This window comes from Eptatretus burgeri, chromosome 7 (assembly GCF_056783735.1).
Source record: "Eptatretus burgeri isolate ZD-2024b chromosome 7, Ebu_testis_v1, whole genome shotgun sequence".
Taxonomy (NCBI): Eukaryota; Metazoa; Chordata; class Myxini; order Myxiniformes; family Myxinidae; genus Eptatretus; species Eptatretus burgeri.
Genome location: NC_140967.1, coordinates 7,153,534 through 7,225,622, shown reverse-complemented (window position 1 = coordinate 7,225,622; position 72,089 = coordinate 7,153,534). Strand labels below are relative to the sequence as shown.

The following is a 72,089-nucleotide window of genomic DNA, read 5'->3' as shown; positions in this document are numbered from 1 at the left end:
GGACCTTTGTATCTCTGAAACCGCTCCATGGAAAAAATTGAAACTTGGGACATGGCAAGTACTCCCCATGGGGAAGAAGTTTGATTTTTTTTAATGTTGTCAAAGGTGCCTTCGTTTTGACGTCATACATACATACGGAGAATGCTACACCTGATCAGTATGAAAAATTTTGAGGGTCATCTAGGGATAAATTGATCAACAGAAGAAAAAAAATTATGACGAAACGGTCACGTGGTTCAGCAGCCATATAAAAAAAAAAAATCAAAAATCTCCAAAAAGGCTGAACAGATCGAGGAGAAACTTTACAGGTATGACCACCTCTCCATGAGGAACAAAAAGTTCCCCACCTATGGCATCATAGGTCAGATGGTTTGGCAGCCATATTGGATTTACCCTGAAACCATAAAAAATCTTCTTCGAGAAAACGGCTGGACAGATCGAGGGGAAACTTCACACACATGTTCCCCAAGCCTTGAGGATACCAGGGTGTTCACGAATAATTGATGTCAAATGGTTTGGCAGTCATATTGGATTGTAGGAAAATATATTTTTAAATTCTCTCTCTTGAACTGCTGCATCAACTGATGTGAAACTTCAAAATTATGATCTCGTAGTGGTGGGGAATATCCATATATTGCTAAAACTCTCATCTTGTATATATGTATGTATGTATGTTCCCGAAATACAGCCAAAACGGTACACCAATAGCGCAAAAATTTTCGGCCCACCTTACTCTCCATTCTCCTGCGGTGTGCAGTACCAACTTTCATTGAAATCGGGCAACGAAAAAAATTATTTAAAAAAATCAATTCCCGATTCAGTGAAGTACTCTTCGGGAGAATTTGATTGATGCAAACAACCTCTGCGGTATAGTTCGCTGGAGCTATCTTTTTCTGTTTTTTTATGATTTTTTTTAATCTACCGCTGTCACCCAACGGGTTCACGGGTCGTACAGTATGTTTTACATTTCAACCTGATCGGACGCATGGTCTGGCAGCCAAAATTATTTCATTTTTGAATCTGCGTTTTTTTTTTTCTTTTTTAAAAATAAGGCTCACTTTGCTGCACCTGGATGGGTTTGAGGGTGGAGGACTAGCAGTTTAAATCCAAGTCCGGTCCAGGTTCCTCCTGATGCTTTTTTTTTTTCGGGTTCCTTCTGATGGCTCCAATGCAGTATCTATTTAATTTGGTGATCCATTTGATTTGAATTTGATTTTTTTCATTACAAATTTGCCATTCAAAGAGTTGGTCCACACCAAGTCCTTCTCACGACTGCGTGGGTAAGTATTCTATGTATACCATCTAGTTCCACATGTGCAGCTTCTTGGGATTTTCTGAGACTCAATAACATGCAATTCTGCTTTTTATTCCTGACATACAGAGTTGAAGCTCGTGGACGAGTGTGAACACAGAATGGACCAAAGAATAAAAAAGAAGAACATAGTGGAAAAGGAGGAAACACCAACAGCAGGGTAGAAGGACATTTGGAGTAAGAATGGAAGAATGAGATTAAGTGGAGGGGGAGGAGGACATGGTGGGTGAACAAGCTGGGTACAAGCTCAAACACAGCAAGAAGACAGGAAAAATAGGGGATGAAATAGAAAGGAAACCTCAAAAAAACGAAATATGGAGGTGAAGTGGGGAGAAACCCAATAACCTGGAAAGAAAGTGGTCGGCTTGGAGAGTGTTGATGGGAGTAGAAAGATCAAGAGTATAGATAGAGGATGAACTCAGGTGATGGCGAACACCCATCTTGAAGCCTTGGGGAAGGATGGGATGAACAGACTGGGGAAGTTGGATTTACAGGTGAGAGAAAAGAAACAAATGAGTGGATATGAACATTGAGCCTAGATTTTGGAAGTTTCGCTGGAAGTGCATTTCTGGCAGATCACATGCATATTACAGAAATATGAGGGGAAGGGGAAGGGGGGAGGAGAGCAAGATAATGGCAGAGGGTGCAAGACCAGAAAGAAGGCATTAGAAAAAAGAGAGCCTATCAACATGTCTGCGATGCAAGAGTAACACAGGCTCAGAGACTCAGATTTATCGCGTGAGATTGCACTAATTTTGGTGGCCTTGGTTTCCACAGCATTAAGAAATGCAAAGTGTGAAGCAGAGACTCCAGTCCAAAGGTGAAAGCAGTACTCCATCGAGTTCCGAATGAAAGTCATGAAAGTTGATAAAAGTTCAGATTTGCCAATGAAAGACTTTGCATGATGGAGGATACCTGGGTGATGGCTGACGTTGGAGGCCAACTTGGATATATGAAGAACAGGACTGGGCCCAAGACAGTGCCTGATGGCACTCCAGCCTTGACAAGGAGAGGATATGAAAGGATTCCTTTGAGATCCACATTCTGACCATGAGTGGAGGAGTCTGTCCTTGAATGCTGCAAGAAGATACTTTGGAGAGCAAAGCAGGGTGCCCAGCTGCCAAATGCTCACGACCTGTTCGCAAAGACAGCCCTGATCTGTTGTCTGTGATTGCATGCTTGCATCCATTGTTGGGACATCAGAAGCGGCGTGTCCAGGGTGGAGCCACCTGGACTGAATCCAAAATTATGGTCTCAGATCAGGCCATTGGAGAACATGAAGGATTTGATGTCAACTGCAATGATTGATTCCATGATCTTGCTTATCCATTAATTGATTGAATGTAAGATAATTGGCCTTTCCTTGAGAGGATCCAATTTTGCACCACGTTTGTGTATCACAGTGATGTTGGCTGTCTTCAAAATAGATAGAAGGTTTACCAAAAGCAAATGATAGGGTGACTGAGCAGGAAAGCAGGTTTTTGGACACATGTATTGATGCGGTCCAGGACTGTTGCAGAATCGGAGTCGGGGGTTGCCAGAAACTTCACCACCTTATCAGGCAAGCACGACGGTGTTCAGGAGCAGTTGGGTATGAGGGTAGAGTAGGTACAGGGAGGGAAAGGTTGCGCATGTGATATTTGGAAGCAAATACAGAATTGAGACATTTGGTTTTCTCATGGGTCAGCTGTGGTGCTATTTGAAGTGAGGGAAAGGATAGAGGGGGAGCATACACCAGAGACGGACTTCACAAGGCATCACCAGGTATTTTAGGAAGAAAACAAGTTTATAGTTCAGTCTTGAGGTTGGCCAGGTATTGTTTTCTGGCTCTTCTGAAAGTGAACACACACAATTGTTCAGTGCTTTGTGAAATTATCTGAGTGTGTCAGGAACAAGATAATGGGTATGATAACTTTAGACAACATTTCATCGACGCTTCTCCGTCCATCTTAACATTCCATTCCACACAATGGTTGGACAGTTCACTTGACTTCACCTGCAATTTTCACTTGAAAAAAAATCATACGGTCGCCATGTTGGGGCTAACTGCTTTGTAAAGTCAAAGACATCTTCAGAGCTGTCATTATTAATAATCGCCATGCCCTCCCTATAAGTGTTCCCTTGATTGTAAAACGACCAAAGCAGCTAACAGGATGCCGATAGGCATCATGGGCCTTGTGAAGATAAGCCTCAGCGATCGAGGTAGCGGTCTGTTGCCTTATGCACCACCCAAATAACTGTGGCTTTCTTTTATGGAGGGCTTAAACCCAGGTCATCTATCATACAAAAGGAGCTCAGTCTCGGCGTGCACGTGTGCATGCGTCCAGCGGGTGCTTCTAGTGTCATTAAAAAGGGCTTTGTCTGAGGTCATTATTTACTTTTAATATTATATATATATATATATATATATATATATATATATATATATATATATATATATATATATATATATATATATATACATCAGGAAGTAGATAATTGGTTTTAGGTCGTTTATTGCATCATTGTCAATTATACCACTTTTGGCAGTAATCTACTACTTTTTGTATATTTGAACAGCCTATACCAATTTCCTCGACCAATAATAGCGAAAAATACCGTTTTCACAAAATAATATGTCTCATCAAAGTTTTGGATAGATTTTCATGTTACGACAATGCTTCTATCTGCCTTCAGGCAGTTTCCCTCGATGCTGCATGAAAGTTCATGTCTGTAATCTTATTGCATTTGATTGGCGGCAGTTACTAGTCAAATAATGTGGCAGCAAATAGCAAATGCTGTCCCATTTGGAAGCATTATTGACCGACAAAACGGAGGATGTTTCTCATTGGTTGTGAAACATTGTGCTCTAAACTCCTATTTACATAGGATAGCCGATCGGGTGTCACCCAACAGGGTTCTACGAGCGATGTAGGTTCTCGAAGATTTGGATCACATCTTCACACAATGCCCTGAGAACAGGGGACCCAGATCACACCTCTTCCACTCTACCCGATAGATGGAGATCAGCTGGTTGGGTGCATCGGATACACTGTGCCAATTGAGCCAGAAGCACCCTCGACTGTGCAAATCGTTGTTGAAATTTATGAAAGAAACAGGTCAAACAATAGAAAGTCCCCCGTACTTGTCTGCTCCACCTGAAGAGTTGAGGTATGTGGCGTATATCGAGCCTCATGGCTCTGAAAATGCCATTACAAATAAAAGAAGAAGTCTTCATGGAGAGGTGCTTGAAATTCAGGCACAAGATGGATGCTGTCATGGCACCTTAGAGGGAGGTCTAGAAGGACATGCAAAACAAGGCAAAGCAGAGAAAGAGCACCTCCTTCTTCACAAAGTCTGATGACTCTGACAACCCTAAGCCAGGAACATTGCCATTATCTCAATAACCTCCAATGTCATCATCATCATCATCATCATCATCATCATCATCATCATCATCATCATCATCATCATGTACAATTTTAATAGTTTTTCATTTTTATAGTTCAGGCAAAAAAGTCGATAAATTTTAGTGTTGGTTCCCCAAACCCTACTTTCCCCATAAGGTCTTAACTTTGCGCATCGCAGTTTTGCCCAATGTGGGTTTTTTTTTCAAGAACGTAACCCCTGTGAATGGGGTGGGTCTGCTGTAAAAGAAGATGATTTGCAATACCGGCTACCATCGGATGGCGCTACATGATACACATTTATCGATAGAAAATTGGGGTCTTCTCCCCACTCTGAACCCCCTTCCCCAAATATGCTACCCCCAACAGCAACAATACATGGGGTAGCCTAAGGGCAACATGCTAAATTTGGTTGTACTTGGCTCAGTAGTTTTTGAAGCATATATTAAAAAACAAGCAAATAAATCAACAAATATATATATATATATATATATATATATATATATATATATATATATATATATATATATATATATATATATTGTTGTGGTTACCAGATTCGCAAACCACCATTCAGGTCCCTTAGGTGAGGTATCTCGGTAAGTGCATGTGTAGTTAGGCCCAAACCCGTTGTCTAGTGGGAATACATGTCATTTATGCGAGCTGCGACTCTTCAGGATAGCCGTTTTTCTTTTACTATCTTTATTTTGGACCAATCGCCATCACCACAACCACAACATCAACCACCAACCACAACGCCGCTTCACCACAACCGCCATGACCTTTACCGTCACAACTCGCCACCATCGCATCACCGTCATCTCGCGCCACTCATGGGCACCGATGCTGGACTCGTGTAGGGCGCACGTTGAACAGCGTGTACAAAATCACGGATTTTCTGCTTCAAAAACGGATCAAAAACGACACACGCCCACTTTTTGCCGTCCAATCGGTGAGCGAGGGGCGAATTGGCCCCGCCTCCAGAACGATCGATATATGCAAATTTGTGGATCAAAAAGCCTTCACGCCCACTTTTTCTCGGGCCAATGGGGAGCGAGGTGAAAGGTCAAAGGGAGGGGGTCAAAGGCGAAGTTACGGGGGGGATAAAAGGACCGTGTTCGTCAGTCAGAGTAAAGAGAGTCAGCAGAACGAAGTCGGAGAGTCAGGAACGAAAGAGTCAGCAGAACGAAGTCGGAGAGTCAGGAACGAAAGAGTCAGCAGAACGAAGTCGGAGAGTCAGGAACGAAAGAGTCAGCAGAACGAAGTCGGAGAGTCAGGAACGAAAGAGTCAGCAGAACGGGGTCGGAGAGTCAGGAACGAAAGAGTCAGCAGAACGGGGTCGGAGAGTCAAGAAGAGGAGAGTCGGAAGCAGAGGGTCAAGACTTCGCGGGTGGTGGAGCTGCTCGTCGTGTGCGTTGGAGTCGGAACGGAGGGGACGGAGCGGTGGAAAGGCGGCGACACCAGACGAGGGGGTGCTCGCGTCGTGCAGGAAGCTGCACCCGAAGGAGGCCGACAGCGCGACCTGGCCGAGGTGGAGACGCTCGTCGCATATAATAAAGATCCTCTATACCCTGAGCATCAGCAACCCCCTCCTGTTTCCCCCCGCGCTGAGATAGTGCGACCAAGGGGGCCCCGTTCCCACCCCCAGCCAGGCACTGTCCACGAGGCCCGCGGGTTGCGGGGCCATCGCCGCTCCGCGTCTCATCACCAGACGGGTAGGCCCGACCCGGTCTCGGCCTCAGGCCTACCCCATTCTTGGGGGATTTCTTTTCCTTGGTTTTGGGTATGTGTTGTCGGCGCCGTCTGTGAAGTAGAATTGTATAAGTGTTGCCGTGTGCTCGGTAGTCGGTATTAGCTCTGCACTGTGTTTTCACTTTTATGTTTGCTTTTTGTGTAAATGGAATTGTGTTTTCTTTTTTTGTGTGCATTTGGTGGAATTGTATTTGTGTGCTTTCCGTTCGTCGCGAATAAATGTGCTTTATTGTTGAACTGTTTCCCGCTTCGCTTCGTCTTTTTCCTCCATTGAATCCCCATCTTGCTTCACGTAAAGGGTTGGTAGTGGGCTGAATACGCCCGATAATTAATCGAACCGTCGAGGTCGACGATAACACCGCTCGGTTATTCTGATAGTACGGAACGGGTCGCTTAAGTGGCCCGTGTCCGAAGTCGACCTGCGGCGAGGTGCGATCGCCCGGTCTACCCTCCGCGTGGGTACTTAGGTAGTTCGAATTTGGCGAGCAACCCTATCCCACGTGGGGGCTGATTGGCTCGATCGCGGTGAGACCGAAAGGTCCACCCGTGACTGGTTCCCGGCGTTAGTCCGAGAGGGTCACGACTGGATTGTCCGTCCGGTGGGCGACGTGCCGCGATTCGAGTTACGTGGCCGTCGCACGCCGGCGGGCGCGAAAACCGCAACACTGGTGTCAGGTCGTGCGATACAAATTCATCGCCCTCCTCGCGGCACTGGTATCGGAGAACAGGAAAACAGGCTCTCCTGTCTCCGGCTAAATTCACGGGAATCGGTCCAGGGGTGAGAGAAGCGACCCCGATTCCCTCCAAATTACGAGCGAGCAAATTAACCCTTCACGAGAAGCAAGATGGCGTCTCAAGGCGAGCGGGAGCCGGGGGTATTAGAAATGTATATGTGTAATAATGTAGAGTCCATGGCCCAGGATGGAATCCCCGAGCAGGAAATGTTGATTGTGCAGGAACACGGACTCGCCCAACTGAACCCAGGGCCCGAGGTGGGTGCGGCAGCGGCCGCGGTGTATGACACCTCCCCCCCCCCTCTCCACCAAGACCCTTCCCCAACCCCTGCCGAATCGGCTCACCCAAGCGCACCCGACATGGCCCAGCTATTCGCCATGCTGGCGGCAATGAACAAACAAATAAACGAAAAGATGGATACAAATACAAACGAAATGAAAGGCATGAACGAAAAGATGGATACAAATACAAATGAAGTGAAAACGACGATGGATGCGAATACACAGCAAATGAGGGAAGAAATGAAAGAACTACGGGGTGAGACGCAGAACATGGGCCGATGCCTGCAGGCGGGCATGAAGGCCGTGACCAGGGAGATAAAAATGGCGACTCCACGTGTAGGAACAAACGAGCTGGGTGGGGGTGCAACGGCTGACAGGCCCGCGGTGGAGGCGGGTGAAAAAATAATTCGGGGGGCGTGTTGGGCGAGGGTCGTCACGATGACCGAAAGGGAAAAATTAAATGGGGAGACCAAAACGTGTGAGACGAGACACGAGGTGACGACAAAGGAAATAATAATAGTTGAGACAAGGGAGGTAAAGGGTGAAGAGGTGACCGAGTTGGCAGAGACACGGGAGATGGGAACGAGAGAGGGAAGACTGCACGATGAAGACGGGGTAAGTGACGCACACACACACACGGAGGAAGTGGAGGATAATGGGGGTGAGCTCGCGGAGCGTGCAGGGACCCGGTGCGAGCAGTTGGATGGCCTCCTCCAGGAACGAGGGGAGGGAGTATGCCCCCTCGAGGCGAGTCACGACCAGGTGAGTTCGGTCGTGCTTTGCGAGGTTAAGGGGACGAGTGCTGTGGACGGGTGCACGGAGAGCTTGGGGGGTGTAGAGGCCCCGGAGACCCTTGTGGGGACACAAATCCCCAGTGTGGTTGTCCCTGTGTGTGTGGTGCAAGGTGTGAGTGCGGCACCGTGTGTGGAAGCGACCCCGTGTGTGAGTGGTGTGGTGGCGATGGTGCCAGAGTGCGTGCTTCCCAGCACGCCGGGTGTGGATGGGGCACCGTGTGTGAGTGAGGCCGTGTGTGTGAGTGAAACGGCCAGTATGAGTGAGGCACCACGTGTGAGTGGTGTGGTGGCGATGGTGCCGGAGTACGTGCTTCCCAGCACGCCGTGTGTGGATGAGGCACGGAGTGTGAGTGAGGCACCGCGGGTTAGTCGCCCCGCGTGTGTGGGTGAGGCACCGTGTGTGGAAGAGACCGCGTGTGTGAGTGTCGCCGTGTGTATGAGTGAGGTACCGCGGGTGAGTGCCCCCGCGTGTGTGGATGAGGCACGGTGTGAGAGTAGTGAGGCACGCGTGAGTGAACGGCCGTGTGCAAGGTCGCTGTGTGCAAGGGAGACCGTGTGTGTGAGAGAGCGGTATGTAAGGGAGATGTCGGTTGGCATGCGGGAGCACGCAGCCGCATCTCCCGGTGTGAATGTGATGGTGTGGACTGTGTGCGTCGTAACACGCAGGTGTGCGTGGGTGGAATGGAGACGACGACGGCGACACAGGAGAGAAAGCCGAGTAGCGGCTGTAGTTGTTTCGAGGACCGTGCCGGGTTCACCCAGCAGTGAGCACGCGGTTCGTGCTGTGCAACGCACGAGACCACCACGTGCTCGCTTGCGAGAGTGAAGTCCCGGTCCGGAAACGCACGCGGTGGATTTGCCGATCCCGCGGACGGACAAAGTTTAGGCAGGTAAATGGATTTGGACCGGACGGGTTCTCCACGCGATCGTGTGTGTTCAGCTCCAACGGGCAAAGCACATGTGTTCGCGTGGGAAACCCCTCGAGACGTGGGGCTTGTGTTTTTTTTTGCGCACGGTGACGTCATGGCTGCACGTGTGGTTGGAATCCGGCAGGAGGGGTATCTCTGCCGGATGGCACCGTCCAAGGAGGGACGAGGAACACGTGCAGCTGCATGACGTCACGGACAGGTGCAAAGTGCGCGAGCTCTGAGTTGCCGCGCAGGTGCTGCGCATGGGAAAAAAAAAAAAAAAAAAAGCAAGCCTCACTTTCGGGTGTACAGGATTCCTGGGCAAGGGGTGAAAGACCCATTTCCTGGGCACAGGATGGAAACTAGTTAGGGGGAAGGGTTAGCTTAGTTAGACCGACTTCATGGGGCAGGGGTAAGTCCTCATGGAGTCCGTGGAATGGATTAGTTAGAGGGATTGTAGCGAGATTTAGGTTGGGAAATAAAATGATTTATTTGGAGACAGTGACAGACTTGTGAATGTGTAGAGGGGACGTAGTTTAGCTACGTAGTGTTAAAAGGAACGTGCTGTAGTTTAAGGGACGACGTGGGAGCACGAGTTAGTTAGGGGATGCAGATAGAAGGATGGCAGAGTTCAGTGGCGTGTGTGTTGAAGAGTTGGTGAGTTGTGAGGTGAGTACTTGTTGAGTGAGTGAGGCCAGCGGGTCTGTGTGTATGGAGTGAATGGGGAATGCATGGTGCGATGAGTGATTGGGGGGAGGAGTGACTCCCGCCCAAGGGACCCCGGGGTCAGAGTAAAGTGAGTTAGCTGGGTTAGTCAAATTGAAAAATGGAGGTCGTTTTGCTGTTGGTGGGAAAGTAGGCTCGAGACCCATTTTGAGGGGTGCAGGAGCCCTGTTGACGGGCTTGGGAGCGTGGCTGCGAAAGGTGAGTATCGCTGAGTGGGTACCCCGGGCACCAGGCTAGTCGGCCGTGGTAGGCCATGGGCCCATGGGGGGCCGGGATAGAGTAGTGGGCACGGGTGCGCCTGCTTGGTGCGGGGGCCCGGGGCGCCATTAGCCGCGTGGGCAGTGTTGTGGGCACGGGTGACCCTCGGAAAGGGGCCCGGGAGGCCGGCCTGCCACGTGTGCGTTTCAGGGGAGGTGCCATGGGGGGCACTCCCCGGTGTTAGGGAGCTGGTAGGCTCGGAGGCAGTGTAGTGCCCGGGGGTGCCATAGCGGGAGATTCGGCAGAGGGTCGTGCCTGCCAAAGGGAGCCACGTGTCCCAGCCAGGAGACCGTGTGAGGGCACGGAGAGAAAATTGGGGGGCGAGGCCCGAAATTGTAAGGACACCAACACAGGCGACGGGAATCTGGGTTGTTAGAACCAATAGTTTAAGCGAGAGGCGCTTGTTGAAAGCCCCGGGTAGTTTAACAGTTAAATGGATAGGGTAGATTAGGAGATGTACCCCTCCGCACCATCCATCCCCTCGCTCTCGTTGTGGGCCGCTGGACCCACTTTGGGTTAGATCGCCGAACTCTGGGGAGGCCATTCTGAGGCTTGAGTTGGGCCTCGACACAGGACGTTAGCTCTCCCTTATTCCCCTCTGGGAAGGGAACGTAGGGGTTGGGAGTAGGCTCGGTGACAGGATAGGTTAGCCGAACAAGGACGATAAAGGGGGTTAGGGGACGATTTATAGTGGGGGAGTAAAAATAAAAACAACAAAAAAATTAAGTTGGGGCTAAATTGGGGTTTGACAAATTAAGGGAGTGGGTATGTACAGTGACAGGCAAAGGCGATAGGTTGGGAGGGAGACGGGTAGGTAGGTCCGAGCCCGCCTTCCAAGTGGCCAGCACCACCGCACTCCCTCCACCAACTTCCACTGACGGCAAAAGCTGGCCAGCTTCATCTGCTGGCTGTGTTACTGCAAGGCCTGTGCCGGCCAGTTCATCTGCTGGCTGTTTTTCTTCGAGGCCTGTGCCGGCCTGGTTCTGCGGGCTGAGTTTGCCTGCAGCGGCCTTCTTCTGCGGGCTGTGTTTGCCTGCAGCGGCCTTCTTCTGCGGGCTGTGTTTGCCTGCTGCCTTTGCCATGCCATGCCCACTGCCCATGTTCACCAGCCCCGTTCAATTTTTGCTTTGCCCCCCCCCTGTTCATTTCCATGTGCGCCAGGATCAAGGCAACAGTTTGCAAGCTGCGAGAACTGCCCTGTTGGCAGCTACAACACGGAGACTGCGTTTGTGCAGCCCAAGCACCGTTGTGGTTCATTGCATTCAGTTCAAACCGTTCATGCATCCATTCGTTGTGTTCATTGCGTGTGCCACTTGAGCTGGCACGGAGACTGCGTTGTGCAGCCCAAGCACCGTTGTGGTTCACTGAGTTCAGTTCAAAAGGGAAGGCCTTGGACTGCGTGTGAGCAGCCAGCCACGTTCCCTGTCACCTGCATTGTTTTGAGCCAGAGACTGCATGCGGGCAGCCTGGCTCCCTGCTAACTGCTTTCTTTTGCAGAGTTCAATGATCCTGGGCCATGGTTTAGTGTAAGATTTGTAAGTTAAGGGTAAGATGTACTGTAAATATGAGTGCGCCCCCGGCATGTTTGTCTTAGCGCCGGCAATTTTATTTAAGTCGTCCGTGTGAGTGAGTTTGTTTAGATAGTTACGCAGCCCTCAGGTTATTTATTTTGGGGACATGAATACCATGAATGTCGCACTCAGGGATCCGTAGGTAAAGTGTACTAGGGGAAAACTACACATGATGGCACACGAAAATTTGACGACTCGGGACGAGTCTGTAAAAAGGGAAGGGGGTAGTGTTGTGGTTACCAGATTCGCAAACCACCATTCAGGTCCCTTAGGTGAGGTATCTCGGTAAGTGCATGTGTAGTTAGGCCCAAACCCGTTGTCTAGTGGGAATACATGTCATTTATGCGAGCTGCGACTCTTCAGGATAGCCGTTTTTCTTTTACTATCTTTATTTTGGACCAATCGCCATCACCACAACCACAACATCAACCACCAACCACAACGCCGCTTCACCACAACCGCCATGACCTTTACCGTCACAACTCGCCACCATCGCATCACCGTCATCTCGCGCCACTCATGGGCACCGATGCTGGACTCGTGTAGGGCGCACGTTGAACAGCGTGTACAAAATCACAGATTTTCTGCTTCAAAAACGGATCAAAAACGACACACGCCCACTTTTTGCCGTCCAATCGGTGAGCGAGGGGCGAATTGGCCCCGCCTCCAGAACGATCGATATATGCAAATTTGTGGATCAAAAAGCCTTCACGCCCACTTTTTCTCGGGCCAATGGGGAGCGAGGTGAAAGGTCAAAGGGAGGGGGTCAAAGGCGAAGTTACGGGGGGATAAAAGGACCGTGTTCGTCAGTCAGAGTAAAGAGAGTCAGCAGAACGAAGTCGGAGAGTCAGGAACGAAAGAGTCAGCAGAACGGGGTCGGAGAGTCAAGAAGAGGAGAGTCGGAAGCAGAGGGTCAAGACTTCGCGGGCGGTGGAGCTGCTCGTCGTGTGCGTTGGAGTTGGAACGGAGGGGACGGAGCGGTGGAAAGGCGGCGACACCAGACGAGGGGGTGCTCGCGTCGTGCAGGAAGCTGCACCCGAAGGAGGCCGACAGCGCGACCTGGCCGAGGTGGAGACGCTCGTCGCATATAATAAAGATCCTCTATACCCTGAGCATCAGCAACCCCCTCCTGTTTCCCCCCGCGCTGAGATAGTGCGACCAAGGGGGCCCCGTTCCCACCCCCTGCCAGGCACTGTCCACGAGGCCCGCGGGTTGCGGGGCCATCGCCGCTCCGCGTCTCATCACCAGACGGGTAGGCCCGACCCGGTCTCGGCCTCAGGCCTACCCCATTCTTGGGGGATTTCTTTTCCTTGGTTTTGGGTATGTGTTGTCGGCGCCGTCTGTGAAGTAGAATTGTATAAGTGTTGCCGTGTGCTCGGTAGTCGGTATTAGCTCTGCACTGTGTTTTCACTTTTATGTTTGCTTTTTGTGTAAATGGAATTGTGTTTTCTTTTTTTGTGTGCATTTGGTGGAATTGTATTTGTGTGCTTTCCGTTCGTCGCGAATAAATGTGCTTTATTGTTGAACTGTTTCCCGCTTCGCTTCGTCTTTTTCCTCCATTGAATCCCCATCTTGCTTCACGTAAAGGGTTGGTAGTGGGCTGAATACGCCCGATAATCAATCGAACCGTCGAGGTCGACGATAACACCGCTCGGTTATTCTGATAGTACGGAACGGGTCGCTTAAGTGGCCCGTGTCCGAAGTCGACCTGCGGCGAGGTGCGATCGCCCGGTCTACCCTCCGCGTGGGTACTTAGGTAGTTCGAATTTGGCGAGCAACCCTATCCCACGTGGGGGCTGATTGGCTCGATCGCGGTGAGACCGAAAGGTCCACCCGTGACTGGTTCCCGGCGTTAGTCCGAGAGGGTCACGACTGGATTGTCCGTCCGGTGGGCGACGTGCCGCGATTCGAGTTACGTGGCCGTCGCACGCCGGCGGGCGCGAAAACCGCAACAATATATATATTGACGACACATATATATATTGACGACAACCACATATATATATATTGACGACACATATGTTCAAAATGCTTCAACGCACTGATGAGTTTTTTTTTTGTTTTTTTGTTTGTATACATAGTGGAGGCTTGTGTAAGAGCTAGTATTAGCACACTGAACAGACCAAGACATAACAGGACAAAAGGAAAAGTTGAGAGAGGGGGGTAAACACCGGCAGCAGGGTTTGAAGGCTGAGCTCGAGGCAGACTTGGAAAAACAATGGGTGTGTGGAGGAATGAGGGGCAGGAGAGGATCCACAGGGTGGACAAGATGGATACAGAAGGAACATCTCAGGAGGGAAACTAAAAATTTGGAGGAAGGAGGGATTGGGGTGGGGTATGAGAGGGGGTTAAGGAGGGTTGAAAAGATCATGGTTTTGGATTGTGGACGATCTGCAATGGTGGAGAAGAGTTGCCTTGAAGACCTGAAAGGAAGAATGAGATTGAAAATAAGATGGAAGTTGATTCCACAGGTGAGAGAAAAGAGGAATAAATGAGTGGAGGTGGGCAGTGATCCTGAGTTTAGGTAATTTAACCAGAAGGCAGTTGATGGTGGACTGTGTGTGTCCTGCAGAAACTTGGGGGGGGGGGACAAAGCATGGAAAGAACAGAGGTTGTAAGACCAAAAATGAGGTGATAGAAGACAGAGAGACCACCAACCTGTCTGCACTGGCATAGTGATAGACCCATAGACTCAGCATCGTCGTGGGAGATTCAAATAATCTTGAAGGCCTTGGTTTGTTACCATGGCATCAAACTGAGCAAGGTGTGAGGCAGGGGGTCCAGCCCAGAGGGGAGAGAAGTACTCCATCAAACTGCGGATGAATGCCTTGCAGGTGGATAGGAAGGAGTTCAGGTGCGCCATGGAAGGAGTTTGGTGTGTCGTTTCTGAGAACAAAGCAAATACCTCTTTTTGTGGACAACCCCTCGTTGACCCATTTAGACACCGATTTTTTTTAAGGGCATGAACAAACTTTGGTACATCACAGGTGATGAAGGTTGTGGTCCTGTTTCATCAAAATTGTGTGTGTAGTTTTGGAGAAGAAAGGAAATACATATTGTTATGGTTGTGGGGGTAGATGGAGGAACTTAATGGAGAATTTAGGATTGAATAGAGTAAGTTGGTACATGGACATGTCAGAGTCATCTCAATGGAATTAAGTAGGGAAACTGTGAGCTTAAGTGTTATGTGTCACCACATGGGGGGGTGGTGCGGTGTTAATTAGCTAGGCAGTAAGAATAAGTTCCCCCCAGTATGTGATTGCCCTGATGTGACTTTTCCCTTTGTTTTTAAAACCAAAACTACAAAAGAAATAAGCAAGCATGCCGAGCAGGCAGAAGCCTCACCTCCAAGGGTGACGGTAGGTGAAGTCACGCCCCTGAGGCTGATGATTGATGGGCGTGACGTCAGAGGCAAGCCAGGCATGCCGAGTGGGCGGAATCCCCGCCTTTCCCGGGTTTCGTGCAAGCAGGCCACGCCCCGGAGGCGGAGGATTGATGGGCGGAACGTGAGATGCCTGAAGAAGAAGAGGGTGTGGGAGGAATCAGACTGAATAGGATAGAGGAGAGTGGAGTGCAGGCTTAGTGCATGCACAAGGCCTTGAGTTGAGTTTAGTGAAGGATGCACGCAGTCAAGAGAGAACCTTGTTAGGAGATGGTCTGCAAGAACAGGGCTTTACGGCTGGCTTTCCTTCGATGCACAAAGATGACGGCATGATTCTTGTATTCGTGTTGAGGAAAGGCATTTTGAGCACGCCAAACAAAATGGCGGCTTGACCAAGATGGAGGCTGACCAAGATGGCGTGCCGCCATTAAGGAGGGAGGGGGAGTGATAAAGGGTTGGGGAGCGAGGAAGGGGTGAGGAAAGGGGAGCAAGGAAGTGGGGAAGAATGAGGAAAGTGGGGGGGGGGAGGGCAGAGCGAAGAAGGGGTGGGGGAGTGAGGCTTCCCCACACATCGCTATACCCACTGGGAAGGTGGAGAGCAAGGAGGAGGAAGGAGGGAGGGTGGTTGTAGAGTGGTGAATTGGGTGCCGTGGAAATTCCTTTTGATAGGGGGACTTAAGGGAAAGCAGGGGGAGGGGGAATGCTCCCCTTCTGCTAGAATTAGTACAGGATTGAACGAAATTGGGGCTGTTAAAACAGCACTTTCAAATGGGTCAAATGAAACAATGCTTGGACACGACCCAGAGACGTCCATGGTGGGTGGAGGGGCTTTGGGAGGTAAGCGTGTGAGAAGGGGAAGGGAAGGAAGGGCGTTTTCCTTCAATTGTCGAAAAAGTCGTTTTGTGCCTTTATTTAATTTCCACACATACGATGAGTGCTAGAATCTCTTAACCTGAGACGAAATGCGGAATTGATCCGAGCAGCAGTTCCGACTGCTTACAAACGAAATACAAAATAAAAAAGAAGAAGCTTTCATTTGTCCAATTCGCATATTCTTTGACACCACATCCTCTCCTCAACCTCCAGAGAATTGTATGGTGGTGGAGAGGATTTGGGAGGAAGAGAGCATGAAGGGAAGGGAAGGCAGCATGAGGGGAGGGGAAGGCAGCATGAGTGGAGGGGAAAGGAGCGTGAGGGGAGGGGAAGGAGCGTGAGTGGAGGGGAAATGAGTGTGAGTGGAGGGGAAGGCAGCGTGAGGGGAGGGGAGGGCAGCGTGAGTGGAGGGGAGGAAAGCATGAGGGGAAGGGAGCAGCATGAGGGAAAAGGAGGCAGCATGAGGGAAAGGAGGCAGCACGAGGGAAAGGGAATCCGGACATGAACTAAAATCTAATTGGCTTGTCCTTGTCACCCCCCAACTCATCCACCAAGTTTCATCAAAATCCGTCAATAACCTTTTGAGATATCCTGCTCCAGACAGACAAGGAAAACAGACAAATGGGGGTGAAAACATAACCTCCGTCTACCTTAGGTGCGGAGGTAATAAGTGAATCTGTACAGAAGTGTGAGTCAGAAGGGAGAGGGCTGAAATAGTGCACAGATTGAGGTGATCATACTTCCACCATACTCGGCACCAAACTGCTTGCACCTCAGCACCAACCTGCCTCCCCGACACCAACCTGCCTGCATTTTGGCACCAACATGCCTGCACCTCAGCACCAACCTGCCTGACCCACTGCACCAACCTGCCTGCCCCACACAAACCTTCCTGCACCATGATACCAACCTTCCTGCACCTCGGCACCAACCTGCCTGCACAATGACACCAACCTGCCTGCATCTTGGCACCAACCTGTCTGCCCACACCAACCTGCCTGCACATTGGCACCAACCTGCCCACCCCCCGACACCAACCTGATTGCACCTCGGTACCAACCTGCCTGCCCCATGACGCCAACCTGCCTGCCCCACACCAACCTGCCTGCACCATGATACCAACCCGCCTGCACCTCGGCACCAACCTGCCTGCCCCACTGCACCAACCTGCCTTCCCGACACCAACCTGCCTGCCCAATGACACCAACCTACCTGCATCTTGGCACCAACCTGCCTGCCCACACCAACCTGCCTCCACCTCGGCACCAACCTGTCCGCCCCACGACTCCAACCTTACTGCACCTCGGCACCAACCTGCCTGCACCAGTGATACATCCAACAGGAACTGCATGTGACGTGTGTCCGCCATTGCCGATCACGTCTCCTCCCCACCATTAAATCCCTGTTTATTTTCTCTGGCCCCGGCTTGGAGATTCTTCATTAATTTTGTAATTCCACAATCTCTTGCAGTCCAGCGTTTCTCACCAGGCTTGGTGGTAGGTTTCGTTTAAGATAAGATCATTATTCAGTGTGTCTTGTCAGGATTCCATTCGGGATTTGTACCCTCGTTTTAAAATCGTTGTGGTATCGATTGTTGCTGTGATGTGGCGAGTTTGTGGTTGGTGTGATGACCTCTGCCACCGAAGGTGAAGGAGGTTATGTTTTCACCCCTTTCTGTCTACTTGTGTGTTTGTTTGTGAGCAGGATATCTCAAAAAGTTGTGGACGGATCTGAATGACACTTTGTGAACATGTTGGGTGTGTTGGGTTCCGTGTTTGACAAGGACAAACTGATTCGATTTTAGTGAGGATCTGAATCCAGATCTGGATACGAGATTTATTTAATTTTTAAGTGATTCTTCACCATTGAGAGACAGGGCCAAAAACGATGTAGTAGTGTATAGCATGGTACTTCAAACATGTCATGGGCCCGATATGTTCTCGTGGATCAGGCATTACGTGGCGGAGTTATGCGCTCTACCGAGTGCCCTTCTGGTTGTTTATGATAAAATCCCAGTTGAGAGTGGAGGCATCTCCTTTTTCTTCCAACATCAGACTCGTTGAAACAATTGTGGAGCCGTTGGCAAGCTCGAGGTTTCTTCCCATGCTCGGCTTTGAAATTAGCAAATCGCCGCTCGGTTATCCGGGTGCACGCCCCACGTGTATGGTTCTAGAAGTGTCCGCAACGCATTTATGGGACGGATTTCTTTTTCTTTTCTTTTTTTTGCACCCTTCCATGCAAGTGAGCAAACTGTACATTAACATGAGAAAATTTTCCAGATTAAAATTAAATTTCTTAAGGCGCAGTCACACCTTGACGTTTTAGCCAGGAATGGCAACGTATAAAAAGTGCACGTAAAACGTTGGTGTACGCTGAAGTTTTGAGTTTTTTTTTTAAGTTTTGGTCGTATTCATAACGTGTTAGTCGTATGCATAACATATTAGTAACGGGCACAGAACGTTTCGTTGTGTTCTAGATAACTTATACCAACGAATGCTTAGCCTGTTGTCGGCGTTCACAACCTATGCCCAACGATAGTTTAACTTAGTCATAGCGCGCTGCACGTATCGCCGACGAACTCGTGGCGTTCTCTGTTAAAAACCTGCCGCTCGCCGATTTAAATCATAACCGCCTGAAAATTGGAAGTGTCAACATCGCAGTCACACCTTGACGATTTAGCCAGCGTATGCTGACCTATGAAAAATGTGTCTAAAACGCTGAGACACGTCGAATACGGTATGGGTAAGTTGTGTATACGTTGGGAGCACGATGAAAAACAATGAAGTACGCTGTCATATTACGTGGTACGTCTAGTACGTCGTGAAATTTCAAGCATGCTGCAAATTTTACGACGTACTCGACGTATGGCTCACAAGTTCCGCATACGCTGGCATAAGTTCTCAGCACGCTCCGCAATCGTTTACACACGTCGGCCACACGTTGCTTGTAAGTTACTCATAAGTCGAAACACGTCGAGGTAATGTTTACCATACCCGAAACTTAATTTTTAACCTACGAGTAACGTGCTTTGAACCTATTAGTAGCGTGCTTTGAACCTATGAGTAGCGTGCTTTGAACCTATGTGTAACGTATCTCAAACGCACATTGGCGTATGTCGATGAATTTGATTGACGTCTTCCGGACGACCACAGAACTTACTGAACGTGTTTCTAACTTACAGCTACCGTATAATGGCGTATTGGCAGCGTTTAGGGGACTTGGTATATACAAATGGGCTTCACAGGAGGAACCAGTCAGTGTTCCAGACTCCATGTTGAGTAGATGTCAATGTCAGTAGCAGTTGGCAGTAGCAGTAGTAGTAGTAGTAGTAGTTCTAGAGAATTTAGTGATGTCGATGTTATTACTAGTAGTAGTAGTAGTTCGAGAGAATTTAGTGATGTCGATGTTAGTAGTAGTAGTAGTAGTAGTAGTAGTAGTAGTAGTAGTAGTAGTATCAGTAGGAGTAGTTAGAGAGAATTTAGTGATGTCGATGTTGGTAGTAGTAGTAGTAGTAGTAGTAGTAGTAGTAGTAGTAGTAGTTCGAGAGAATTTAGTGATGTCGATGTTATTAGTAGTAGTAGTAGTATCAGTAGGAGTAGTTAGAGAGAATTTAGTGATGTCGATGTTGATAGTAGTAGTAGTAGTAGTAGTAGTTTGAGAGAATTTAGTGATGTCGATGTTAGTAGTAGTAGTAGTTCGAGAGAATTTAGTGTTGTCAATGTTAGTAGTATTAGTATTAGTAGTAGCAGTAGTAGTAGCAGTAGTAGTTCGAGAGAATTTAGTGATGTCGATGTTAGTAGTAGTAGTAGTAGTATCAGTAGGAGTAGTTAGAGAGAATTTAGTGATGTCGATGTTGGTAGTAGTAGTAGTAGTAGTTTGAGAGAATTTAGTGATGTCGATGTTAGTAGTAGTAGTAGTTCGAGAGAATTTAGTGTTGTCAATGTTAGTAGTATTAGTATTAGTAGTAGCAGTAGTAGTAGCAGTAGTAGTTCGAGAGAATTTAGTGATGTCGATGTTGGTAGTTGTAGTAGTAGTAGTTCGAGAGAATTTAGTGATGTCGATGTTAGTAGTAGTAGTAGTTCGAGAGAATTTAGTGATGTCGATGTTAGTAGTAGTAGTAGTAGTAGTATCAGTAGTAGTAGTTCGAGAGAATTTAGTGATGTCGATGTTGGTAGTAGTAGTAGTAGTTCGAGAGAATTTACTGATGTCGATGTTGGTAGTAGTAGCAGTAGTAGTAGTAGTACTTTCAAGTACGTGTTTCAAAGTGTGAACAACGTTCGTGTAGCGTGCTTACAAAACGTTACTCATAGGTTAGAAATAAGTTTCGGGTACGCTAAACATTACCTCGACGTGTTTTGACTTATGAGTAAGTTACAAGTAACGTGTTTCAACGTGTGTCAACGATCGCATAACGTGCCGACAGTTTATGGCCAGCGTAGCAGAACGTGTGAGTCATACGCCAGCATACGTCGTGAAATTTCAAGCATGAAAAAATTCGATGAAAACCCAAAAGTTCAAAGTTTAAAGCCAACTTACAACGACGTATGGCAGTGTTTTTCAGCGTGCTCTCAATGTTATCAAAACTTACCCATAACGTATTCGACGTGTACCAGCGTTTTAGACAAATTTACAAAAATCGGCATAAGCTGGCTAAAACGTCAAGGTGTGACTGGGCCTTTACAGTAAATTGACCTTCAAAAGCATCGTTGGAAGCTCCGCATTGAAATGGGAGTAAATATATTTGTACGTCTTGTTACAAAACACTGAGATTTAGACCTTGAGATTTAGACCATAAAATATCCTTTTGCCAAAATTTCATATTTTCTTGTTTGTTTTTTTTGTTTGTTTGGGAGGGTGTGGTAACAGTGGCATTGGAAATTATTGAAAGAGATTGCAAATCGACCGAGCAGGGAATTTAATCCGACGGATGCCCGTTTGAAGCACTGCTGACGCGGATTTCTGCACCGACTGTTCGCTTTCCAACACACGGCTCACCGCAGTGCTTCGAGATCCGTCCCCCCTGGTGCTTTGACCGAAGGCCAAGAATAAACAAACGATCCGATACTCCATGAAATCAACGCAATTCACTTTCTTCCTTTGCTTTTGCCAGCAGATGGCACCAACGTTGCGAGGATGAAAAGCGTCTGTTTGCGCAACAATCGGGCTCCTTTGGCCCTCTCCGATCCACTTGCTGACAGCTGACGTGCTTTCCCCCAATTTGGAAACCATTAGACTTGAATTTGTCGATATTGCACGTTTTCTTTAACGACCGGCTGAATAATACATTATCTCACACGTGAAACAGACTCCTCTTGCACGCGACTGCCTTTCGAATCACAGCGATAAACGTTACCGCGTGCTCTCTTATTGTATTTCGCGCGTTCCACCGGGGCAAGTGGAAGTGTTCTTGCTCGTCGTGGAACATTTTAATCGCACTTGTCAAAAAAAAGAGTCAGTCTTGAATAATAAACTGTGCGCAGACCGTTGAACGCTTTGTTGTGCTTGTGGAAGGCGAAGCAACAGCTGTTTAAAGTGAATGCCCGTGTCCAACTGTTGAATCCTTTGTGTGTGTATTTTTTTATTTTAATTTTTGTTAATATCTGCGGTACGAACAGACACACGAGCACAAAGTGGCAAACTTTAAAAATGATCTAAGAGGAATGAGAATTGCCTTTCGCAAACGCTCTCACGTTAGGTTGAAGTAGCGCCGCTTTATTGTGCAACTGGAGATACGAGAAATGTGATTCTTCACTGCGGACAGGACTTCAAAGTTATTTTATTTTATTATTTTTTTCCACTCAAACTTCTCTCTCTCTCTCTCTCTCTCTCTCTCTCTCTCTCTCTCTCTCTCTCTCTCTCTCTCTCTCTCTCTCTCTCTCTCTCTCTCTCTCTCTCTCTCTCTCTCTCTCTCTCTCTCTCTCCCTTTCTCTCTATCTCTCTCTCTCTCTCTCTCTCTCTCTCTGTGTGTGTGTGTGTGTGTGTGTGTGTGTGTGTGTGTGTGTGTGTGTGTGTGTGTGTCTGTCCCTCTCTCCCACTCTGTCCCTGTATCTCTATCTCTCTCTGAGCACATATCCAGCCCACCTCCAAGTGCGCACACCCCAAACAATGCACGTCATTGTGCACATCACATGACACGGCAGTGACCTTTGAGTTCGGAGGCTTTGGCTACGCTCGCGGCTATTTCCACATAGGGCTGATAAAGTGTAGGTATTATGGCTCCATGGCCCTTGCTCATCCCAGCGGGCCGTGGAACTGCCGCAGTTGCAATCGGGCTCCTGTCGGCCATTGCCATTGCGGCCTTCATGTACAGAAACCTCTCGGCGCGAAGGCGGCGCCTGGTAGGATACATTTCACATCTGTTTGTTTATCCACTGAAGTCGGGCCGTCGCCTCGAACTGTACGAGGCTCGTTGTCTGCCCACTGGCATGGAGTTCCAGCAGCTGAAGGACAGGTGGGGATCGCCGTGAGCACCGTCGTAGTGAAGCAAAGATCTTATTTGTCCATTACTATCTTATTCACGTATCACTTCAAAAAGGGGGACATGTCGTGATCCCTCGGAACTACTTGAATGCGACTGTTACGCGCCTTTGTACATAACTGGATGGGGTTCCATGGGTGAACTGCTTTTGTGATGTCAAGGCTCGGAAGTAAATCGCTCAGAGACTCAGTCTGCATTTATTTGTTCATTACTATCTCATTCGCCTTTACACGTATCATTTCAAAAACGGAAACAGTGGAAAAATTGTTTATCTGCAACAACAGTCAAAGCGACGGTTTGTCTTTCAGTCGATCGGACATTGCGATACGCTGTATAAGTGGATTGCGAAAGACTAGAGCAAACCACTCAGTATAGCACTTGTCAAGAAACTTCATTGGCAGAATAACGACTCTGTAAAGAGTGTGACACATCAAAAAAAACAGTCACGTCAATGGACAGTTTTAAAACTCAGTTGAACAGGTATCTGGGAGTATTGTCGATGGGGGAGTACTAAGTCCTTGGTAGGATTGCTCAGACTTGATGGATCTAATGTCCTCTTATCGGTGTGGAACATCAAAAACTGAGTTAAACTGGAATGGCACTCAGTGGAACGCATACCTCCGCCAGGCTGATTGGTTTACGATTTGTATCCCACTCATAGGCCGGATCTGCATTCGGTCCTGAACCAAAATCGAATCGGCTTGTTCTCGTCACCTAACCAACACATCCACCAAATTTCGTCTGAATCTGTTCACAACTTTTTGAGACATCGTGATATATATATATGTATATATATATATATATATATATATATATATATATATATATATATATATATATATATATATATATATATATATATATATATATCGTTTTTGACCCTATCTCTCAATGGTGAAGAATCACTTTGAAAATTCTAGTAGTCGGATCCGGATCCTCACCAAAATCAAGTCGATTTGTCCTTGTTACACACCCAACCTGTCCACAAAGTTTTGTCTGAATCAGTCCACAACCTATTGAGATGTCCTCCTCACAAACAAACAGACAGACAGACAGGGGTAAAAACATAACCTCTGCCCACCTAAGGTGGCAGAGGTAACTAAAAACAGTTTGGGTTTAAAGGTGGATAACAATCTTCCTGGGGGATTCCTCTTCACTGAATATCTCTTGTTAAATTGCAAGTTAAGATAGAAACACAAGGATTTTGCTTAGAAAGTACAGCTTTTTATCACTCATTTTAATAAAGATACCTGTCACATGGGTTGATATGTGATCAGTGCATGGGGGTGGGTGGTGGGGTTCATGCTTCAAGACTCTATCCCCCCACCTATTGTAAGACCACTAAACTTCTACAGAAGCGTTTGTCCTGCAGGGGGCCCTTGCAAAGGATGATTCAATGCCCTGATTCCACATTATTTTTTTAATCTACAAAATCGAGGCTCATGGAAGAGTGAGGTGACAGGGCATGAACTGACATTGGGGTAACAGTTGTGCGCAATAAGTAATAGAATAGACAAACAGGAAGAGAAGCAGAGAAAGCACAGTCACCTGTAACTAAGCTCGGGTTGGGTTAGGTACAGTTTATCAGGAATGCAAGGGATCACAGGTTGGGATGAAAGATTACAGAAGATCACCATTACAGGTGTATCTCCTTTCCTTTACATACGGTTAAAAGCCTTGTTTTTTCCTTCCTTGGGGTCAGGTTGTGGGCCATTCCTGGTTTGCGAAGTTCCACTTGGTTTGACCAAATATCAAATTTTGATTTAATTTTTCCTGTTTTGACCCCCTGTCACCCAAAGTCCCCACCCACCGGGGCATGAACCCAGGGTCAAATCCCCAAAAATGGTTGCATATTTCATGTGTCCCTCCAATGTTGATTCCATCTACCAACTTTCATTACAAATGTCTAAAAATGTACCCGAAATTATAGTTGTCGGAAGTTGACCATTTGACCATACCCATGACACTGTTCTTGCACCTTCTTGCACCGTGTTGATCATAACTACCAAGTTTGGTGAATTTATAACCAACTGTTTAGGATATCGTGTGCCAGACAGACAGACAGACAGACAGACAGACGGACAGACAGACAGATGGAGCCGATTACAATATCCCCCGTTTATTTTTTTGAAAAAGCATCTACTATCTATCTGTCTATAATTCCAGCAATCTGTGTGTGTGTGTGTGTGTGTGTGTGTGTGTGTGTGTGTGTGTGTGTGTGTGTGTGTGTGTGTGTGTGTGTGTGTGTGTGTGTGTGTGTGTGTGTGTGTGTGTGTGTGTGTGTGTGTGTGTGTCTGTGACTGCTGTTTCTCAACAACCACTGGTCCGATCTAATTGAAACTTGCCAGTTATATTGCTGGGGACCTGAGGATGTGCCTTTTCAAGGTTTGATATTAATAGGACAAGTGCTTCCCAAGTTATGGCCATTTATTTACCAAACTAATGACAGGACACGTTGCTGCATAGGCGTGGCCGATGGGGAAAGGGCGCCTTAGTTACCAATGACAAAACACGTTGCTTGGCGTTTTGCACCCACAGTATCTATCTTCTATCTATCTATAATTCCAGCAATCTGTTTATTTGCCTTTCAAAAGGTTTCAAATTAATCAGACAAGTGGTTCCCAAGTTATGGCCAAGTTAGAGCGCGTTCCCCATTACGGGTTACAACGTACGGACTTCCGGATAGTGATGACTTACTGTATTCTTATAATTTCTCGATTTCATATGCGCATTTATAGATAAACACAAAGCCCCAATCCAGTCGTCATTTACGAGAGTGAAGGAACGGCCTGTGTGGTTGTTTGAAAGTTTTGTTTTTTTTTTTGCACGTACAGCCACGCACGTATGGCCACGCACGTACGAGCATGCGAGAGCGAAGGAACGGCCTGTGTGGTTGTTGTTTCTGGCACGCGGTTTGAAAGATTTTTTTTTTGCACGTATGGCCACGCACGTACGGACACGCACAAATGGGCATGTGAGAACGAAGGAACGGCCTGTGTGGTTGTTGTTTCTAGCATGCGGTTTGAAGGTTTTTTTTTTTGCACACACGGGCACGCGAGAGCGAAGGAATGGCCAGTGTGGTTGTTGCTCTGGCATGCGGTTTGAAAGTTGTTGTTTTTTTGTCTTTTTGGCATATACAGCCACGCACATAAGGGCGTGCAGTCGTAATAATAAATGTCAGTGTGTGTTCATTTGTGTCGTCGATTGTTATCTCCATAATTCATGTTTCAGGAGGTGGAACGGAGCCCTCGCAGGACTTATAGTATCCACCTTCATTTCAGTGAAGGATCGTGATTCATGGCCGAAGTTGTGAAGTTGTGTTGTCAGAGTTTTGTCCTGAGGGGTCTTTTCAAGATCGTCGCTGAGCCTCCTCATCGGACCGGACAGCCTCCAACTGTAGTTCATTTGTGGTGATGTTCCCAGGGATGGTTTGTAGGATCTCTGTGAAGTTCTTCTTTGTCATTACTGTTGAGCTCCAATCATCACTGGTTCAATATCTGCACTCTTCAGCTTCCAGGATCTTTTCACTTCATTCTTGAGGTCTTGGTATTTGGTCATTTTCTTGATTTCTGTGTTGTTTAGACCAACATCACCGGGTATAAATATAGCACTCAAAGCAAGCGGTCCAATGAAATAGTTGATAAGGAACAGCTGATTACGCAAGCGATTAGCGATTGTCGATTGGTCATATAAACACTGTGCACCCGGAGACCTCCAAGCAATGTCCGAATTGGACAAATGAACGCTTTCTTTTTTTTAGCAGTTGGAACTACAGCTGAAGTCAATAAAGAAGTTTAAATTTTGAAATTTGGCTTAGTTTAAGAGATTTTAGAGGTTATGGCATGTACAGAAATGAAATAAAGCCACAAACACTGGCGCTTCCGGGTGTTTACAAGCATTGCAATGTATCCAGCAATTTGTAGGTATGATGATCAGACATTTGATGATCTGAGTGAGGAAAGTGAAAAACAAGACTTTATCCTTAAGAAACCGTTGCAGCCTGTTCCAAGTCAAGACATTGTTGCAGGCCAAAAAAAAAACAGGTGAATTAAGACCCCAGTGAGGGACAACGAGGTGACCAAGGATAACGCTTTGTTAAAGGATAATTAAATAAGGCCATTAATCATCTTCAAAGGGGATGTGTAAATTCACCCAAGCACCAAATTTTCATTCATACACTACCTTGGAGTTCCCTTAATATGCATGCAAAGTTTGGGGCTGCTAGATTTCATGGTTTTGGAGTTATGGATGAGATGGACAGATGGACAGACACACACTGACATTTATTAGTTTAGACCGGCTTCATGGGGACATGGGTTGTTCCTCATGGAGCCCGTGGAATGGGTTAGTTCGAGGGATTTTAGGATAGATTTAGGAAATGGAATCGGGAAGACACAGACAGACATGGAATGTGTAGTGGGGCGTAGCTTAGCTACGTAGATTAAATGGAACGTGCATTAGGTTAACGGACAGCGAGGGAGCACAAGTTAGTTAGGGGAACTTAGTTAGGAGATTGGCAGAGTATGGAGTGGAATGAAAAGTGATTGGAAATGTGCAATGAATGAGTATGGGTCAGCGGGCCCGAGTGTGTGAGCAGAGTGACTGTGAAATGCATGGTGTGAATGAATCAGTGGGGGGAGTAGTGATTCCCACCCAAGCGACCCCGTGGTCAGTGTAATGTTAGTTAGTTAGTAAGTCAAATTTACAAAAAGGAGTTTGTTTTGTTGTTGCTGTGAGTGAAGGCACGGTACCCATTTGGAGGGGTGCAATAGTAAAATTGACCGGCTGGGAGCGTGGCTTGGGAAGGTGAGTACCGAGTAATGGTCACCCCGGGCACCGAAGTAGTTGGCCAGAGTAGGCCAAGGGTCCAAGGGACCAGGATAGTGTACTGGGCACAGGAGACTCGCAGATTGGGACCCGGAGCACCAAAGATGCCACGTGGGCATGGAACGGGGGCAATGCCAGGAAGGGCACCCCCCCTTGTTCATAGGGAGCAGGTAGGCTCGGAGACAGCCTCAGGGCCCGGGGGGTGCCATAGATGGAGTCCAGCAGAGGGGGAATCCCTGCCAAGTGAGCCACGCTGCCCAGCCAGGAAATTGTGCAAGGGCACGAGTGAAAATTTGAGGGCTTGGCCCACACTTATAATGGACACCAACACAGGCGATGGGAATCATGGTTTTCAGAACCTATAGTTTAAGTGACAGGCATTTTGGAATGCCCCGGGGTAGTTTAAAGTTAATAAAAAGTAGGATAGTTAGGAGATGTACCCCTTCGCACCATCCATCCCTTCACTCTCAGTGGGCCACTGTACCCACCTTGGGTTAGATTGCTGAACTCTGAAGGAGGCCATTCTGAGGCTTCATTGGGCCTCGAGACAGGACGCTAGTCTCTCCTTATTCCCCTCCAGAAATGGAACGTAGGGGATGGAAGTAGGCTAGGTTGACAGGATAGGTTAGCCGGACAAAGACAATAAAGTGGGTTAGACAGACGGAATTGTAAAAAAATAAGTAATAAAAAAATAAAATAAAGAGGGGCTAAATTTTGGTTGTTTGTTTTGTGTTGCAAATTAAGGGAGTGGGTATGAACAGAGACAGGCAAAGGCGATAGGTTGGGTGCAGACAGTAGGCTAGGTCCGAGCCCGTTTTCGGAGCGGCCAGCACCACCGCACTCCCTCCACAGACCTCACTGGACGAGACCAGAGGCCGGCCAGCTTCAGATGCCGGCCTGTTTGTGCTGCAGCTGCCTGTTCTGCGTTTGCCTTGTTCGCCTGCCTCTGCCATAACCCCATGCCTGCTACTTATTTGCATTTGCCCCTGTGTCAGCATCCATCACCATGTGCGCCAGGATCGTCCAGTGTTTGCATGGACTACCCTGCAGGCAGCCACACCACGGGGACCGCATTGAGCAGCCCGTGCACAGTTTCTTACATCCAGTTCCATCCAGTTCATTTCAGGGAGGAGCCAGGGACTGCATTGGGCAGCCGGCTACCTCCCTGTTCTTGCACAAGGGAGCCAGAGACTGCATTGGGCAGCCTGACTACCTCTTCAAATGGCCTGTGGGACGGCATATGGCATGCTGGGTTAGGGTGAGTTGCCTCCAGCAGCTGAAGACTGAAAAAAAGAGGGTTCAGTGACAAAATAGGGACCTTTTGAGCAGGCCCTGAAGACGTCTGACCTTCAGCTGCGGAGCACTCACCCTCACAAAACTGTTAACTTTGCCGTGCCTTTTTCCCCACAGATGCCAGGTCCTGGGCCATGGTTAGTGTAAAATATTAGTTGAGGTAAAGAATGTAAATAAGTTTCACCCACCTGTGTGTTTGTCGTAGCGCTGGCAATTGTAGTTAAGTTGTCCATGTGAGTCTGTTAGTTAGTTACGCAGCGCATTCGGTTATTTATTTTTGGGACATGTATGAAAAAATGTTGCACTCAGGGATCCACAGGTAAATGGTACTAGGGGAAAACTTACACATGCTGGTCACACGAAAATTTGATGACTCGGGACGAGTCTGTAAAAATGGGAGGGGTAGTGTTACGAATTTGGAAGCCTTGTGCACACAGACAGACAGCCGTCCTCGTAGCTCAGTTATTTTGATAAGTAAATGTGGATAGATAGCTCCCTTGCCCTTGTCTAATGGGTAAATAAATGTTCGTGTGCTGTGAGTTACTTTTGATAGTTAGGATTTCCTTTTATTTGAACACCATCAGCAAAGACATCATCAATGACAGCAACGGTTTACTACGGTTCTGCAGAGAACAACGACAACCCTCTGCCCAGGGATTCTCCGCGCGCCGAGTGGGGGAGGGGTCGAGCCGTGCCGGAGCGCATAAAAGGGGAGTCAGTCAGACGGGACAGCAGTCTGTCTGTCTGGTCTTGGTCGTCGTCGTCCTTGTCCTCATCCTCGCGATAGAGAGCCTGAGGAGCCGCAGGAGCTGGTCTGGAGCCTGGGCAGAAGCTGGTCTTGGTTGTCGTCATCGTCTTTGTCCTCCTCCTCACGATAGAGAGCCTAAGGAGCCACAGGAGCTGGTCTGGAGCCTGGGCAGAAGCTGGTCTTGGTCGTCATCGTCGTCTTTGTCCTCCTCATCATGATCGAGAGCTCGAGTGACACCAGTCCCCGCAAGACCACAAGGGTCGCTCGCTGGCGTCCGGGTTCGGCTCGCCTCTCACCGGACCGAGTCAGCTTGAAGACCACACGAGGTGGACAGGACCAAGACAGACCCTGGTCTTCAGCCCGACTGTCCTCCGGGCTGGAGGTCTGAATAAAGACCATTTGGTCCAATTCTTTGGGTGTGTGTGTGTGTGTGTGCGTGTGTGTGTCTGTGGGCCCGTCTGCTAAGTAGTGAATTGTATAAGTGCTTTTTGCCTGTATATACGTGCATTTATTAGTATTCGGTTTAACTCTGCCCTTAAGTGCTCCCCTCATCCCCTCATTGTAAATAAATACCCTGATTGTTCAATGTTTCAGCTCTTTCGTGTCTATTCCTTCATTGACTTAGCATGCTGCGTATTGGAAAATTAGCCAGGCCATTGCCGTTGTAACGGGATATTTGAGACCGACGGATCTCGGCGATCAAACCGCTCGGATCGCACACGGAACAAGTATGCTAAGCGGCTCGTTCCGTACGGGAGCCGTTGAGGGTGAATTTCCCCGGTAGGTTGGACCACGTGGGTATTTAGGTAAATTGAAATTGGCAATCGACCCTACACCACGTGGTCTGTCTATTGGCGAACTTCAGTCCAAAAAGGGACCCGTACTTTTCCGGAGCTTTCCGAAGAAGGACGATCTCAATTCCGGGCGATCGGTCGAGCTGACTCTCCTGCTCCATCTGGTGGTCATGCTCGCGGCAGATGCCTGGCCCCCCAACAATATAACATATAATGCAAGTTAAATGCTTCTGTAAGAACCTTTGTCAGTCTTGTTGAAATACATGAGCCCATGACGTTTATGGATTGGCATGTTTAATCGATGCTTAAGGCCCGGTCACACCTTGACATTTTAGCCAGCGATGGCAACGTATTAAAATGTATGTAAAACGCTGGCTTACGTTGAACTTTTGATGTTTTATTTTTAAAGATTCGGACGTATTTATAGCGACTTGGTCTTATGTATAACGCATTGGTAACAGACACAGAATGTTTCGTTGTGTTATAGATAACTTATACCAACGAATGCTGAACCTGTTGTCGGCCTACACAACCGATGCCCAACGATAGTCTAACTTCGGCATAGCGCGTTGCACGCATCGCCGACGATGTCGTGACGTAGCCTATTAAAAGGCTGACGCACAACGATTCGAATCATAACTGCCGTAGAAATGGAAGTGACAACATCGCGGTCACACCTTGGCGATCTTGCCAGCGTATGCCGACCGAAGAAAAATGTGTCTAAAACGTTGGAGCACGTCAAATACGGTATGAGTAAGTTTGGTATACGTGAGTACAACGATAAAGTACACTATCATACGTCGTAGTAAGTAGAGTACGTCAAGAAATTTTAAACATGTTCAAAATTATTGGACGTACTCGGCATATGACACACGTTCCGCATGCGATGGGGATAAGTTTTACACACGATATGTAGACGCTTACACACGTCCACAAAGGCTACTTATAAGCTACTCATCGGTCGAAACACGTCGCGGTAATGTCTTTTTTATGTGAAACTTATTTCTAACTTATGTTTGACGTGCTTTGAACCAATTCTTTACGTAGTCCCAACACATATCGACGTATGTAGACGTATTCCAATGACGTCTTCCGGTCGACAAAAAAAAATAAATGAACGTGTTTCTAACTTAAAAACTGCCATATAAAGACGTGTTCCCAGCGGTTTTGGGAATTGGTATATTAAAATGCTGCTCATAAAAGGGGAACCCAACAGTGTTTTCGAGTCCTTTTTGAGTAGATGTCCATGTCAGCAGTAACAGTATCAGTATCAGTATTAGTATTAGTAGTAGTTTGTTCATGTTGGCAGTAGTAGGTGAGTGTGAGGGGGAGGGTGTGGGTTATGATGGATCGTCTTTGCGTCCGCGTGTCCACGGGTAGGAGACATCTTTTCACCATTGTTCGAAGTTCTTCGCGGCTAATTTTTTATGGGGCTTTTTCAACAATGAGCTATAGCTTGTTTTTACGATTTAGGTCTATTCATAACAGGTTGGACAAATGCACAATGAACTAATAATGTGCATAGAGCGCTTTGATTACTTATAGATATGATATACCAACGAATAATTATCGTGAAGCCGGCATTCACAAACTATGCCCAACGATAGCCTAACTTATCCATATCGTGCGGCAGTTTATCTTTGCCGGTGACGTGGGGTTTGCTATTCATCGGCTGCCACTCAACGATTTAAATGGCTGCATCTCCACTATTGAAAGTAGACGCTTGCGCTCAACAATTGGATTTTTTTTACACTCAACGACTTTTAAACGGTACCACTCAGATATTTTCATTGTTTACAATGAACGATTTAAATTGCTGTCACTCGCCTTTGTTTTTTGACGCTGGGGTTTGGAAATTTGAAGCTGTGTGTTGGCGTGTGGTTTGGGCAGCGGCTTGGGATCCAAAAGGTCATGAGTTCAAACCCCGTTGGGCCACTGAATTAATACACCAGGGGGTTGACTCAGCCTGTCATCCTTCCGAGGTCGGCGAAATGAGTACCAGTGTACTGAGCCGGTGTATACCCCGGTTAAAATAGGTGTACCATATCCCTGTGTTGTAAGAGGCGACCAGGGTTGCGTCAGGAAGGGCATCCGGCGTAAAACATGTGCCAAATCACTATGCGGATCATACGGATGATCCGCTGTGGCGACCCCTATCAGGAGCAGCCGAAAGAAGAAGAAGAAGAAGAAGAAGGTTTGGAAATTTGAAGCGTTTCTTCTGAACGTGTTAAAACACTCAAACTCGACTATTTTAAATAGAGGCTGCCAATGGACAATTGGAATCATAGCCAAGCTAGACATCGAAGTGTGAACATCCTCGTCATGCCGAAGAAAAGTTTGAAGAATGCTGCAAATAAGTGTCCTGGCCGTGGCCGTGGACGCTGACGCAAGGACGATCCATTATACCGACGTCTTTCAGCCTATGAGTAACTTTAAAGTAACATCTGTCGATGTGTGGCAACGACCGCGTAACGTGCCAACAACACGTTAATCATAGGTTAGAAATAAGTTTCGGGTACGCTAAACATTACCTCGGCGTGTCTCAACTTATGATTAACTTACAAGTAGCATGTGTTGACGTCTGTCAACGATCGCAGACCGTGCATACAACTTGTGGCGAGCGTAGCGGAATGTGTGAGTCATACGCCGGCATACGTCGTGAAATTTCAAGCATGAAAAAATTTGAGGACAACCAAAAAGTACAACGTTTAAAGCCAGCGTACAACGACGTATGGCAGTGTTTTTCAGCGTGCTCTCAATGTTATCAAAACTTACCCATAACGTATTCAACGTGTGCCAGCGTTTTAGAAAAAAAATTCAAAAATCGGCATACGTTGGCTAAAACGTCAAGGTGTGACCGGGCCTTTAACCTTGATTTTGTTTGTTTCAGAGTGTTGAGAGCAGTTGAACTATGCAATGTACAATTTCGTGTAATGAAGCTTTGGAAGAACTTCCACCGAAAGATTGGACGATGGGGAGAACCCAGATTTGGGTGATTGGGCATTTAATACGTGATCATGAAACTACCCCCTTCCTGAGGAGATAAGATGAGCATGATAGAGAAAAAAAGAAAAACCCACTGAAGAGAAGGTTGGACAAGTCAAACCACAGCAAGGCGAAGACTTAAATATCACCGTTGCGTGGTGCCTACCTGGAGGAATGTCCCCAACCACAATCGCAAATTGCTGCTCCGCAGATACATCGTGAACTTTCCGTGGTTGCATAATGCACAATGAAGGCCCTGAAGGTCCACACGGCGAATCATCTGCAACATGTGTTCAATGGTGCAGGTGGGGCTGGTGCAGCCATCGCAGCTGCCTCCAACGTGCACAGCTCACTTGGTGAATCAAACCTCATTGCACAAACTGCTGCTACGAGGCCCCAAACTCTGCTAGGGTTGGATCTCTGGGTCACCTTTTCGTCTCCTTCAACCCACTGTCGGGCCCAAGCTCGGACCTGCCAAGATCTACCTTTTCTGCAGCCCAAAGAGTGCCTCGAGTGTGTTTCCCCTTGGGTGCTGCTCTATCTACACCCTGACCTGCTTATCTTCTGACTTCGGGAAGCATGGCTTTTCGATTTATGACACATGCTGATGAACAGGCCATGAATTAAATGGAAACGCACTCACTCACCTGGCTGGGACACTATTGAAATGGTCGTCATCCAGCATTCTTCTGATATGAGCACTCGCTGCCATTCTTGATTGAACTTGTGTAACGGATATCTTTTCTCCTCTAGGAATGGGGTATGGTGATCATGTGGAATATAATTATTCAAATTTTCGTAATAAGGAAAAATGGGGGGATTATGGAAGAAAAAAATAATAATTATATTAATGTACTCTCAATTATAATTGTTGCTGGTGCTTTATAAATTTAATACTTATGCTATAGTCGAATTGGCTGTCAATTGTGTTTCCATTTTGTCTGGGTTGATTGGGGGGGAATGTCTTACTATGAAACAAAGTGACCTGGTTGATAACACTGAAACTTTTGCCATGATTACGTCATTCTCTTTCACCCGGTGGACACGTATTGCAGTTTGAGTTATTTTGCCAAATGCTTATCAGACCCATGTACTCACTGCCTTTTATATACACAATTCCTTATATTCATTTCTTTCTAAGACCTATAAGTCCATAACCTAATGTTTTATCATCTCTCACCAAGGCCAGCTGAAGGTCATCATGCTCTCTCTTGTTCCCCCGCTTGTCTCCACTCCTCCACAGCATATATATATATATATATATATATATATATATATATATATATATATATATACATATATATATACATATATATACATATATATATATATATATATATATATATATATATATATATATATATATATATATATATATATACATATATATATACATATATATATATATACATATATATATATATATATATATATATATATATATATACATATATATATATATATATATATATATATATATATATATATATATATATATATATATATATACATATGCATATACATATACATATATATACATATATATATATATATATATATATATATATATGTACATATATATACATATATATATATATACATATATATATATATATATATATATATATATATATATATATATATATATATATATATATATATATATATATATATATATATATATATATACATACTGTGTATATGTATGTATATATATATATATATATATATATATATATATATATATATATATATATATATATATATATATATATATATCAGGAAATGTAAGCTTAGTTTGGTGCAAATCATTAGGATGTTTACATCTCAGTGCTTTGGACTCCGTGGTACCATGAAATAAATGTTCTCTGATCAAATGTACTTTTCGTTGTAGACAGTGAATTCATTGTTTCTTACAAATTGAGTGACCGGATTTATACCAGATGGGTTAGGCCTTAGTTATTTTATAACTTGGTTTACACAGTTCTTCAGCTAAAATGTAGGGTCGGTAGGTTGAAATATAAATATAAATATAATTTCAATTTTTAGAAATTATATATTTTTATGATTTTTTTTCAGATATTTCTTGGAAAAGACAAGGGTAGGTGGGGGGGGGGGATAAATATAAATCCTGGACCAGGAGGATCTAAGAAAACATTGAAGATGGAAAACCTATCAAATGCAGGATGCCATTGTTCACTGTATAATCTGATGTGAAAAACAATAAAGAAGGATTAAAACTTGTTTTTACAATATAGTCTGGCATGTTTTTCTTATACAAACCTGTTGGATCATCAAACAAATGGAAACAATGCTGAGAAAATTACTGTCCAAGTTGTAGATGTGTGCGTGCATACCAGTGCATAGTGCTGGATATGATTTTAAAAAATTACCCCCCTGTGGGGGTGACGGTCATCTCTATAATACCACAAGTTCTCAATGTTCAGTTATGACCGAAGACTACTGCGCAGTTTGGTTAAAGATGACTCGGCATTTTGGCGCGCGCACAAAATTATATTTTGAAAATAAATGCCGACGTTTACATTTCGGGTTTTGAAACTTTTGCACCTTCGGCGATAAATGTATAAATATACAAGGTCAGCTGCTATGCAATGACACCATTCACTAACCTTTACCATGCCCAGTAGAGAATATATAGCCTCCTGAAGGTAGGGCAGTTTTTGCGAACTTTGAAGTCACGTGACGCGAAAACGAAAGCGAAATTCGAAAATCCGTCCTGACCAAATTTAGATATTGTCTCATACATTCATATGCCACAATCAAATTCAAGATCGCTTGAGAAATGTAGGAGGAGATCGATTTTGAAAATCGTCATTTTCGCATTTTTTGCCAACTTTGAAGTCACGTGACACGAAAACGAAAGCGAATATCGAAAATCTGGCCTGAGCAAATTTAGATATTGTCCCATAGATTCATATGCTACAATCAAATTCAAGATCGCTTGAGAAATGGCGGAGGAGATAGAATTTGAAAATCGTCATTTTCGCAACTTCAAAGGCCTCGTGACATTGACCTTGACCTTCGGTGACCTTGAAAGTCATACCATCGTGTACGTCTCATTGGCCTCTATCAGGATCACTAATGACCAGATCTCCCGCTTCAACTTCATTGTGGACGGACTGACGGACGGACGGATCGAAGGACATCGACACCCATATTATTAGGTCATGCTCGAAGAGATGACCTAATGAGGTGTCTACTCGGAGTCAACACGCTCAAAACGGTCAAGCAGAGCCATAACCAGCTTAGTTTTCAGTGGGCATCTGATCGTACCATCTCCCCATCCCCATGAGCACATCAAAGGCTGATTTCTGGTCTGTTGAAGGCTGAATATCAGCATCTCGCAGGGAAACTTTGATGTACTTGGCACTGAAATCTTTCAATACGAACAGCGGTGTACAACTTTCGATGGAAACAAAATCGGCACGATCGAGAGTAGCGTGCAAATCATCCCTGCTGCTGCACTGAATTGATGCAATAGTTTGGCCAGAATATTTGTCGTCAAGATGTTGCGTGATTAAATCACCAATCCAGTTACTCAAATTTATATCGCTGACATACTTCTTAATAACTCATGGCTCGCAGACTTCCTCTCCTGTCGCAGTCACCGTGTGGCCCCAAATGGAGTTCTTTCATCCCCTCTTCCTGTCCAGGCTGGAGTTCCTCAAGGTAGCGTTCTGGTCCCTGTTCTTTTTCTGGTTTTCATCAATGATCTCTCCGACTCTGGAAAATCCTCTATTTCTCTTTGCTGATGACTCCACCCTCTGCTGTACCATCGGCCATCCCTCAGACCGGCAAGCAGCAGCTTCTTCGCTCACTGCAGATCTGGATAAAATCACAAACTGGTCCAACACGTGGAACATGTCATTCAATCCGGACAAATCTCACACTCTCACGATGTCTCTTCGAAAGGACTGTAGAGAAAACCCCCCCATCCACTTTCTCAACAATCCTCTGGAAGAAGTCCTTTCTTTCAAGCTTCTGGGTCTCACTATCTGCCATGACCTTTCCTGGGAAAGCCACATTTCAAACCTCGCCTCCAAAGCCAGTCGCCGACTGGGAATCCTCCGTCGTGCAAGGTCCTTCCTCGGCCCACCTGAGCTCCTGACCACTTACAAAGCTTTTGTCCGCAGCCTGATGGAGTACTGCTCTCCACTCTGGGCCGGTGCTCCTGCCTCCCACCTTTCTCGGCTTCACGCTGTCGAAACCAAGGCATTTCGGATCATTGGCATCTCCCGCAATGAGGCTGTCTTTGGGCCTCTCACTCTCACCGCAGGCTGGTCGGTGGTCTTTCTGTCTTCTACCGTCTCCTCTCCAGCCTCGCCCCCCCCCCAGCTCTCTCTGCGATTTGTCCCCACCACATTTCCGCAGGGCGCTCAATGTCCGCCAACAACCCCCTTCTGGTAAAGCTACCAAAATCACGAATCACTGCTCACCTCCACTCTTTCATTCCTCTTTTTCCCCACCTTTGGAATAAACTCCCTCACTCTATTCATTCCCATTCTTCCCTCCAGGCCTTCAAAACAGCTGTTCACCACCACCTCTTATCATCCCCCATCCAAATCCTCGATCTTTTCTACCCCCGATAATCCACCCAAGCCCACCTCCTTCGAATTCCCTGCTTTCCTTCCTGAAAGTCCCTGTAATGTCCATCTTCTCTTCGCCATGTTCCCCGTCCCATCCCTCTTCCTTCCACAGATCTCCTAATGCCTCTATTCCCCACTGTTTTGTCCTTCCCACTCCCTCACCTCTTGTCTCATACCCCACCCCCCCTTGATGTGCGTTGCTTGTTAGCTCTCACACGAGCCTCGACAAGGTATACAAAAAAAAAAAACAATCACTTTCACCCCAGAAACAACAGTCAATCTGAACCATGCAGGCCACTGCTCAGACGCCATGACCGAAGACGACTGCACAGCTCGGTTAAAGATGACTCGGCATTTTGGCGCGCGTGCACAAAATTATATTTTGAAAATAAATGCCGACGTTTACATTTCGGGTTTTGAAACGTTTTCACCTTCGGCGGAAAATGTATAAATATACAAGGCTAAAAATGTGTTTTATATTTATATTTCATTTTGGCAAATATACCGTCGGCGGATCCGTAAACCAAGTTATAAAATAACTAAGGCCTTAATAGAACAAATCAGAAAATTCCACAACACCTTTCTGACCAAGTAACTTGATTACCATCTTTCCAACCAAGTATATGGATTATTACCTTTCCAACCAAGTAACATGATTATTACCTTTCCGACCAAGTAAATCAATTATTACCTTTCTGACCAAGAAACTCGATTATTACCTTTCCGACCAAGTAAATCAATTATTACGTTTCCAACCAAGAAAATGGGTTAAAGCTTTCCAAACCAAGTAAATCAATCATTGGCTTTCCAACCACATAAATCGATTACCTTTCTGACCAAGGAACTTGATTATTAGCTTTCTGACCAAGTAACTTGATTACTATCTTTCCAACCAAGTATATGGATTATTACCTTTCCAACCAAGCAAATCGATTATTATCTTTCTGACCAAGTAACTCAGTTATTATCTTTCCAACCAAGTAAATTGATTATTAGCTTTCCAACCAAGTAAATTGACTATTACCTTTCTAACTCAGCAAATCGATTGTGATATTTCCAAGTTACCATTTTTATTATCATCTGACACACACACACACACACACACACACACACACACACACACACACACACACACACACACACACACACACACACACACACACACACACACACACACACACACACATCTCCTTTGAGAAATAGATGCTTCACATCGTCTATTATTGTGTCCTAAAGTCAATGGATAGGCATTACTTTGTCAATGTAAAACATACATTTCTAACACGAGACAAATGATTATCCACCATGCATTTGTTATAGCCCTCTAAATTATTAAATGGTTGAACCTACAGGCACTGGCTCATAACCACCGAAGATGGAGCAGTTTTAACTGCCCGCAAGGAACCACGTCTTGTGCTCGTGTCCTGCTCCAATCCCAGCAATGGATTTATTTCCCTCTCTGCGCCTGGCATGGCAGACCTCAAAGTTCCAATTCAATTACCGAACAAATGCTCGACTCGCCACTTCAGGTCATGGTTCCATGTTTGTCCTCAAAGTCATATGCCTGTGAGTTTGTCTTTGAAATTCCTCCTGTGTTTGGTCAAAGAAAACAAACTTTGACGAAAACTCATAAAAAGTGCATCTCAAATTTATTAACAGGATTACGATCTTTCATTATTAGCTAAGTTCAGGAGCTGTTATTGATGACATTGTGCTGCTGCTGATTTGTGTTTATTTATGATTTTCCATTGAGAAATAAACCAAGCAGAGTTTAAGTTGAAATGCAATTTCCTGACAGAGATTAAGGTGGTTAGATGAGACATGTAATATAAGGTTGGATCAGTTAAGTCATTCGCTGATGTTGTTTAGTCTGCAGCCTGTGGCTACTGGTAGCATCATTCCTGGGAGCAGTTGTGCTGCTCATGCTTCACCCTTCTTACCAGTAAGCTAGTACTCATTTGCTGACCTAAGAGGATGACAGGTTGAGTCAACCCACCTGGTGTTATTTCAATGTTAGGACAGGGGCTCAAACTCAGGACCCTAACATTTCAAGCCAGCCACCTTAACCATTAAGATTAAGCCAACACCAGGCTTATATTTTCAGAAAATATAAAGAAAAGAAATTGGGGGTGATTGTTCAAAGATTCGTTTTTTTTGTAAAAAAAAAATGTGGAAAAATTCAGTTAAAAAATCTATAATTTAAATATCATTTTAAAATTTTGTGTCAGGGCACTAACTTACTGATCGACTCTTGGATACGTCATGCAACAATCAAAAAATATCCGATTGCCAAAAGTCAAACGTATTGAGTAAATGGTGAATAATATAGTCATTCCTCTTAGGAAAGCGAAGTGAACTCGTAATCACCAGTCAATTCAGTAAACGGATTAGTAAAATCGAAATATTAGATGTTTCTAAAGATGTCGAAAACTTTCAACAGCCTAAAATGTCTTCGCATGCTTTGTCCCCAAGAAAATGTTCAGCCTATGTTGTGCTGAAGAGCACTCATTAGAAATATACATACCGATTACTGACTTGTTCTCCCCAGCTGGAAAATGCAAAAGCAAGTGTAGGTTCATTCTCATTAGAGGAAAGCATAAGCAAGTAAAGGAATTTATTAAATGTCTAAAAGTTGATTATTAGTAAATTTGTTAATACGATATGACAATGGAATTTCATAATCATGGAAACAGGAATTGTGTTCCAAGCGAGAGGATGAGATCGTATGTGTGATTTGATTTATTGATTTTTTTTTTTAAACCTAAAAATATAGACTTATCGATTATATTGTGAGGCATTGGCTACTGAGGTCGTTGAATGAGAAACAGTCAGAAGTATTCGACAAGGTAGGACAGTGATGTCTGAATAAGTGCAATGGATATGCCCCTGAACTATTTCATATGTTTGTCACTGATGGTGCTGGTACAGGAAAGAGTCACTTGATCAAGACGATGTATTATGTATGAGGTGACCAGAATTGTTGCTCAGATATACCCAAACCCTGATGATGTGTCTGTTACTGACTGCTCCTACTGGTGTTGCAGCATTTTATATCAATACAGCCACAATACACAGCACATTCTGTATCGGTGTACATACCAAATTACCATACCGGCCTCCTGGCGAGGAAAAACTGAACTCCATTCGAGCGAAGACGTAGACAGATCAAACAATGTCGGGATTTTTCTCCTTTTGGAAATGTTTCAGTGATTGCTGTGGGTGATTTATATCAGCTTTCACCCGTGAAAGGCAAACCTCAACAACCTACATCCAGAAACAGTTGATGTAAACCTGTGGGCTGATAATTTTCTTTTTGCTGAACTGACAGGGATAATGAGGCAGAAAGATGGAGCTTTTACAGAGATTCTGAATCGCTTGAGAGCACGAAAGAGATCGGAAAAGTTGTCAGCTGAGGACGCAGCTGATAACTTTTTGGATCTCTTTTGTGTTCTCAAGTGATCCAGAATGCCTGGTGTTGGCTTAATGGTTTGGGAGATGGGCTTGAGATCCTCGGGTCCTGAGTTCAAATCCTGTTTGGCTGTTGAATTTACACCAGGTGGGGTTGACTCAACCTGTCATCTTTATGAGGTTGGCAAAACGAGTACCAGCTTGCTGGGATGATTGAGCAATTTGAGTATCCTGTGTTGGAGTGGTGACCTGTCCAGGATTGTGTGCAATAGCCCAGGAGACTGCTTTGACAGCACTGATGCTCCACACAGAGTATGGTCCTGATGGACAGATGGATTGGCTGGATGAGATAATAGTGTGCTTGTTTTGTCTTGTCTGTGTACTGACTGGAAGGCAATTATGTTTAAAATGTGGGAAATGCAAATCACTAGTTTCATTCAGCTGTGTAAGCAATTCCTTGCAATAAGTAAATTGAAATCCATTTGCAATTGTTAAGAGCAAGTACTCTCATGTCTCTGCAGGCTTACTCTGATCATTTCAATAAGATCAGTCTCAAGGTAGGTGTAGAGTGCATTGAAACACCACCATCATGTCATGTCATTCCCCATCCCAACCTATGATCTTTTTTAACCCCAGTGATACCTTACTCAACCCTTACTTACAGGTGACTGCTTTCCTCCCCTCATCTCTTTTTTTTTTCCTTCTCCTGTTTGTTCATTCCCTTGTTTTACCTAACTGTGGCCCAACTGCCACACATGTTTGTTGCCTTGTTTCTTCCTCACTCTTCCATCATCCTCGACCTTGTATAAAAAAACCTAAAAAAAACCATTTGTCTCGACATCTCCCTCCTGAGGCTTGTGTCCCACAAGACAGCGTTTTAGGACCCATATTATTATTGTTGTATATCATTGACATCTCTGTTTCACTGGACAATCCTCTGTCCAATTTGTGTACGATTCCAACCTGTAAAGAACAGTAACCACAATTCTTAGATGTGGGGTGCTGCAGAATCCATTTCTATATAACTTCAAAAAAAATAGGTCATACGTCAGTCTCTTGGAACATGTCTTTCAACGCAGGAAAATCCCATGCTTCCACCCTACCTTTAATGAACTCCAAGCCCTCAGAATCTGTCACAAACTGTCTTGGGCAGAGCGCATTGCTAAACTGGCTCAAGCAAAATAATGTCTCAGAATTCTTCGGAGAGATGCACCATTCTGAGTCACTCAGAGCTCATTTTAGTGTACAAGACCTTCATCCAGCGTATCATGGAGCATGCGTCCCCACACCCAGTTGAACGTTCTGATTTGAGGGATGGCAAACACATTGATGCCTCGCCTTGCATGCAAAATTCCCGGATGACCTTTTAGAGCTGGGTCGGAATTTGAACACAGGCTAAACAGCTCAGAGGCGAGTGTACGTATCTCTAGGGTATCCTGCCAGCCCCAGGGACTGTCTTAGACGGGTTGTTTTGCAATTTAAAAGCCTTACCAGGAAGGAGAATGTCAGAAACCTGGAGCTGCAATTGGAGAACTTTCACTGGATGAACATCCATGTTCATCCCCTCTCTCAAAAGCAAGGAGACCCCAGTAAGCCAGGAGAGGGAAGCAAATGTTTTTTTTTTTATCTTGTGAGTGAAAGGTTTATGATCTGTGGACACCTATGCCTGGTGTTGGCTTAATGGTTAGGACGGTGGGCTTGGGATCCTAGGGTGTCGAGTTCAAATCCTGCTCAGCTGTTCAATTAATACCGGATGGGTTTGACTCAGCCTGTCATCCTTGTGAGGTTGGCAAAATGAGTACCAGCTTGCTGGGATGATTGAGCCGTTCGAGTATCCTGTGTCGGAGTGGCGACCCATCCAGGATTGTGCCTGATAGCCCAGGAGACTGTTTAGGCAGCACCGACTCTCTGCACAGAGTATGGTCCCAATGGAATTGGATGGATGGATGGACACCTTTTCAACTATATAATCCAGATTAGTTTGTGGAAGGTAACATTAAGGGTTTTGACTTTGGATGAATAATTGTATATTATGCAGGTATTCTGATTGTAAATATGTGAACAGTAATTAATTGTAGTCATTTGTTTTTCGAATGATTCTATATCTGATCTTTCTTCTGTGCATGTCCAAAGTTGAGTTTGCAATGATTTAAAGTAAATTGATCACTCGGATTGTGAGGGCTATTCTGCTCGGGTAAAGTACCTGTGACTGTATCTCAGCTTGAAGGTCTTTTGGACCAGTGGGGGTATGACGCATCATTTCCTGGGAAAGTCAGTCGGATCTCTCCGACCATGCTGAGACTTCAGCTCACTACAATTGCCAAGTTATTTTACTGCATACATATTTTCATCACACAGGTTGTTTGAGATGGATATGGAGGGAAAGGACTGTGGAGAAGAGACATCGGTCTGGTTCACCTCCTTTCTGCAGAGCACGATACCATACCGTCTTCTGCAATACGATGAAAACTTGGCTACACGGCCAGTGCACAAGATGAAATTCCACGGCATTTCGCACATCCCCTGCACGAAAGCTGACAAGGTCGAGAATCTGATGATTCAACAAGAATTTTTGAAACAATATTTTTTTTCTTTTGAAAGTATATTTGCGCTGTAATAACCACCATGTAAATTGAGCGATTCATTTTTTTTCTTCTTTATTTACAACATTGAGGCTCCTATAAGAGTGGAGTGACATGGTGTAAATTGGTTGAGTGGCAGTGGGGCAACATTTGAACACAAAAAAGGAAGGGAATGTATGAAAAGGAAAATAGGAGAGAGTAGGGGAGTAAACACAGCAACCTACAAGTAAGAAACCTACAAGCTATGCCTGGTGTTAGCTTAATGGTTAGGGTGGGGGGCTTTGGATCCATTAGGTCCTGAGTTCAAATCCCGCTCAGCTGTTGAATTAATACCAGGTGGGGTTAACTCGGCCTGTTATCCTTCCAAGGTTGGCAAAATGAGTGCCAGCATGCTGGTATCCTGTGTCGGAGTGGAGACCCTTCCAGGATTGTGCCCAATAGCCAAGGAGACTGCTTCGGCAGCACCAACGCTCTGCACACAGTATGGTCCCAAACTCCTCCTACAAGTAAGAAGACTGAGCTCGGCAGTGTCAGTGGGGGTAACAGTTTACGAAGGGAGGAAAAGGGGGGGGGAAAGAAAAGAAAAGAAAAAGTTCTTGACAAAGAAAAGTGAGGGGAGGGTGAGAGAAGAGTGGGTAGGGGTCAGGGGGAGGAGGGGGGAAGGGAAAGGCGGGAAAGGGGAAGAAGAAGAGGAAAGAGAACACGAGGGGAATAGGAGGATATCAAATGTAGACAGAGAGGTTGGAGAGTGCAGAGCAGAATTTGAGAAAATCGCCACTGATGCCATCTGGGCCAGTCACCGAAGCAATGTCGAACTTGGACAGAGATTCCGCTCCACGTGCTCGAGTGTCCAGTAGAAGGTTGGTAAATGGGGTATAATGGGGACAGAACGGTATGGGTAGTTTACACGAAATTTAGAGGCGAACACAGAGTTGAGAAATTTGGCCTTACCTCGGCCAGAGTCTGCAAAAATGCTGTTTGAGGTGAGGGAGAGTATTGAGGAGGAGCAAACACAAGAGATGAACTTGACAAGGCACCATCACGACCTTGAGGACGGAGAATTATTGGAGAGAAGTCTTGAAATTGGCAACAAGATGTTTCTTGCTCTGCTTCACAATGGACACGCACTTGTGACAAACCTTATTGAGTGACCTAAAGTTACCTCCAGTTGAGTTAGCTTTCCATTTTGAGAATTGCAAAGTCTTCTTCCCCAAAGTATTCGGTATACCAAGGCAAAGAGTGTGGATAGGATCGCCACGCACGGATGGGGTAAATTGGTACATGAGAGAGAATAGGCTTTTGTGAAAGTATTCCCAAGTGGAATCGATATCAGATGCTGTGAATATGGCAGCCCAATCTTTTGATGAGGGCAGATTCCTGTCTCTGTCATTTGGCCTGTGTGAACAGCCATGGTCTGCGTCGTCGTGGTTTCTCTCTCACGATCGTCAAGGACATTTTAATTTTATCAAGAACATGGTCACATGAGCCAAGAGGGGCAAGGAGGAACATCATAGGTTGGGTAGAAAGGTAGTCATTATCTGGAGGGAGGTTGCACCAGTTGCATAAATCCATTTTGGGAACTTTTCAGGTTTATTGCAATCCTGAAAGATTTGCCATGCATAAAAAGCTTGCATTCATCGATGATGGTAAGTATTTGAGATTAAATAAGACGATCTCCCTCACCCCATCCTAGACTACAATGGAAGGTTTGAATTTGGGCTCCTTCATACAGCAGTCAGGAGGGGCACAATCTCTACAATACAGGCAAAAACTGTACTAGCACTTGTGGTGACAGCGTATGCGAGAGAGGATTCGGAATTGCCCGCAAATACTGACAGGCAGCTGGTTTGTACCCACACCAGCCAATCTGATATTACATCATCATCATTTTTAGTTGGTTAATTATTATATTACACAAGCCCTGTGTCTCAGCATGCTCACTTACTGACTGGCAACAGGAATCAAGAGATTGTGCTAACACATTTTGGTGAAGTCATTCTGTGCATTTGCTCATTTTAGGATTTGGTTCACATGATCTGGATCATTTGGATACAGTGTGTGAATTCTTAAAAAGAGTATTCTTCCACGACCAACATCCTGCCACGAGTCGTTTCCTTATTTTTTTTTGGTTAAAAGGCCTGCTTACTCCAACTGCTCAAAATCCAGGCTGTAACGAGCTCAGGTGTGGACTCAGGGTGTAGATGCCACCTTCTTGAGCATTATCATCTGGGTGCACCTTCTGGAGACTCATGATGCCCTCCCACCTGACAGATGGTGTCAGGAGTGGGATAGTGCCCTCTTGTGGTAGATTTCAAAAAATATTTTGTACTGCACCCTCCCGTGACAAAATGGTTTATCTCTATTTCAATACATATCAAAATATATTGGAAACGTGATTTGCCAAAAAGTTCCATCCAGAAATGGAACAAAAGGATGTGGAGCATTCTGCATGTAATGCTGTCAAAGGAAAGGTCAGTTTTCTCTCAGACACAACTGTTTCAAATGATGGCTATGTGAATCACATCAATTAACAAAATACTGTTTTGAATTGAAGGATGGACAAATTAAATGCGAAGATGGATGGACATAGGCCTGATTTGAAATCACATTTAAACAATGTTTGATGAACAAAATGCTAATTTAAGGGGTCATTTAAATAATTGGATAGATGAACAAAATGCAAATATTGATAATTTACCAGCACTAAGTTAATGCAGCAAGAGGAAAAATTGAAGCTGTTGAAGCCAGTATGTTCAACATGAAACAAGAATTTGAGAAAGCAACCACTTAAATGGCTCAAATGTGTTACTGATGAACATTTGTGTCAATCTTATGCTGAAATTTGGAATTAAATTTCCAGACTCTGTGGCATTGCGGATAGAGTGTCTGCTCTGAGAACTGGGAGGTCAGCGGTCCGAGTCGTAGCATGTCCTGCTTTCGCGCTTAAGGTTCAGCATTTAGATGATAGAGGATGGACAAACCCTGTGGGTTGACATCACTTGGGGAGGGAAATTTCTCTCTTAAATTGCCCCACTGACTGGAGAGAAGAGAGCCACCAGTACAGTACAGTACGCTGGAGTGACTTCCCACAAATTCAACAGCCGTGTTTGTTTTATGTAAAGTCCTGTATTGTCTGCGGTCTCTGCTCTTCCATGAGCCTTCGAAAACGATGAAAAAAAGTTTACAGGATTTTGGAGTGAGACAGGAGCCAGAATCCACAGCTTGCAAGAATTGGAAGTGAGATACGGTAATTGTCAGAATTGACAGACGAATATATATATATATATATATATATATATATATATATATATATACATAGAATATATAAATATATATATATATACATAGAATATATAACATACATATATATATATACACAAATATATATATATATATATATATATATATATATATATATATATATATATATATATATATATATATATATATATATATATATATATATATATATATATATATATATATATATACAAATATATATATATATATATATATATATATATATATATATATATATATATATATATACATATACACATACATGTATATACATACAAATATTTAGATACATGTATATATATATATATATATATATATATATATATATATATATATATATATATATATATATATACACATATATATGCATACATATATATATATATATATATATATATATATATATATATATATACATATATATGCAAATATATATCTATATACATACATGTATATACAAATATATGCAAATATATATATATATATATATATATATATATATATATATATATATATATATATATATATATATATATATATATATATATATATATATATATATATGTATATACACATATACATATATGTACATATGTATATACATATATATATACATCTACTAATATGCATATATATACATATATACACACATACATATATACACACATATATATATATATATATATATATATATATATATATATATATATATATATATATACATGCATATATATATATATATATACATGCATATATATATATATATATACATATTGTTGCGGATTCGCGCCCGCCGGCGTGCTGACGGCCACGTAACTCGAATCGCGGCACATCGCCCACCGGACGGACAATCCAGTCGTGACCCTCTCGGACTAACGCCGGGAACCAGTCACGGGTGGACCTTTCGGTCTCACCGCGATCGAGCCAATCAGCCCCCGCGTGGGATAGGGTTGCTCGCCAAATTCGACCTACCTAAGTACCCACGCGGAGGGTAGACCGGGCGATCGCACCTCGCCGCAGGTCGACTTCGGACACGGGCCACTTAAGCGACCCGTTCCGTACTATCGGGATAACCGAGCGGTGTTATTCGTCGACCTCGACGGTTCGATTAATTATCGGGCGTATTCAGCCCACTACCAACCCTTTACGTGAAGCAAGATGAGGATTCAATGAAGGAAATGACGAAGCGAAGCGGGAAACAGTTCAACACAAAGCACATTTATTCGCGCTGAACGGAAAGCACACATATTCAATTACACCAAAAGCACATGTAAAAGGAGAAGAAACACAATATTACACAAAAAGCAAATGTAAAAGCGAGGACACAATGCAGAGCTAATACCAACTACCGAGCACACGGCAACACTTATACAATTCTACTTCACAGACGGCGCCGACAACACATACCCAAAACCAAGGAAAGAATACCCTCAAGGATGAGGCGGGCCTGAGGCCGAGACCGGGTCGGGCCTACCCGTCTGGTGATGAGACGCGGAGCGGCGATGGTGCCTCAACTCCGCGGGCCTCGCGGGCAGTGTCTGGTAGGGGGTGGGAAAGGGGCCCCCTTGGTCGCACTATCTCAGCGCGGGGGGAAACAGGAGGGGGTTGCTGATGCTCGGGGTATAGAGGATTTTTATTGTCCCGCGACGAGCGTCTCCACCTCGGCCAGGTCGCGCTGTCGGCCTCCCTGGGGTGCAGCTCCCTGCACGACGCGAGCACCCCTCGTCTGCCCTCGCCGCCTCTCCACAGCTCCGTCCCCTCCGCTCCGACTCCAACGCACACGACGACCAGCTCCTTCTTGCCAACTCCACCGCCCGCGAAGTCTTAACTCTCTGTTCCCTCTCGACTCTACTACTCACTGGACTGACGAACACGGTCGCTTATATCAGCCCCGTGGCTTCGCCCTCTCATCTTTGACCCCCTCCCTTCCACCTTTCACCTCGCTCCCCATTGGCCCGAGAAAAAGTGGGCGTGAATGCTTTTTGATCCATAAATTTGCATATATCGATCGCCCTCCAACGCCCTGGGGGCGGGGCCACCCGCCCTCGCTCACCGATTGGACGGCAAAAAGTGGGCGTGTGTCGTTTTTGATCCGTTTTTGAAGCACAAAATCCGTGATTTTGTACACGCTGTTCGGCGCGCGCCCTGCACGAGTCCAACACCGGTACCCACAAGCGGCGCAAGAACGGTGGCGATGCGACGGTTGCGAGGTGTGACGTGAAGGTCGTGGCGGTTGTGGTGAAGCGGCGTTGTGGTTGGTGGTTGATGTTGTGACTGGTGGTAACAATGGCGGTTGGTCCAAATTAAAGATAGCAAAAGAAAAACGGCTATCCTGAAGAGTCGCAGCACGCATAAATGACATGTATTCCCACCAGACAACGGGTTTGGGCCTAACTACACATGTACTTACCGAGATACCTCACCTAAGGGACCTGAATGGTGGTTTGCGAATTTGGTAACCACAACAATATATATATATATATATATACACATATATATATATATATATATATATATATATATATATATATATATATATATATATATATATATATATATATATATATACACATATATATATATATATATATATATATATATATATATATATATATATATATATATATATATATACATATATATATACATGCATATATATATATATACATGCATATATATACATATATATACATGCATATATATACATGCATATATATACATACATATATATACATGCATATATATATACATATATATACATGCATATTTATATACATATATATACATGCATATTTATATACATATATATACATGCATATATATATACATATATATACATGCATATATATATATATATATATATATATATATATATATATATATATTTTTTTTTTGTTACGAATTTGGAATTCGATTGCACACAACATGCAGGTTCCTTTAGTCAGCTATGTCGATAAGTGTTTGTTCCCAATATAGCTCACCTTCCATTGTTTAAATGTTCAGAAATCAATTAGATGCGCTGCGGATCGATTTAATAGTTGGGGAACGAACAATGGAGACATCCCTCCCCCTCTTCTGCGAAGAGCAAGAAGAACCCTGCTGTCCCGTGACTCGTGATGTCAACAACTCCCTCCCACCCGTGGCTGAGCGGGGGATGGAGCACGAGGGCATGAGTCATGAGTCACGCCAGGAGCGGAGGGGGGGGGGAGAAGGATAAGGACGAGATCCTTTTTTTGTTCGTGGGGGAGTTGAGTAGTAGGCTTTTTGCTTCGGCAGAGAGTAGTCGTTCAGAGACCTTCGGGTCCTGTTTGGCTTGGGTTCGGGTTGAGGCCTTCGGAAGCTTTTTGCTTCGGCTGGCTCGGTGGGCTTCGGCTGAAGCCTGGCTTGGGAGGAGGCTTTTTGCTTTGATGGTTCCGTGAGCTTCGGTTTCTGCTTGGCTCGGAAGAGCTTTTTGCTTCAAGCTGCCCTGTTTAGAAGGAAGTTAAGCCGATGTTTGGTTCTACAACATGTAGCCGATGTTTCATGTTTGGTTTGGAACAGATGTTTGGTACTACAAAACTTTAATATGGATATAAACAAACACGACATAATCGTGACCGAAGCTTTTTCGTGCTGCACTCCTCAGGGTAAACAAGCTCAAATGAGCTAAGATACTCGTCCTCTTCATGATGACGTCAGAAAAACGAATATGACGTCATTGTGATGTATCAGGTTTGCGATAAATTATCTGTGCTCATGCCCGACTTGATTCCCGCAAAAAAATTCAAACAGCTTGCCCAGTTTCGGAGATAATAGTTGAGGCGATTTCCATTAAGGCACTGTCACACCTTGACGATTTCGCCAACGTATGCCGACCTATGAAAAATATGTCTAAAACGCTGGCACACGTTGAATACGTTATGGGTAAGTTTTGTATACGTTAAGAGCATGCTGGCATACGTCGTAGTACGCTGGCATACATCGTCGTACGCCGAGCTCGTCGACAAATTTTAACATGCTCAAAATTTTTCGACGTATGACTCGCACATTCCGTATATGCTGGCCATAAGTTGTAGGCATGTCACGCGATTGTTGACACACGTCGACACACGTTACTTGTAAGTTACTCATAAGTCGAAACACGTCGAAGTAATGTTTAGCGTCAGTGTTCCAGACTCCCTGTTTTTTTTTTTCTTCGGCATGACTGTGATGTTGACACTTCGATATCTATTGCGGTTATAATATAATATAATTAATAGGCTGCCGCTCGACGATTTAAATCATAACCGCACTAGAAATCGAAGTGTCAACATCACCGTCATGCCGAAGAAAAGAAAAAAAAAAACAACAAAAAAAAAAACCAGGAAGTCTGGAACACTGATGCTAAACATTACCTCGACATGTTTCGGCTTATGGGTAACTTACAAGTAACGTGTGTCGACGTGTGTCAACGATCGCGTAACGTACCTACAACTTATGGCCAGCGTATGCAGAACGTGTGTCATAAGCTGGCATAAGTCGAAAAATTTTCAACATGCTGAAAATGTGTCGATGTATTCGGCGTACTACGACGTATGCCAGCGTGCTTCAGCGTGCTCTTAACGTATGCAAAACTTACCCGTAACTTATTCGACGTGTGCCAGCGTATTCGGCAAATTTTTCCTACGTCGGCATACGCTGGCTAAAACGTCAAGGTGTCACATCGGCTGACACTTCGATGTCTCGTGCGGTTATGATTTGAATCGTTGAGTGGCAGCCTTTTAATAGGCTACGCCACATGATCGTCAGTGATACGCTGCCGCGCTATGCATACGTTAGACTATCGTTGGGCATAGGTTGTGAACGGCGACAACACGCTAAGCATTCGTTGATATAAGTTATCTATATGTTATCAAAACGTTCTGTGTACATGACTAATACGTTATGCATACGTCCAACTCATTATGAATACGTCCATAACTGGAAAAAAAAAACATCAATAGTTCAGCGTACGCCAGTGTTTTACATACATTTTGATACCTTGCCATACGCTGGCTAAAACGTCAAGGTGTGACAGGGCCTTTAGCGTCGATATTATGACGTCAACTTTTTTTCTCGGAAGAATTTCCAAAATCGGAGATGGTTCCTGCCTGCACGTGGGATTTCTGCGTATACCTGGTAAGTTTCATGAAGATCCGATAAAACCTCTGGGTTGTGAAAAAAAATGTTTAAAAATAGGAATGAAATCATAAAAATTGATATGACCTCATAGTGATGACGTCATCACGTCATCGGTGATATATATGCGTAATTCATCTCTGCTAACGCCCTGTTCGATTCCTGCAAACAGAATTCAACAAGCTTGCCTAGTTTCGGAAATACTTTTTTAGGCCATTTCCATTAGCGGAGATATTTTGACATCATAACATTTTTTCTGAGGAATTTTCAAAATCAGAGATGGCTACTCTCTGCGCAGGGTATTTTTACATATATATGCCAAGTTTCAGAAAGTTTTGATGAAAACTGTAGGCTGTGAAACAAAAAAGTCCATAAGAAGAAGATGAAGAACAACAACATGAGTCAGACTTAGAGATCCTCCACGAGGATCTAATAACTAGGAAGAATTTCCAAAATCGGAGATGGTTACTGCCTGCGTGTGGGCTTTCTGCATATACATGGCAAGTTTCATGAAGATCCGATGAAAACTCTGGGTTGTGAAACAAAAATGTCAAAAAATAGGTATGACGTCATAAAAATTGATATGACGTCATAGTGATGTATCATATGTGCGGTAATTCATTTCTGCTAATGCCCTGTTCGATTCCCGCAAACAGAATTCAAAAAGCTTGCCGAGTTTCGGAGATAATTTTTGACGCAATTCCCATTGGCGGAGATATTTTGATGTCATAACTTTTTTCTCGGAGGAATTTTCAAAATCGTAGATGGTTACTGTATGTGCGGGGTATTTTTTACATATATATGCCAAGTTTCAGAAAGTTTTGATGAAAACTGGAGTAAGGCTGTGAAACAAAAAAGTCCACAAGAAGAAGATGAAGAACAACAACGTGAGTAAGACTTAGAGATCCTCCACGAGGATCCAATAACCAGGAAGAATTTCCAAAATCGGAGATAGTTACTGCCTGTGCGTGGGCTTTCTGCATATGCATGGCAAGTTTCACGAAGATCCGATGAAAACTGTGGGTTGTGAAACAAAAAAGTCAAAAAATAGGAATGACGTCATAAAAATTGATATGACGTCATAGTCATATATCATATGTGTGGTAATTCATCCCTGCTTATGCCCTGTTCGATTCCCGCAAACAGAATTCAAAAAGCTTGCCTAGTTTTGGAAAATAATTTTTTAGGCGATTTCCATTAGCGCAGATATTTTGACGTCATAACTTTTTTCTCGGAGGAATTTTCAAAATCGGAGATCGTTACTGTCTGCGCAGGGTATTTTTACATATATACGCCAAGTTTCAGGAAGTTTCAATGAAAACTGTAGGCTGTGAAACAAAAAAGTCCACAAGAACAACAACGTGATTAAGACTTAGAGATCCTCCACGAGGATCTAAAAATCACACTGATTCAAGTTTCATGAGGAGCAAATTTCAATTTTTTCCTTGGTGCGGTTTCAGAGATGCAGAGGTCCAAAGTTTTTCCAAGATAGTTGCCACACCACACGACCTTTCACGTCATAATGATCATTATAACATTCCAGATAAAGGCCCGGTCACACCTTGACGTTTTAGCCAGCGATGGCAACGTATTAAAATGTATGTAAAACGCTGGCTGACGTTGAACTTTTGATGTTTTTTTTTTTAAAGATTCTGACGTATTCATAGCGACTTGGTCGTATGCATAACATATTAGTAATGGACACAGAACGTTTCGTTGTGTTATAGATAACTTATACCAACGAATGCTGAACCTGTTGTCGGCCTACACAAGCGATGCCCAACGATAGTCTAACTTAGGCATAGCGCGTTGCACGCATCGCCGACGATGTCGTGACGTAGCCTATTAAAAGGCTGACGCACAACGATTCGAATCATAACTGCCGTAGAAATGGAAGTGACAACATCGCGGTCACACCTTGGCGATCTTGCCAGCGTATGCCGACCTAAGAAAAATGTGTCTAAAACGTTGGGGCACGTCAAATACGGTATGAGTAAGTTTGGTATACACGAGTAGAACGCTAAAGTACGCTATCATACGTCTTAGTAAGTAGAGTACGTCAAGAAATTTTAAACATGTTCAAAATTTTACGACGTACTCGGCATATGACACACGTTCCGCATGCGATGGGGATAAGTTTTACACACGATATGTGGACGCTTACACACGTCCACAAACGCTACTTATAAGCTACTCATAAGTCGAAACACGTCGCGGTAATGTCTTTTTTACGGGAAACTTATTTCTAACTTATGTTTGACGTGCTTTGAACCAATTCTTTACGTAGTCCCAACACACATCGACGTATGTAGACGTATTCCAATGACGTCTTCCGGTCGACAAAAAAAAATAAATGAACATGTTTCTAGGTTACAACTGCCATATAAAGACGTGTTCCCAGCAGTTTTGGGAATTGGTATATAAAAATGCTGCTCATAAAAGGGGAACCCAACAGTGTTTTCGAGTTCCTTTTTGAGTCGATGTCCATGTCAGCAGTATCATATCAGTATTAGTATCAGTATCAGTATTAGTATTAGTATTAGTAGTAGTTTGTTCATGTTGGCAGTAGTAGGTGAGTGTGAGGGGGAGGGTGTGGGTTATGATGGATCCTCCTTGCGTCCGCGTGTCCACGGGTAGGTTCATAGGCTGCCACTCAACGATTTAAATGGCTGCATCTCCACGATTGAAAGTAGACGCTTGCGCTCAACAATTGGATTTTTTTTTACACTCAACGACTTTTAAACGGTACCACTCAGCTATTTTCATTGTTCACAATGAATGATTTAAATTGCTGTCACTCGCCTTTGTTTTTTGACGCTGGGGTTTTGAAATTTGAAGCGTTTCTTCTGAACGTGTTAAAACGCTCAAACTCGACTATTTTAAATAGACGCTGCCTATGGACAATTGGAATCATAGCCAAGCTCGACATCGAAGTGTGAACATCCTCGTCATGCCCAAGAAAAGTTTGAAGAATGCTGCAAATAAGTGTCCTGGCCGTGGCCGTGGAGGCTGACGCAAGGACGATCCATTATACCGACGTCTTTCAGCCTATGAGTAACTTTAAAGTAACGTCTGTCGATGTGTGGCAACGATCGCGTAACGTGCCAACAACACATTAATCATAGGTTAGAAATAAGTTTCGGGTACGCTAAACATTACCTCGGCGTGTCTCAACTTATGATTAACTTACAAGTAGCATGTGTTGACGTCTGTCAACGATCGCAGACCGTGCATACAACTTGTGGCCAGCGTAGCGGAACGTGTGGGTCATACGCCGGCATACGTCGTGAAATTTCAAGCATGAAAAAATTTGAGGACAACCAAAAAGTACAACGTTTAAAGCCAACGTACAACGACGTATGGCAGTGTTTTTCAGCGTGCTCTCAATGTTATCAAAACTTACCCATAACGTATTCAACGTGTGCCAGCGTTTTAGAAAAAAAATTCAAAAATCGGCATACGTTGGCTAAAACGTCAAGGTGTGACCGGGCCTTAAGTAGTTACACCAATGGTGAAAATTTAGTCTCAATTGACAAGCGGTTGCGGAGGAAAACACGAAAGTTCTGTGCGGACAAACAAACAAACAAACATACAGACAAACAAACGGACCCAAACGCAGCAGCCTCTCCTTCGATGAAGGTAAAAATAACCTTGTACAATTTGCAAGGGTACAATCAATGTAAAGAGTTTGCATGAGCTGGGATTGCCATTAATGATGTGAGTGTGCAGGTGGAATTTTCCGATCTTGGTCCATACATGCTGATGACTGAAGCTTCCTTGGAAGACCTCAATTCGAGGCTACAAAAGCAGGTGTCCATTCACAACTTCCGACCAAACATTCTCGTCCGCGGATGTACACAGACACCTTACGCTGAGGTAATTGCGACGACATGACCTCAACTTATGGCTCACGAAGTGTAGCTGCCCTTTATTTTGTGGACCTTCTTTGCCTTTAATACTTTGAAAATTAGTTTCGTTTCAAGATACATTTCGTAACTATCGAAACGTTCTGTCTTTCAGGATTCATGGAAAAGCTTGGAGATCGGCAACGTCAAATTTCGATTTCTCACACAATGCACCCGGTGCGCCATTTGATTCAAGGTTTTCATTCCTTCTTCTTTGATGCTGTATTTATTATTCAGGGCAGTGATCCTGTTCTCTTTTCTGTTGATAACAACATTGCATAAAATTTCTCTTTTTCTGTCAGTTGCATTTTCACTACAATAGACGCTGAGACTGGAGTGAAAGATGGACACGAGCCACTAGATACTTTGCGCAGGTAGGTGGTCCATTTTGTTCAGACGTCATCCGGTTGGTGTAATGTGAGATACCCCCTTCCCCACTTTCCATCTCATTTCAGATACTCCTCTCCCATCATCATCAACTTATTCAGTCCGTGCTGTTTTTATTTATTTTTGTCTCGATCATGTAACCCCTTCCCAACCTTCTTAACTCCAACAATCCCAATTTCTCCCTTCCCTCTTGCTAACCGCATCATTTGTTTTGTTTTTTTAACTCCAAGAGATACATTTCGGTTGCAGTGCATTCTTGAAATCTGTGTTTTTCCTTCCAAAATGATACTGAGCATGTATGTTCTGCCTCAGTTACCGTCAATACAAACCATCTTTAAGAAAGGTGTTTGGCTCTTCCCCATGCTTGGGCACCTACTTGGCAATCGACAACACAGGAAACATTCAGGTTGGGGATCCGGTTTACAGCATTGGATGATCTTAAGGTTGTTTAATGAAATTATTTTGATAACTGCATTCAAAAAGTATCTACAGGTTCAATTAAATGATTATTGGAATCTCACCTTATTTCCCTCCACTGCCAAAGGTGAATGGAGGTAATGATTTCAACCCCTACCTGTCTGTCTGTTTATCAGTTTGTGAACAGGATAACTCAAACAAAAAATTGTGGACGAATTCGGACGAAATTTCGTGGAGAGGTTGAGTGTGTGTGACATGGACGAAATGATTCCATTTTGATGAAGGTCAGGATCCAGATACTAAAACCTTAAAGTGATTCTTCACCATTGAGAGAGGGCCAAAAGTGATTTAAAACAAAACAAAACATGACATCTCAAAAAGTTGTGGACGGATTCGGACAAAACTTGGTGCAGAGGTTGGGTGTGTGACAAAGACGCATCGATTCGATTCTGGTGAAGATCCAATTCCGGATTCGGAGACAAGAATTTTTTATTTTTTAAAGTGATTCTTTGCCATTGAGAGATGGGGGCCCAAAATCGATATTGCAATGCATTGATAATGCACAATGCTTCAAAAGGTTGTGGACAACTTATGACAAAACAAGGTGGATGAGTTGGCTCGGTGACACGAACAAGCCGATTCGATTTTGGTTCAGGTCTGAATCCAGATCCAACCTATCAATGGGATACAGAATGTGAACTGTTTAGCTTTGCGGAGGTACACGCTCTACTGATTGCTGTTCTAGTTATATCTTTGATTGATTCCTCATATTATTGCACAGATTGATTATATGGCAATGAGTGTTAATTGCCAATTACAATTTATTAATAATTTTAAAAATTATCTCTCATTATACATTGCCATAAACTTAGGACTATTTTTGTTTTGTAATATCATGTATGCAATGGGTGGATATCCAGGACCCCCCTCCCTCCCCTTTTCAAGTGAAGTTATATTGTATGTTCATCGTTCCCATTTCATATTGAAGAAAACTAAACTAATTAAAAAAAACAAATTGAATTACTGTATCTGACTATTGTCATTTTACTGTGTGTGTGTGCGTGTGCATGGTGCAAAGTTTCCACTAGACCATGTAATTTATCTGCTCACCTTGCTTCCAAATACAGCACTACTCCCAACTGTGCCAATTTGAGACTATCCCTACCAGAGCTGTGCTGTTGCAGACATGGTACGATGCAAGACGTTATGGTGTTGGTACATTTTCGAGGTGTTTTTTGGTATGTGTTTTGAAAATTGAGGAGAAACATACAGCAATACCTGGATTAGTGCCCAGGAAGCATTCCTGTTGAAGGGAGGATGCATTCAAATTGAAAATGTGCCAAAAGGGGTCATTAAACCATTGTTTATATGGAGATGTGCATTCCTGACAGTTATTTCTTACACATGAGCAGCATTTGAGGGCTTTGTTGGGGGCATTGGTAATATCGCTAATAATAATAATACAGATGGTGAATGTATTATCTTACTAATTTTTATCACAATAACATCATTAAGTATGAACAAAAACATAAAATATGGACAGTATAAACATCAATAAAGCATAGGGGCAATAATCCTGGGCACTCACCTGGTAGCAGGTGGATAAGATAACCAGGGAATCACTGGTAGGCGTGGATGACTCACACAATATGTCATGGACAAGAAAGTAAATACCTATGGAAGTTTTTTCTGAATGCTGTGAACAAACATTGGTACAACAAGGTGAAAAAGGTTGTGGTCAAGTTTCATCGTAATTGTGTGTGTGGTTTCGGAGAAGAAAACAAAACGTATTTTGCAGGACAACCCCACACACCACCTCCATTGTCCATTGGGACCATACTCTGTACAGAGCGTTGGTGCTGCCGAAGCAGTCTCCTTGGCTATTGGGCACAATCCTGGACAGGTCGCCACTCTGACGCAGGATACTTGAATGACTCGGTCATCCCAGCAAGCTGGTACTCATTTTGCCAACCTCGGAAGGATGGCAGGCTGAGTCAACCCCCTGGTGAATTAATTCAGCAGGCAACGAGGCTTGAACTCAGGACCCTCGGATCCCAAGCCACCACCCTAACCACTGAGCCAACACCAGGCTATACACACCACCTCCTCCCCCCACTTCCTGTGTAGAATTATTTTGGCACCAATGTTTTTAATGTCCTGAACAATCTTTGGTACATCACGGGTGATGATGGTTGTGGTGAAGTTTCATCGAAATTGTGTATGTAGTTTCAGAGAAAAAAGCAAATACATATTTTGGGAGGAAACCTCCCTGTACGCCTTCTTCGACCCCGACTTTTTTATTGGTGTGAACAAACTTTGGTACATCATGGGTGATGAATGTTGTGTTAAAGTTTCATCTAAATCGTATGTGTAGTGTCAGAGAAGAAGTTGCAAGTATTTATGGATGGACGGAGGACAACGCACGATCCCATAAGTTTCCTGCAATTATGTTCCAGGTGAGCTAAAAACAAAAATAGGACCAATGTACATGTAGCTTATTTGGGCCCTGGCCTGTTGTAACCCAAATTTGGTAGCATTCTGACTGGTGGGTCTGGAGAAGATTTTGGAGGGAATTTGCAAGACCGCCATTTTGACACACTTCCGGTCACGTGATCCACATGGCCTCCACAATTTAACATCAAGACCCTGTCCTAATGTTGCAACCCAAATTTGGTAGCAATCTAACTTGTGGGTCTGGAGAATAAGATTTTTGAAGGAATTTACATGATTTCCCCAAAACTTGACTAAGTCAGTCATTTTGACACACTTCTGGTCACATGATCGGCATGACCTCCACAATTTAACATTTCTACCCTGGCCTAATGCTGGAATCCAAATTTGGTATCATTCTGACTGTTGGGTCTGGAGAAAAAGATTTTTGAAGAAATTTACGAAGTTGGCCATTTTGACACACTTCCGGTCACGAGATCTGCATGGCCTCCACCATTTAACATCAAGATCCTGTCCTAATGTTGTTACCCAAATTTGGTAGCAATCTGACTTGTGGGTCTGGAGAAGAAAATTTTTGAAGGAATTTACACGATTTTCCCAAAACTTGACCAATTCAGCCATTTTGACACACTTCCGGTCACGTGATCTGCATGGCCTCCACAATTTAACATCAAGATCCTGTCCTAATGTTGTAACCCAAATTTGGTAGCAATCTGACTTGTGGGTCTGGAGAAGAAGATTTTTGAAGGAATTTACGTGATTTTCCTAAAACTTGACGGTCAGCCATTTTGACACACTTCCAGTCACATGATCGGCATGACCTCCACAATTTAACATTTCTACCCTGGCCTAATGCTGGAACCCAAATTTGGTAGCATTCTGACTGTTGGGTCTGGAGAAGAAGATTTTTGAAGAAATTTACAAAGTCGGCCATTTTGACACACTTCCGGTCATGTGATCCACATGGCCTCCACAATTTAACATCATGATCCTGTCCTAATGTTGTAACCCAAATTTGGTAGCAATCTGACTTGTATGTCTGGAGAAGAAGATTTTTGAAAGAATTTGCATGATTTTTTCCAAAACTTGACTAAGTCAGCCATTTTGACACACTTCCGGTAACATGATCGGCATGACCTCCGCAATTTAACATTTCTACCCTGGCCTAATGCTGGAACCCAAATTTGGTATCATTCTGACTGTTGGGTCTGGAGAACAAGATTTTTGAAGGAATTTACATGATTTTCCCAAAACTTGACGGTCAGCCATTTTGACACACTTCCGGTCACATGATCGGCATGACCTCCACAATTTAACATTTCTACCCTGGCCTAATTGTGGAACCCAAATTTGGTAGCATTCTGACTGGTGGGTCTGGAGAAGAAGATTTTTGAAGAAATTTACAAAGTCGGCCATTTTGACACCCTTCCGGTCATGTGATCCACATGGCCTCCACAATTTAACATCAAGACCCTGTCCTAATGTTGCAACCCAAATTTGGTAGCAATCTAACTTGTGGGTCTGGAGAATAAGATTTTTGAAGGAATTTACATGATTTCCCCAAAACTTGACTAAGTCAGTCATTTTGACACACTTCTGGTCACATGATCGGCATGACCTCCACAATTTAACATTTCTACCCTGGCCTAATGCTGGAATCCAAATTTGGTATCATTCTGACTGTTGGGTCTGGAGAAAAAGATTTTTGAAGAAATTTACGAAGTTGGCCATTTTGACACACTTCCGGTCACGAGATCTGCATGGCCTCCACCATTTAACATCAAGATCCTGTCCTAATGTTGTTACCCAAATTTGGTAGCAATCTGACTTGTGGGTCTGGAGAAGAAAATTTTTGAAGGAATTTACACGATTTTCCCAAAACTTGACCAATTCAGCCATTTTGACACACTTCCGGTCACGTGATCTGCATGGCCTCCACAATTTAACATCAAGATCCTGTCCTAATGTTGTAACCCAAATTTGGTAGCAATCTGACTTGTGGGTCTGGAGAAGAAGATTTTTGAAGGAATTTACGTGATTTTCCTAAAACTTGACGGTCAGCCATTTTGACACACTTCCAGTCACATGATCGGCATGACCTCCACAATTTAACATTTCTACCCTGGCCTAATGCTGGAACCCAAATTTGGTAGCATTCTGACTGTTGGGTCTGGAGAAGAAGATTTTTGAAGAAATTTACAAAGTCGGCCATTTTGACACACTTCCGGTCATGTGATTCACATGGCCTCCACAATTTAACATCATGATCCTGTCCTAATGTTGTAACCCAAATTTGGTAGCAATCTGACTTGTATGGCTGGAGAAGAAGATTTTTGAAAGAATTTGCATGATTTTTCCCAAAACTTGACTAAGTCAGCCATTTTGACACACTTCCGGTAACATGATCGGCATGACCTCCGCAATTTAACATTTCTACCCTGGCCTAATGCTGGAACCCAAATTTGGTATCATTCTGACTGTTGGGTCTGGAGAACAAGATTTTTGAAGGAATTTACATGATTTTCCCAAAACTTGACGGTCAGCCATTTTGACACACTTCCGGTCACATGATCGGCATGACCTCCACAATTTAACATTTCTACCCTGGCCTAATTGTGGAACCCAAATTTGGTAGCATTCTGACTGGTGGGTCTGGAGAAGAAGATTTTTGAAGAAATTTACAAAGTCGGCCATTTTGACACACTTCCAGTCATGTGATCCACATGGCCTCCACAATTTAACATCAAGATCCTGTCCTAATGTTGTAACCCAAATTTGGAAGTAATCTGACTTGTATGTCTGGAGAAGAAGATTTTTGAAGGAATTTACACGATTTTCCCAAAACTTGACCAATTCAGCCATTTTGACAAACTTCCGGTCACGTGATCTGCATGGCCTCCACAATTTAACATCAAGATCCTGTCCTAATGTTGTAACCCAAATTTGGTAGCAACCTGACTTGTGGGTCTGGAGAAGAAGATTTTTGAAAGAATTTACGTGATTTTCCCAAAACTTGACGGTCAGCCATTTTGACACACTTCCAGTCACATGATCGGCATGACCTCAACAATTTAACATTTATACCCTGGCCTAATGCTGGAACCCAAATTTGGTAGCATTCTGACTGTTGGGTCTGGAGAAGAAGATTTTTGAAGAAATTTACTAAGTCGGCCATTTTGACCTATTCATAGTCATGTGACCGGAACAAGCTTTGCAATGCCTGTTGCCAGTAAGGAGAGGAATAGTGCTGACAAATTTCAGCCGGATTGGCTCAGCAGTTTGGCCAGAGAAGTCAAAAAAGGAGACGGACGGACAATTGGATGGTTGGCGCGTGATGACAATACGTTATCTAGAATTTAAATTCCAGATGTTGTTGTTCGTCTTTCGGCTGCTCCCGTTAGGGGTCGCCACTGCGGATCATCCGTTATGATCCGCATACTGATTTGGCACAGGTTTTACGCCGGATGCCCTTCCTGACGCAACCCTGGTCATCTCTTAAGACACAGGGATAATGATTGGGTTTCGCCATGATTCCGGGCTGCCCTACACCCTCTCATATCGTGGCCCAGTGCGGAGCTCCCGTCTTCAAGCGATCCTCCAACCCAAGCCTCCGAGTAGCTGGATTACAGGCGCACGCCACTACGCCCGGTTAGAATTTAAATTCCAGATAAGCGAATAAATTTCTGTCGCTCCTACTCCGACATGGCAGCGGTTGGAGACAATATGGGAGGAGGTACATCTTGCTGCAAAACTAAGTGGAGTAAGCAGCACTGATTGGCTCAGAGCATGGGCATACTGTACAAACAATGGCGGCGAGTGCGTTTACTCGGCAAGTGCTGCATGTTATGGATTTTCTTCATCTACAGGATATCCAGTGACCTGCAAAAGTATTCGCCCCTTCCCAATAATGACACATGAACATAAATTATGAATTATGTATCAACAATTTTTCCAAATGAGCTTTTTTATTCATAACAAGAAAACAAACTAAACACTCTGCTATAGTTGAACGAGTTAACATGTCAGGAATACAGCAAAAACATGAACAAATCAAAATTCACTGGTTGCAAAACTATTCAGCCCCTTCAGTTAAGTACTTGGTGGAAGCACCTTTTACAGCAATGCCTGCTACGAGTCTGGGTAGGTCTCTACCAGCTTTGCACAGTGCGATGGTGAAATATTTGCCCATTCTTCATGTGAAAATTGCTCTAGTTCTGCCAAGTTTGATGGGGATCATCGATGGACTGCAATCTCAAGTCTCACCATAAATGTTCAATTGGGTTCAAGTTCAGGACGGACTGGGCCGTTCAAGAACATTTATTTTCTTCTTATTCAGCCACTCTAGTGTGGCTTTAACATTATACTTCTGATCATTGTCCTGCTGAAATGTGAATCTCCTACCCACTTTCAGATTCATGGCTGATTCAAGAAGGTTTTCATCAAGGATTCTCCTGTACTTCGCACCGTCCATTGTCCCCTCGATCCTGAGAAGCTTGCCAGTCCCTGCTGATGAAAAGCAGCCCCATAACATGATGCTGCCACCACCATGCTTGATAGTTGGGATGGGGTTGCCTGGGTGATGTACAGTGTTCAACTTTTGCCAGACGTAATGCTTTGAATTTGGAACTGGACAGTTTGTGAAAAAAGCTCAATATTTGTCTTGTCTGACCACTAAACTTTTATCCACATGCTTGCAGGATCATCAAGATGCTTTTTCGCAAACTCCATACGAGCTTTTAGATACATCTTTATCAGTAATGGCTTCTTTCTTGCCACCTGTTCATTGTGAGGCCAGAGGCCAGCATTGTGAAGGGAATGGGATATTATTGATTCATGAACACTGACCCCCATCTCAAACATAGAGCCTTACACATCTTGCAAATATCATTGTTTGATATCCAGTGACATTCCGAACCAATTTCCTGCTTGCCCGGATGCTGAGTTTGGATGGGTGACTTGATCTGGGTGGAGTCTGGGTGGTATAATATGTCTTCCACGTCTTAATGATGTATTTCGCCATACTCAAAGGGATAATGAGTGACTTTGAAATATTGTTATAACCCTCTCTTGAACGGTAATTCTCCACCACTTTATGTCTGATTTGTTTGGAAAGCTCCTTGGTTTTCATGTTTGCCTTGTTGGTTGCCTGGTGTTGGCTTAATGGTTCGGGTGGTGGGCTTTGGACCCTCGGGTCCTGAGTTCAATTCCTGCTCAGCTGTTGAATTAATACCAGGTGGGGTTAACTTGATCTGTCATCCTTCCGAGGTTGGCAAAATGAGTGCCAGCATGCTAGTATACTGTGTCGGAGTGGTGACCCGTCCAGGGTTGTGCCCAGTAGCCAAGGAGACTGCTTAGGCAGCACCAATTCTCTGCACAGAGTATGGTCCCAATCTCCTCCTCTCCTTGTTGGTTGACCAATTGGGTTGAACCTCAAAACTCCTTCAATAAGTGGGGTCTGGGGGAGCTTAATTTTTAAATTAAACCACTGATTATTTACAGGTGAAACCTATTTCACTTTTTTTTGTAACCTTTCAAAGAAAAAATTGCTCCTGAAATGATTTAGCATTAACTTGAATGGCACTCGGTAGAGTGCATACCTCTGCCTCGCAATGCTTGATCCAGTTGAAGATATCAGGGTTAATAATATTTTTTAAATATCATTCTATATATCGGTTTAGCCCCATCTCTGAATGGTGAAGAATCACTGAAAATTTTATAAAATTCTCGTAGTCGGATCCGAATCCGGATGTTCACCAAAATCTAATCAGTATGTCCTTGTCACACACCAAACCTATCCAGAAAATTTCATCCGGATATGCACAAACTTTTTGAAATATTCTGTAAACAAACAACGAAGAAGAAGACATCATGCAGAGCATGATACTTGCAAAATCCATAAAACAAATTTGGCCTCAAAAATAATTGGGGGTTTAATTCAATGACCAACAAGAAGCGAATACTTCGATATTGCATGGCTGGGGGCAGTAAAAGTTTAAGTTAAGAATGATGAAACAATTTTGCTGTTATAAAATTTAAATGTAGACAAGGTGAATTAGCATGCATGATGGGAAGAGTTGTGACGTTGGACAAATTTCTATTTATAGCCCTCAGATCAAAGGGACGTACGAGGCCATAAGTGTGACAGAAGACGTGACAGAAGACACAGGACAGAATAGCCAATTATATAGCAGCGCGATGTCGCCGCGCTGTAAATATGCAACTCCCCTTCAAATTTCAAGTCAATCATATGAAAATTTGCAATTGTAGAAATTCGGCCTATGTTGACCTTTTGGTTGATGTTGACCTCAAAAATAATTGGTGCTTAAATTCAGTGACCTGACATATAAATCCTCTTCAAATGTCAAGTCAATCGGATGAAAATTGAGGATTTAGAAACCTCAACTAAGTTGTTGACCTCTGTTGACCTTTTGACCTCAAAAACAATAGGATTCTTCCCAATGGCAAACTGTACCATGTCGTGAAGTTTCGTGAAGATCGGTTTAAAATTGTGACGTGCAGGCGATAAACAGACAAACAGACAGACAGACAGAATATCAAAATGGAAGGACCAATATACTTGAAAAATCTTCGATTTTGCAACAAACAAACAAACAGACAAACGGACAGAAAGGGGTAAAAACGTAAGCTCCTTCACGTTCGGTGGCGGAGGTAAAAAAACAAACAAACAGCACAAATCACCGCAACACCGGGAAATATAACAATATACCAAGTTGATATGACAATTGCAGATACAGATGAAGGAATGGAGGAATTTTATGAACAGGTTGAATGCGCAGTCAACGGACACACGAAGTGGGACGATGTATTAACAATATATGGGAGATTAACTCCAAAGTGGGAGAAGGAAAATATCAGGGTATTGTCAGGCCACATGGATCAGGAGAAAGAAATGAACGAGGAAACCGTCTGAATGAATTATGTACGAAACACGACACGGCGACATGGAACACCTGGTTCAAACAAAGGACAGCAAGGCACGCATGAATATCGCCTGATGGAATGACCAAAAATCTAATTGACTACGTATTGATAAATAAACGAGGAAGGAATAGTGTTACAAATGCAAAAGAAAGGCCTGAAGCGGACTGTGGTTGTGATCACAACCTTGGTCATGGTGATTCTCAAAGTAAAGTGAATGAAAAATGAAGAAGAAGGGTAAGAAAACAAAGAGATGAATACAGCAAAATTGAAGGAAGCAGGTATTTAAAAAGCATTTCAGGAGTGTGTGTGTGTGTGTGTGTGTGTGTGTGTGTGTGTGTGTGTGTGTGTGTGTGTGTGTGTGTGTGTGTGTGTGTGTGTGTGTGTGTGTGTGTGTGTGTGTGGTGTCAGATGAAGGAAATAATGAATGAAGACACATCCAGAGAGCGCAACGCAACAACTGAAGCTATCGTATCGTTGATGTTGCAGACAACGTATTGTTACGGTTGTGGAACTTCGCATTACACTATGAAGGGCCCGTAGGTGAGATATCTCTAAGTACATGTGTAGTTAGCCCCAAACCCGTTGTTAAGAGGGAATTTATGCGAGTCATTCGGGCTGCGATGCTTTGAGATAGCCGTTTTTCTGTTCTATCTTTATTTTGAACCAACCACGTCTCAACCGCCATCACACAACAACCACCAACCACAACGCCGCTTCACAACAATCACAACCACACCTGCCTCTCAACAACCACGCCATCCTCACCACTCCACCAGCAACCATCAACATCTCCACGAACACAAAAGGGGAACAACAGCTCCCACCCCGGTTTCTCTGGTAAACAACAATGACGGTTGGAAACTCAACTCCCGCCCCGATTTCTCTGGTAAACAAGAATGACGGTTGGAACTCAACTCCTACCCCGATTTCTCTGGTAAACAAGAATGACGGTTGGAAACTCAACTCCCGCCCCAATTTCTCTGGTGGAATGCCCCCCCCCGCGTGCCGGGAAGGGAGGGGCGGGGTGCCAGGGAAATAAAAGGGCGCATGGAGGCGCCGCTCGAGGAGGTCAGGTCAGGGCGGTCGATGAGAGCGTCAGTATCAGTCGGCGGTTCATGGTCTTCTGCCCGGCTGGGTCTTGGAGAAGCGGTCCGTAGAGCGACCCGCTCGTTGGAGCTTGCAGTCGGTGGAGAGTCCGGACGTCACGGAGGGACGCGGACTGGAGGTGCCGCTCTGCCAGCTGTGTCGCGCGGACTTGCGCGTTCGTACAAGGAGCGCCGGAGAGAGCTCGCCCACCATCGCACCGCGAGGGTGCAGGTAAACTGCAACGGTCTCGTGGGACTCATTCGGTCTGCCAAGTCCCACGCCATAAAGGCTCACGGGCCCCGTTTTCCCCCTTGTCTTTGAGGGTGGCCTTTTATTTTGTTTTTGTATGGATCTTGTGGCGCCGTGTCTTGTAAAGTAGAACTGTATAAGTGTTGCCGTGTGTACGCGTTAGTCGGTCGTATTACATTTGCTTTTTGTGCATAATTGTTTTAATTGCTATATGTGCATTTTTCATTCCTGTATGGCTCTCCGAGTGTCGTGTAAATAAAGTGCTTGCATGTTGAACTGTTCCCGTTTCGCTTTGTCTTTTCTCCATTGACTCTCCATCCTGCTTCACGTAAAGGGTTCATAGCGGGTGCAAGATCCCGGTAATTAATCTGAACCGTTGAGGACGACGATAACACTGCTCGGTTATCCCGATAGTATGGAACGGGCCGCCCAAGCGGCTCGTGTCCGGAGTCGACCTGCGGCGAGGTACGATCGCCCGGTTTACCATCCGCGTGGGTACTTAGGTAGGTCGAGTTTGGCGAACAACCCTATCCTACGCGAGTGGCCGATTGGCACGATTGTGGTGAGGTCAAAAGGCCCACCCGTGACTGGCTCCGGGCGATAGTTCCCGGAGGGTCACGACTGAATTGTCCGTCCGGTGGGCGACGTGCCACGATTCGAGTCACGTGGCCGTTCGCACGCCGGCGGGCGCGGATTCGCAACACTGGTGTCAGGTCGTGGGACACAAACCCATCCCCCTCCTCACAACACTGGTGTCGGGAGTGGGATTCGAATCCCCCCCGCCTCCAAGCTAAATTCACGGGGAATCGGTCCAGGGGTGAGAGGAGCGACCCCCGATTCCCTCCAAATTACGAGCAGGCCAAATTAACCCGTTACAAGAAATAAGATGGAGTCTCAAGGCGAGCGGGAGCCAGGGGTAGTAGGAATGGATGTAGAATGTGTAGAATCCATCGCCCAGGATGAGAACTCCGAGCAGGAAATGTTGGTTGTGCAGGAACATGAACTCCCCGAACTGAACCAAGAGCCCGAAATAGGTGCGGCGGCGGTGTATGACACCTCCCTCCCCCTCTCGAACCAAAACCCTCCCCCGATCCCTGCCGAAACGGCTCACCCAAGGGCACCCGACATGGCCCAGCTATTCGCCATGCTGGCAAAGATGAATAAGGATGCGCAACAAATGAATGCGAATATAAACAACAAAATGGATACGAATACGCAATAAATGAAAAATGAATTGAAAGAAGAAATGAGAGATATGCGGGGTGAGATGCAGAACATGGGTCGAAGCCTGCAAGCGGGCATGAAGGCAATAACCGGGGAGCTCAAAATGGCGACGCCACGTGTGGGAGCGAACGAGCTCGGGGGTCGTGCAACGGTTGTCAGGCCCGCAAGGGAGGCGGGTGAGGACAAATTAATCCGGGGGACACGTGGAGGGAACAACGGCGGAGAAAGTGACGGTGACACAGAGGGAAAAACTAAGTGGGGAGACCGAAACGTGTGAGACGAGACACGAGGTGACGACAAAGGAAATAATAGTTGAGACAAGGGAGATAACAAGGGAAGAGACGGAAATAACAGAGACGCGGGAGATGGGAACGATAGAGGAGAAACTACACGATGAAGACGGGGTGGAAGAAACTAAAGACGAACACACACACACACACACACACAGAGGTAGCGATGCTTAATGAGGGTGAGCTGGCGGACTGTTTGGGGACCCGGTGTGAGTAGTTGGATAGCCTCCTTCGGGAACGGAGGGAGCCGCTATGCTCCCTTGAGGCGGATCTTGACCAGGTGAGTTCGGTCGTGCTTTGCGAGGTTGAGGGGACGGTTGCTGTGAACAGGTGCACGGAGAGCTTGGGGGGTATAGAGGCCCCGGAAACCCTGGGGGTGGCACTAATCCCCGGTGTGATTGTCCCTAGCGTGAATGTCCTGGTGTGTGTGGTGCAAGGTGTGAGTGCGCCCCCGTGTGTGGAAGCGACCACGTGTGTGAGTAAAATGGTGTGCAAGGCTGCGAGTGGGCCGAAGTGCGTGCTTCCCAGCACTCCGGGTGTGAGTGGAAGCCCGTGTATGAGTGAGACACCGCGGGCGAGTGCCCCCGCGTGTGTGAGTGGTATGGTTTGTGTGAGGGAAATGGCACGAGTGAGTGAGCGGCCGAGTGTGAGAGAGACCCTGTGTGTGAGAGAGCGGTAGGTAAGGGAGATGTCGGTTGGCATGCGGGAGCACGCAGCCGCGTCTCCCGGGGTGAGTGTAATGGAGTGGAGTGTGAGCGTCGTAACACGCAGGTGTGTGCGTTTTGAATGGCGATGACAACGGCGACAGAGAGACATGGGCCGAATAGCGGTCGTAGCTGTATTGGGGACCGTGCCGGGTTCACCCAGCAGCGAGCGCGAGGTCTGTGCGTGCAACGCACGAGGCCGCCACGTGCTCGGCTGCGGGAGTGAAGCCCGGTCTGGAAACGCCAGCGGTGGATTTGCCGATCCCGCGGACGGACAATGTCTAGGCAGGTCGACGGATTTGGACCAGACGGGTTCTCCACGCGAGCTTGTGTTAAGCTCCAACGGGCAGAGCACATGTGCTCGCGTGGGGAGTCCCTCGGAGTGCGAGGTTTGCTTTTGTGGTGCGCACGGTGACATCATGGCTGCACTTGGGGTTGGAATCCGGCAGGAGGGGTATCCCTGCCGGATGGTACCGTCCAAGAGGGACGAGGTACACGTGCAGCTGCATGACGTCACGGGCAGGTGCAAAGTGCGCGAGCTGTGAGTTGCCGCGCTGGTGCTGCGCAAATTTGATTAAAAATAAATAAACAAATAAAAACATTTTAACAAAAGCAAGCCTCGCTTGCGGGTGAACAGGATTTCCGGGCATGGGGTGGAAGACCCCCTGTCCGGGCACAGGAGACAACTAGCGAGGGGGAAGGGTTAGCTTAGCTAGACCGGCTTCATGGGGCAGGGGTAAGTCCTCATGGAGCCCGTGGAATGAATTAGTTAGGAGGGTTTTTGTTGAGATTTAGGTTGGGAAAGTGATTTTTCAAGATTTGGAGACAGAGGCAGACTTTGGATGTGTAGTGGGGACGTAGGTTAGCTACGTAGTGTTAAATGGAACGTGCTGTAATTTAAGGGACGACGTGGGAGCACAAGTTAGTTAGGGGATGGAGTTAGAAGGATGGCAGATTTCAGCGGTGTGTGTGTTGAAGACTTGTGAGGTAAGTACATGTGCTTGGTGAGTGAGTGAGGCCAGCGGGTCTGTGTGAGTGGAGCGAATGGGGAATGCATGGTGCGATGAGTGATTGGGGGGAGGAGTGACTCCCGCCCAAGGGACCCCGTGTCAGCGTAGAGTGAGTTAGCTGGGTTAGTTAAATTTACCAAATGGAGGTCGTTTTGCTGTTGGTGGGAATGGAGGCTCGATACCCATTTGGAGGGGTGCAGGAGTCCTGTTGACGGGCTGGGAGCGTGGCTGCAAAAGGTGAGTATCGCTGAGTGGGTACCCCGGGCACCAGGCAAGTTGGCCGTAGTAGGCCAAGGGCCCATGGGGGGCCGGGATAGCGTAGTGGGCACGGGTGCGCCTGCATGATGCGGGGCCCGGGGCGCCGTTTGTCGCGTGGGCAGTGTTGTGGGCATGGGTGACCCTCGGAAAGGGGCCCGGGAAGCCAGCCTGCCACGTGAGCGTTTCAGGGGAGTCGCCAGGGAGGGCACTCCGCGGTGTTTAGGGAGCTGTTAGGCTCGGAGGCAGTGTAGTGCCCGGGGGTGCCATCGTAGGAGAATCAGCAGAGGGTAGTGCCTGCCAAGGGAGCCACGCGTCCCAGCCATGAGACCGTGTGAGGGCACGGAAGGAAAATTGGGGGGCGAGGCCCGAAATTGTAAGGACACCAACACAGGGGACGGGAATCTGGGTTGATAGAACCAATAGTTTAAGTGAGAGGCGCTTGTTGAAAGCCCTGGGGTAGTTTAAGAGAAAATGGTTGGGGTAGATTAGGAGATGTACCCCTCCGCACCATCCATCCCTTCGCTCACGTTGTGGGCCGCTGGACCCACATTGGGTTAGATCGCTGAAGTCTGGGGAGGCCATCCTGAGGCTTGAGTTGGGCCTCGACACAGGACGCTAGCTCTCCCTCATTCCCCTCCGGGAAGGGAACGTAGGGGTTGGGAGTAGGCTAGGTGACAGGATAGGTTAGCCGAACAAGGACAGTAAAGGGGGTTAGGGGACGAATTATATTGGGAGGTATAGAAATAAAAAAATAATAAAAAAAATTAATTGGGGCTAAATTGGGTTTTACAAATTAAGGGAGTGGTTATGGACAGTGACAGGCAAAGGCGATAGGTTGGGAGGGAGACCGTAGGGTAGGTCCAAGCCCGCCTTCCGAGTGGCCAGCACCACCGCACTCCCTCCACCAACCTCCACTGCAAGGCAAAGGATGGCCCACTTCATCGGCAGCTGTGTTTTGCTGCGAGGCCTGTACCGGCCGGATCGTCTGCAGCTGTTTTCTGCAAGGCCTGTGCCGATCGATCATCTGCCG

The 72,089-nt window shown here is 45.1% G+C and overlaps 1 protein-coding gene across 4 annotated transcripts; it reads left to right on the top strand.

Annotated features, from left to right (window-relative positions):
- The first annotated feature begins 22,106 nt into the window (after window positions 1-22,106).
- LOC147022620 (mitochondrial amidoxime-reducing component 1-like) lies at window positions 22,107-57,871 on the top strand. 4 transcript variants are annotated; one of them, XR_015059818.1, is made up of 8 exons: window positions 22,107-22,429; window positions 39,063-39,239; window positions 41,640-41,675; window positions 43,477-43,660; window positions 55,866-56,012; window positions 56,157-56,237; window positions 56,344-56,415; window positions 56,741-56,794. XR_015059818.1 is itself a non-coding variant. In XM_085887358.1 (8 exons), the coding sequence occupies exons 1-8, from the start codon at window positions 22,191-22,193 to the stop codon at window positions 56,862-56,864; spliced, it is 1,041 nt and encodes a 346-aa protein (XP_085743484.1). In that variant the 5' UTR covers window positions 22,109-22,190; the 3' UTR covers window positions 56,865-57,871. The 4 variants fall into 4 exon arrangements, 3 of the variants coding, with proteins under 3 accessions (XP_085743486.1, XP_085743484.1, XP_085743485.1); XM_085887358.1 differs by having other exon boundaries at window positions 22,109-22,429; window positions 56,157-56,218; window positions 56,741-57,871; XM_085887359.1 differs by lacking the exon at window positions 41,640-41,675 and having other exon boundaries at window positions 22,111-22,429; window positions 56,157-56,218; window positions 56,741-57,871.
- Window positions 57,872-72,089: the final 14,218 nt, after the last annotated feature.

Bases quoted from the DNA above. Each gene is read 5' to 3' on its own strand.
- LOC147022620 (XM_085887358.1), top strand. From the start codon at position 22,191: ATGGCTCCATGGCCCTTGCTCATCCCAGCGGGCCGTGGAACTGCCGCA. The intron at 43,661-55,865 runs GTCGAGAATCTG...GTGAGTGTGCAG, and splicing joins CCTGCACGAAAGCTGACAAG to GTGGAATTTTCCGATCTTGG. The intron at 56,416-56,740 runs GTAGGTGGTCCA...GTTCTGCCTCAG, and splicing joins CCACTAGATACTTTGCGCAG to TTACCGTCAATACAAACCAT.